Here is a 72,089-nt window from a genome sequence, read left to right as displayed (position 1 = left end):
ATATATAGTACATCTATAGTGTATGCAGTATATATAATATATAGTACATCTATAGTGTATACAGTATATATAATACATAGTACATCTATAGTGTATACAGTATATCTATATTATATATAGTACATCTATAATGTATACAGTATATATAATACATAGTACATCTATAGTGTATACAGTATATATAATACATAGCACATCTATAGTGTATACAGTATATATAATACATAGTACATCTATAGTGTATATAGTATATCTATATTATATGTAGTACATCTATAATGTATACAGTATATCTATATAATACATAGTACATCTATAGTGTATACAATATATATTATATATAGTACATCTATAGTGTATACAGTATATATAATACATAGTACATCTATAGTGTATACAGTATATATAATATATAGTACATCTATAGTGTATACAGTATATATAATATATAGTACATCTATAGTGTATACAGTATATATAATACATAGCACATCTATAGTGTATACAGTATATATAATACATAGTACATCTATAGTGTATACAGTATATCTATATTATATATAGTACATCTATAGTGTATACAGTATATCTATATCATACATAGTACATCTATAGTGTATACAGTATATATAATACAAAGTACATCTATAGTTTATACAGTATATATAATACATAGCACATCTATAGTGTATACAGTATATATAATACATAGTACATCTATAGTGTATACAGTATATATAATACATAGTATCTATAGTGTATACAGTATATATAATACATAGTACATCTATAGTGTATACAGTATATATAATATATAGTACATCTATAGTGTATACAGTATATATAATATATAGTACATCTATAGTGTATACAGTATATATAATATATAGTACATCTATAGTGTATACAGTATATATAATACATAGTACATCTATAGTGTATACAGTATATATAATACATAGTACATCTATAGTGTATACAGTATATATAACACATAGTACATCTATAGTGTATACAGTATATATAATAAATAGCACATCTATAGTGTATACAGTATATATAATATATAGTACATCTATAGTGTATACAGTATATATAATATATAGTACATCTATAATGTATACAGTATATATAATACATAGTACATCTATACTGTATACAGTATATCTATATTATATATAGTACATCTATAATGTATACAGTATATCTATATAATACATAGTACATCTATAATGTATACAGTATATATAATACATAGTACATCTATAGTGTATACAGTATATCTATATTATATATAGTACATCTATAATGTATACAGTATATCTATATAATACATAGTACATCTATAGTGTATACAGTATATATAATATATAGTACATCTATAGTGTATACAGTATATATAATACATAGTACATCTATAGTGTATACAGTATATATAATACATAGCACAACTATAGTGTATACAGTATATATAATACATAGTACATCTATAGTGTATACAGTATATATAATACATAGTACATCTATAGTGTATACAGTATATCTATATTATATATAGTACATCTATAGTGTATACAGTATATATAATATATAGTACATCTATAGTGTATACAGTATATATAATATATAGTACATCTATAGTGTATACAATATATATAATACATAGTACATCTATAGTGCATACAGTATATCTATATTATATATAGTACATCTATAGTGTATACAGTATATCTATATTATATATAGTACATCTATAGTGTATACAGTATATATAATACATAGTACATCTATAGTGTATACAATATATATTATATATAGTACATCTATAATGTATACAGTATATATAATACATAGTACATCTATAGTGTATACAATATATATTATATATAGTACATCTATAATGTATACAGTATATATAATACATAGTACATCTATAGTGTATACAGTATATATAATATATAGTACATCTATAGTGTATACAGTATATATAATACATAGTACATCTATAGTGTATACAGTATATATAATACATAGCACAACTATAGTGTATACAGTATATATAATACATAGTACATCTATAGTGTATACAGTATATATAATACATAGTACATCTATAGTGTATACAGTATATATAATACATAGTACATCTATAGTGTATACAGTATATATAATATATAGTACATCTATAGTGTATACAATATATATAATACATAGTACATCTATAGTGTATACAGTATATATAATATATAGTACATCTATAGTGTATACAGTATATATAATATATAGTACATCTATAGTGTATACAATATATATAATACATAGTACATCTATAGTGTATACAGTATATCTATATTATATATAGTACATCTATAGTGTATACAGTATATCTATATTATATATAGTACATCTATAGTGTATACAGTATATATAATATATAGTACATCTATAGTGTATACAGTATATATAATATATAGTACATCTATAGTGTATACAGTATATATAATATATAGTACATCTATAGTGTATACAGTATATATAATATATAGTACATCTATAGTGTATACAGTATATATAATATATAGTACATCTATAGTGTATACAGTATATATAATACATAGTACATCTATAGTGTATACAGTATATCTATATTATATATAGTACATCTATAATGTATACAGTATATCTATATAATATATAGTACATCTATAGTGTATACAGTATATATAATACATAGTACATCTATAGTGTATACAGTATATCTATATTATATATAGTACATCTATAATGTATACAGTATATCTATATAATACATAGTACATCTATAGTGTATACAGTATATATAATACATAGTACATCTATAGTGTATACAGTATATATAACACATAGTACATCTATAGTGTATACAGTATATATAATAAATAGCACATCTATAGTGTATACAGTATATGTAATACATAGCACATCTATAGTGTATACAGTATATATAATATAATATATAGTACATCTATAGTGTATACAGTATATATAATATAATATATAGTACATCTATAATGTATACAGTATATATAATACATAGTACATCTATAGTGTATACAGTATATCTATATTATATATAGTACATCTATAATGTATACAGTATATATAATATATGGTACATCTATAGTGTATACAGTATATATAATATATAGTACATCTATAATGTATACAGTATATATAATACATAGTACATCTATAGTGTATACAGTATATATAATACATAGTACATCTATAGTGTATACAGTATATATAATACATAGTACATCTATAGTGTATACAGTATATATAATACATAGCACATCTATAGTGTATACAGTATATCTATATTATATATAGTACATCTATAATGTATACAGTATATATAATATATAGTACATCTATAGTGTATACAGTATATATAATATATAGTACATCTATAATGTATACAGTATATATAATACATAGTACATCTATAGTGTATACAGTATATATAATACATAGTACATCTATAGTGTATACAGTATATATAATACATAGTACATCTATAGTGTATACAGTATATATAATACATAGCACATCTATAGTGTATACAGTATATCTATATAATACATAGATAGAATAGATAGATAGATAGATAGATAGATAGATAGATAGGAGATAGATAGATAGATAGATAGATAGATAGGAGATAGATAGATAGATAGGAGATAGATAGATAGATAGATAGATAGATAGATAGATAGATAGATAGATAGGAGATAGATAGATAGATAGATAGATAGATAGATAGAGAGATAGAGAGATAGATAGGAGATAGATAGATAGATAGATAGATAGATAGATAGATAGAGAGAGAGAGAGAGAGAGAGATAGATAGATAGATAGATAGATAGATAGATAGATAGATAGATAGATAGGAGAGAGATAGATAGATAGATAGATAGATAGATAGATAGATAGGAGATAGATAGATAGATAGATAGATAGATAGATAGATAGATAGATACATAGATAGATAAATAGATAGATAGATAGATAGATAGATAGATAGATAAATAGATAGATAGATAGATAGATAGATAGGAGATAGATAGATAGATAGATAGATAGATAGATAGATAGATACATAGATAGATAAATAGATAGATAGATAGATAGATAGGAGATAGATAGATAGATAGATAAATAGATAGATAGTGTATATCATTCTGTATGTGTATATACCAGCCCCGGTAGGTGTATTATCCATACGTTCCCCCCTCCCAGCCCCCTTATGGGTATTAATCAGATTGGGCTCTAATTCGCAGGGTGTGTCTGGCCGCTGGGATGGAATTATCCGTTACAAACACAACCCGTATTGTTCTCCACATTCCCAGCTCCTGATAACACAACACCACCGGAGGAATGTGCCGACAATGCGCAGGAATTTACTGCTTCAAACCAGATCGCTGGGCCCTGCTGTTGTGCGGGCATCACTGGGGCCCCGGGCGCTGGGTACCGCACTGTGTGTCTGGCAGTGTCATCTGCACTTACTGGCTACTACTTAGTGCTGAGCTCCTACTATAAGGGCGCTGGGACCAGCAGTATCCAATCACCTGTCAGCTACATCTTCCATAGCACCCCCATAATAGTGACAGCCCCAGCGCCCCATAATAGTGACAGCCCCAGTGCCCCATAGCAGTGACAGCCCCAGTGCCCCATAACAGTGACAGCCCCAGTGCCCCCATAACAGTGACAGCCACAGTGCCCCATAACAGTGACAGCCCCAGTGCCCCCATAACAGTGACAGCCACAGTGCCCCATAACAGTGACAGCCCCAGTGCCCCCATAACAGTGACAGCCCCAGTGCCCTATAACAGTGACAGCCACAGTGCCCCCATAACAGTGACAGCCATAGTGCCCTATAACAGTGACAGCCCCAGTGCCCCATAACAGTGACAGCCACAGTGCCCTATAACAGTGACAGCCCCAGTGCCCCATAACAGTGACAGCCACAGTGCCCTATAACAGTGACAGCCCCAGTGCCCCATAACAGTGACAGCCACAGTGCCCTATAACAGTGACAGCCACAGTGCCCCATAACAGTGACAGCCACAGTGCCCCATAACAGTGACAGCCACAGTGCCCCATAACAGTGACAGCCACAGCGCCCTCTAGCAGTGACAGCTACAGCGCCCCATAATAGTGACAGCCACAGCCCCATAATAGTGACAGCCACAGCGCCCCATAACAGTGACAGCCACAGCCCCCCATAACAGTGACAGCCACAGTGCCCCATAACAGTGACAGCCCTATAACAGCTTACACTCTGCAGTAGAGACAAGGACAGTAGTAACACATCGGCTACTGTATCCCGGTAAATGACATGGTTTCACTACTGTTCTGGATTTATGGTCACATACTATATTACATGTCCCATAGATACTCTGTAACCTGCAGTAACACATCGGTTACTTTGTATCCCGGTAAATGACATGGCTTCACTACTGTTCTGGATTTATGGTCACATACTATATTACATGTCCCATAGATACTCTGTAACCTGCAGTAACACATCGGTTACTTTGTATCCCGGTAAATGACATGGCTTCACTACTGTTCTGGATTTATGGTCACATACTATATTACATGTCCCATAGATACTCTGTAACCTGCAGTAACACATCGGTTACTTTGTATCCCGGTACATGACATGGCTTCACTACTGTTCTGGATTTATGGTCACATACTATATTACACTGCTTCTGCAGCCGCTTATCTCAGGTCTGTTATCTCTCTATGTAACCACACAGATAACACTGAGTCCATTGTGTACAAGCATCTGCATATTATCTGATCTGCTCCAGTGCTGACACACCTTTACTCCACATTGGCAGTTTGCTAATATTAAACATGGCGGGAAAAAGAAAATCTAATTTGTCGCAAACACCGAGATCTATGAAGGAGCCAGAAGTCACAGAGTTCTTCTCAAGCGGAGCTGACGGGATCATCGGCACCAACAACACGCTCATTATATGGTGTCCCAGTGAGGTGCTGACATGTTGCAACAATCACAGGCACAGCGCGAGGAACAAGGTCAGCAGCAGGACAGCTTAAGGCTGGTCTTACATGACCGTAGTAGTTTTTACAATCCGCAATTTGCGGATCCGCAACACAAATTTCACAGTAAAATCTCATTCTGCAGACGGCCGTGCCCATCTGCTCCATGTGCAGCCGCTTTTCTGCGGATCCGCAACCCCCCCCCCCCCAAAAAAAAGAAAGATGATGTCACTACATAGTTACAACCCTTGCGCAAATCTATGTTGCTGTGACAGTTCGGCGATCCTGAGCTGCTCTGGCGACTTCTGTGCACGATGGATCCATTTACGGAGGACGCTCAGGTACATAGCCCTAATAGCTCAGACCGCCCCTGGTAACTTTGTTTTGTCCCCATTTTCGCGTGTCATCATTTCACCCCTATGCCATGGCTTGTATTGATAGGTTATGTATGTGCATGTACGTTGACATTTTCTGTGGTCCCCGATACTGTGTATCACCTGACATGTCTGTGGTCCCCGATACTGTGTATCACCTGACGTGTCTGTGGTCCCCGATACTGTGTATCACCTGACATGTCTGTGGTCCCCGATACTGTGTATCACCTGACATGTCTGTGGTCCCCGATACTGTGTATCACCTGACATGTCTGTGGTCCCCGATACTGTGTATCACCTGACATGTCTGTGGTCCCCGATACTGTGTATCACCTGACATGTCTGTGGTCCCCGATACTGTGTATCACCTGACGTGTCTGTGGTCCCCGATACTGTGTATCACCTGACTTGTCTGTGGTCCCCGATACTGTGTATCACCTGACATGTCTGTGGTCCCCGATACTGTGTATCACCTGACATGTCTGTGGTCCCCGATACTGTGTATCACCTGACATGTCTGTGGTCCCCGATACTGTGTATCACCTGACATGTCTGTGGTCCCCGATACTGTGTATCACCTGACATGTCTGTGGTCCCCGATACTGTGTATCACCTGACATGTCTGTGGTCCCCGATACTGTGTATCACCTGACGTGTCTGTGGTCCCCGATACTGTGTATCACCTGACATGTCTGTGGTCCCCGATACTGTGTATCACCTGAAGTGTCTGTGGTCCCCGATACTGTGTATCACCTGACATGTCTGTGGTCCCCGATACTGTGTATCACCTGACGTGTCTGTGGTCCCCGATACTGTGTATCACCTGACGTGTCTGTGGTCCCCAATACTGTGTATCACCTGACATGTCTGTGGTCCCCGATACTGTGTATCACCTGAAGTGTCTGTGGTCCCCGATACTGTGTATCACCTGACATGTCTGTGGTCCCCGATACTGTGTATCACCTGACGTGTCTGTGGTCCCCGATACTGTGTATCACCTGACATGTCTGTGGTCCCCGATACTGTGTATCACCTGACGTGTCTGTGGTCCCCGATACTGTGTATCACCGGACATGTCTGTGGTCCCCGATACTGTGTATCACCTGACATGTCTGTGGTACCCGATACTGTGTATCACCTGACATGTCTGTGGTCCCCGATACTGTGTATCACCTGACGTGTCTGTGGTCCCCGATACTGTGTATCACCTGACATGTCTGTGGTCCCCGATACTGTGTATCACCTGACATGTCTGTGGTCCCCAATACTGTGTATCACCTGACGTGTCTGTGGTCCCCAATACTGTGTATCACCTGACGTGTCTGTGGTCCCCGATACTGTGTATCACCTGACGTGTCTGTGGTCCCCGATACTGTGTATCACCTGACGTGTCTGTGGTCCCCGATACTGTGTATCACCTGACATGTCTGTGGTCCCCGATACTGTGTATCACCTGAAGTGTCTGTGGTCCCCGATACTGTGTATCACCTGACATGTCTGTGGTCCCCGATACTGTGTATCACCTGACGTGTCTGTGGTCCCCGATACTGTGTATCACCTGACATGTCTGTGGTCCCCGATACTGTGTATCACCTGACGTTTCTGTGGTCCCCGATACTGTGTATCACCGGACATGTCTGTGGTCCCCGATACTGTGTATCACCTGACATGTCTGTGGTCCCCGATACTGTGTATCACCTGACGTGTCTGTGGTCCCCGATACTGTGTATCACCTGACATGTCTGTGGTCCCCGATACTGTGTATCACCTGACGTGTCTGTGGTCCCCGATACTGTGTATCACCTGACGTGTCTGTGGTCCCCGATACTGTGTATCACCTGACGTGTCTGTGGTCCCCGATACTGTGTATCACCTGAAGTGTCTGTGGTCCCCGATACTGTGTATCACCTGACGTGTCTGTGGTCCCCGATACTGTGTATCACCTGACGTGTCTGTGGTCCCCGATACTGTGTATCACCTGACGTGTCTGTGGTCCCCGATACTGTGTATCACCTGACGTGTCTGTGGTCCCCGATACTGTGTATCACCTGACATGTCTGTGGTCCCCGATACTGTGTATCACCTGACATGTCTGTGGTCCCCGATACTGTGTATCACCTGAAGTGTCTGTGGTCCCCGATACTGTGTATCACCTGAAGTGTCTGTGGTCCCCGATACTGTGTATCACCTGACGTGTCTGTGGTCCCCGATACTGTGTATCACCTGACGTGTCTGTGGTCCCCGATACTGTGTATCACCTGACGTGTCTGTGGTCCCCGATACTGTGTATCACCTGACGTGTCTGTGGTCCCCGATACTGTGTATCACCTGACATGTCTGTGGTCCCCGATACTGTGTATCACCTGACATGTCTGTGGTCCCCGATACTGTGTATCACCTGACATGTCTGTGGTCCCCGATACTGTGTATCACCTGACATGTCTGTGGTCCCCGATACTGTGTATCACCTGACATGTCTGTGGTCCCCGATACTGTGTATCACCTGACGTGTCTGTGGTCCCCGATACTGTGTATCACCGGACATGTCTGTGGTCCCCAATACTGTGTATCACCTGACATGTCTGTGGTCCCCGATACTGTGTATCACCTGACGTGTCTGTGGTCCCCGATACTGTGTATCACCGGACATGTCTGTGGTCCCCGATACTGTGTATCACCTGAAGTGTCTGTGGTCCCCGATACTGTGTATCACCTGACATGTCTGTGGTCCCCAATACTGTGTATCACCTGACATGTCTGTGGTCCCCAATACTGTGTATCACCTGACATGTCTGTGGTCCCCGGGGAAGAAGGCTTAGAGCAGAGGATAGTATGTATACATATGGAGAGGTGCTGTCATACTGTAACATAGAGGTGTCATACTGTAACATAAGGGCGCTGTCATACTGTAACATAGAGGTGCTGTCATACTGTAACATAAGGGCGCTGTCATACTGTAACATAGAGGTGCTGTCATACTGTAACATAGAGGTGCTGTCATACTGTAACATAGAGGTGTCATACTGTAACATAGGGGAGCTGTCATACTGTAACATAGAGGTGCTGTCATACTGTAACATAGAGGTGCTGTCATACTGTAACATAGAGGTGCTGTCATACTGTAACATAGAGGTGTCATACTGTAACATAGAGGTGCTGTCATACTGTAACATAGAGGTGTCATACTGTAACATAAGGGCGCTGTCATACTGTAACATAGAGGTGCTGTCATACTGTAACATAGAGGTGCTGTCATACTGTAACATAGAGGTGCTGTCATACTGTAACATAGGGGAGCTGTCATACTGTAACATAAGGGCGCTGTCATACTGTAACATAGAGGTGCTGTCATACTGTAACATTGGGGTGCTGTCATACTGTAACATAGGGGTGTCATACTGTAACATTGGGGTGCTGTCATACTGTAACATAGGGGTGTCATACTGTAACATAGGGGCGCTGTCATACTGTAACATAGGGGTCTCATACTGTAACATAGGGGTTTCATACTGTAACATAGAGGTGTCATACTGCAACATAGAGACGCTGTCATACTGTAACATAGGGGTGCTGTCATACTGTAACATAGGGGCGCTGTCATACTGTAACATAGGGGCGCTGTCATACTGTAACATAGAGGTGTCATACTGTAACATAGAGGTGCTGTCATACTGTAACATAAGGGCGCTGTCATACTGTAACATAGGGGCGCTGTCATACTGTAACATAGGGGTGCTGTCATACTGTAACATAGAGGTGTCATACTGTAACATAGAGGTGCTGTCCTACTGTAACATAGAGGTGTCATACTGTAACATAGAGGTGTCATACTGTAACATAGAGGTGCTGTCATACTGTAACATAGGTGTCATACTGTAACATAGGGGTGCTGTCATACTGTAACATAGGGGAGCTGTCATACTGTAACATAGAGGTGTCATACTATAACAGAGGTGTCATACTGTAACATAAGGGTGCTGTCATACTGTAACATAGAGGAGCTGTCATACTGTAACATAGAGGTGTCATACTGTAACATAGAGGTGCTGCCATACTGTAACATAAGGGCGCTGTCATACTGTAACATAGAGGTGCTGTCATACTGTAACATTGGGGTGCTGTCATACTGGGATGTATAGGGATGGGATGTATAGGGATGTCATACTGTAACATTGGGGTGCTGTCATACTGTAACATAGGGGTGTCATACTGTAACATAGGGGCGCTGTCATACTGTAACATAGGGGTCTCATACTGTAACATAGGGGTGCTGTCATACTGTAACATAGAGGTGTCATACTGTAACATAGAGGTGTCATACTGCAACATAGAGACGCTGTCATACTGTAACATAGGGGTGCTGCCATACTGTAACATAAGGGCGCTGTCATACTGTAACATAGAGGTGCTGTCATACTGTAACATAGGTGTCATACTGTAACATAGAGGTGTCATACTGTAACATCGGGGTGCTGTCATACTGTAACATAGAGGTGCTGTCATACTGTAACATAGGGGTGTCATACTGTAACATAGAGGTGTCATACTATAACATAGAGGTGTCATGCTGTAACATAGGGGAGCTGTCATACTGTAACATAGAGGTGTCATACTGTAACATAGGGGTGCTGTCATACTGTAACATAGAGGTGCTGTCATACTGTAACATAGGGGCGCTGTCATACTGTAACAGAGGTGCTATCATACTGTAACATAGGGGCGCTGTCATACTGTAACATAGGGGTGCTGTCATACTGTAACATAGAGGAGCTGTCATACTGTAACATAGGGGTGTCATACTGTAACATAGAGGTGTCATACTGTAACATAGAGGTGCTGTCATACTGTAACATAGAGGTGTCATACTGTAACATAGAGGTGCTGTCATACTGTAACATAGAGGTGTCATACTGTAACATAGGGGTGCTGTCATACTGTAACATAGAGGTGTCATACTGTAACATAGAGGTGCTGTCAAACTGTAACATAGGGGTGCTGTCATACTGTAACATAGGGGCGCTGTCATAATGTAACATAAGGGCGCTGTCATACTGTAATATAGGGGCGCTGTCATACTGTAACATAAGGGCTCTGTCATACTGTAATATAGAGGCGCTGTCATACTGTAACATAGAGGTGCTGTCATACTGTAACATCGGGGTGCTGTCATACTGTAACATAGAGGTGTCATACTGTAACATAGAGGTGTCATACTGTAACATAGAGGTGTCATACTGTAACATAGAGGTGCTGTCAAACTGTAACATAGAGGTGCTGTCATACTGTAACATAGGGGTGCTGTCATACTGTAACATAGGGGCGCTGTCATAATGTAACATAAGGGCGCTGTCATACTGTAATATAGGGGCGCTGTCATACTGTAACATAGGGGTGCTGTCATACTGCAACATAGAGGAGCTGTCATACTGTAACATAGGGGTGTCATACTGTAAGATAGAGGTGTCACACTGCAACATAGAGGTGTCATACTGTAACATAGAGGTGTCATACTGTAACATAGAGGTGTCATACTGTAACATAGAGGTGTCATACTGTAAGATAGAGGTGTCACACTGCAACATAGAGGCGCTGTCATACTGTAACATAGAGGTGTCATACTGTAACATAGGGGTGTCATACTGTAAGATAGAGGTGTCATACTGTAACATAGGGGTGTCATACTGTAAGATAGAGGTGTCACACTGCAACATAGAGGCGCTGTCATACTGTAACATAGAGGTGTCATACTGTAACATAGGGGTGTCATACTGTAACATAGGGGCGCTGTCATACTGTAACATAGGGGTCTCATACTGTAACATAGGGGTTTCATACTGTAACATAGAGGTGTCATACTGCAACATAGAGACGCTGTCATACTGTAACATAGGGGTGCTGTCATACTGTAACATAGGGGCGCTGTCATACTGTAACATAGGGGCGCTGTCATACTGTAACATAGAGGTGTCATACTGTAACATAGAGGTGCTGTCATACTGTAACATAGGGGTGCTGTCATACTGTAACATAGGGGCGCTGTCATACTGTAACATAGGGGTGCTGTCATACTGTAACATAGAGGTGTCATACTGTAACATAGAGGTGCTGTCCTACTGTAACATAGAGGTGTCATACTGTAACATAGAGGTGTCATACTGTAACATAGAGGTGCTGTCATACTGTAACATAGGTGTCATACTGTAACATAGGGGTGCTGTCATACTGTAACATAGGGGAGCTGTCATACTGTAACATAGAGGTGTCATACTATAACAGAGGTGTCATACTGTAACATAAGGGTGCTGTCATACTGTAACATAGAGGAGCTGTCATACTGTAACATAGAGGTGTCATACTGTAACATAGAGGTGCTGCCATACTGTAACATAAGGGCGCTGTCATACTGTAACATAGAGGTGCTGTCATACTGTAACATTGGGGTGCTGTCATACTGGGATGTATAGGGATGGGATGTATAGGGATGTCATACTGTAACATTGGGGTGCTGTCATACTGTAACATAGGGGTGTCATACTGTAACATAGGGGCGCTGTCATACTGTAACATAGGGGTCTCATACTGTAACATAGGGGTGCTGTCATACTGTAACATAGAGGTGTCATACTGTAACATAGAGGTGTCATACTGCAACATAGAGACGCTGTCATACTGTAACATAGGGGTGCTGCCATACTGTAACATAAGGGCGCTGTCATACTGTAACATAGAGGTGCTGTCATACTGTAACATAGGTGTCATACTGTAACATAGAGGTGTCATACTGTAACATCGGGGTGCTGTCATACTGTAACATAGAGGTGCTGTCATACTGTAACATAGGGGTGTCATACTGTAACATAGAGGTGTCATACTATAACATAGAGGTGTCATGCTGTAACATAGGGGAGCTGTCATACTGTAACATAGAGGTGTCATACTGTAACATAGGGGTGCTGTCATACTGTAACATAGAGGTGCTGTCATACTGTAACATAGGGGCGCTGTCATACTGTAACAGAGGTGCTATCATACTGTAACATAGGGGCGCTGTCATACTGTAACATAGGGGTGCTGTCATACTGTAACATAGAGGAGCTGTCATACTGTAACATAGGGGTGTCATACTGTAACATAGAGGTGTCATACTGTAACATAGAGGTGCTGTCATACTGTAACATAGAGGTGTCATACTGTAACATAGAGGTGCTGTCATACTGTAACATAGAGGTGTCATACTGTAACATAGGGGTGCTGTCATACTGTAACATAGAGGTGTCATACTGTAACATAGAGGTGCTGTCAAACTGTAACATAGGGGTGCTGTCATACTGTAACATAGGGGCGCTGTCATAATGTAACATAAGGGCGCTGTCATACTGTAATATAGGGGCGCTGTCATACTGTAACATAAGGGCTCTGTCATACTGTAATATAGAGGCGCTGTCATACTGTAACATAGAGGTGCTGTCATACTGTAACATCGGGGTGCTGTCATACTGTAACATAGAGGTGTCATACTGTAACATAGAGGTGTCATACTGTAACATAGAGGTGTCATACTGTAACATAGAGGTGCTGTCAAACTGTAACATAGAGGTGCTGTCATACTGTAACATAGGGGTGCTGTCATACTGTAACATAGGGGCGCTGTCATAATGTAACATAAGGGCGCTGTCATACTGTAATATAGGGGCGCTGTCATACTGCAACATAGAGGAGCTGTCATACTGTAACATAGGGGTGTCATACTGTAAGATAGAGGTGTCACACTGCAACATAGAGGTGTCATACTGTAACATAGAGGTGTCATACTGTAACATAGAGGTGTCATACTGTAACATAGAGGTGTCATACTGTAAGATAGAGGTGTCACACTGCAACATAGAGGCGCTGTCATACTGTAACATAGAGGTGTCATACTGTAACATAGGGGTGTCATACTGTAAGATAGAGGTGTCATACTGTAACATAGGGGTGTCATACTGTAAGATAGAGGTGTCACACTGCAACATAGAGGCGCTGTCATACTGTAACATAGAGGTGTCATACTGTAACATAGGGGTGTCATACTGTAAGATAGAGGTGTCACACTGCAACATAGAGGCGCTGTCATACTGTAACATAAGGGCGCTGTCATACTGTAACATAGAGGTGCTGTCATACTGTAACATAGAGGTGTCATACTGTAACATAGGGGTGTCATACTGTAAGATAGAGGTGTCACACTGCAACATAGAGGCGCTGTCATACTGTAACATAAGGGCGCTGTCATACTGTAACATAGAGGTGCTGTCATACTGTAACATAGAGGTGCTGTCATACTGTAACATAGGTGTCATACTGTAACATAGAGGTGTCATACTGTAACATAGAGGTGCTGTCATACTGTAACATAGAGGAGCTGTCATACTGTAACATAGGTGTCATACTGTAACATAGAGGTGCTGTCATACTGTAACATAGGTGTCATACTGTAACATAGAGGTGTCATACTGTAACATAGAGGTGCTGTCATACTGTAACATAGAGGAGCTGTCATACTGTAACATAGAGGTGTCATACTGTAACATAGAGGTGCTGTCATACTGTAACATAGAGGAGCTGTCATACTGTAACATAGAGGTGCTGTCATACTGTAACATAGGTGTCATACTGTAACATAGAGGTGTCATACTGTAACATAGAGGTGCTGTCATACTGTAACATAGAGGTGTCATACTGTAACATAGGGGAGCTGTCATACTGTAACATAGGGGTGTCATACTGTAACATAGGTGTCATACTGTAACATAGAGGTGTCATACTGTAACATAGGGGAGCTGTCATACTGTAACATAGAGGAGCTGTCATACTGTAACATAGAGGTGTCATACTGTAACATAGAGGTGCTGTCATACTGTAACATAGGGGAGCTGTCATACTGTAACATAGAGGTGTCATACTGTAACATAGAGGTGCTGTCATACTGTAACATAGGGGCGCTGTCATACTGTAACATAGAGGTGTCATACTGTAACATAGGGGAGCTGTCATACTGTAACATAGAGGAGCTGTCATACTGTAACATAGAGGTGTCATACTGTAACAACTTTTTTGTAAGTGAAACGCTGATTAATTTCAGCCACTTTTAATTCCTGACTGTGCGGCAACAGCAAATCCCCAGCCAGGAATTACTGAGTGACAGACTTACCCCAAAGTGACAGCGCTGGTGCCCGGGGACTGGATTTAGCTGTAGCCGCATCTGGTACACAGTGTGTCACCGCCTGAAAAGAATTACCCTCAGGCTGAAGCCCCACGCTTCTCTTGTGGCAGATTTTTTTGCGTTTTTTTGAGCCAAAGCCAAGAGTTGACTGAGCAGAAGTAGAATACCTTTCTATATGTTTCCCAAGTAGAAGACCTTTCTATATGTTTCCCAAGTAGAAGACCTTTCTATATGTTTCCCAAGTAGAAGACCTTTATATATAGTTCCCAAGTCTAAGAACTTTCTATATGTTTCCCATGTATAAGTCCTTTCTATATGTTTTCCCAAGTAGAAGACCTTTCTATATGTTTCCCATGTATAAGACCTTTCAATATGTTTCCCATGTATAAGACCTTTCTATATAGTTCCCAAGTAGAAGACCTTTCTATATGTTTCCCAAGTAGAAGACCTTTCTATATGTTTCCCAAGTCTAAGACCTTTCTATATAGTTCCCAAGTAGAAGACCTTTCTATATGTTTCCCAAGTCTAAGACCTTTCAATATATTTCCCAAGAAGACCTTCCTATATAGTTCCCAAGTAGAAGACCTTCCTATATAGTTCCCAAGTAGAAGACCTTCCTATATAGTTCCCAAGTAGAAGACCTTTATATATAGTTCCCAAGTCTAAGAACTTTCTATATGTTTCCCATGTATAAGACCTTTCGATATGTTTCCCATGTATAAGACCTTTCTATATGTTTCCCATGTATAAGACCTTTCGATATGTTTCCCATGTATAAGACCTTTCTATATGTTTCCCATGTATAAGACCTTTCTATATGTTTCCCATGTATAAGACCTTTCTATATGTTTCCCAAGTAGAAGACCTTTCTATATGTTTCCCATGTATAAGACCTTTCTATATGTTTCCCATGTATAAGACCTTTCTATATGTTTCCCATGTATAAGACCTTTCTATATGTTTCCCAAGTAGAAGACCTTTCTATATGTTTCCCATGTATAAGACCTTTCTATATGTTTCCCATGTATAAGACCTTTCTATATGTTTCCCAAGTAGAAGACCTTTCTATATGTTTCCCATGTATAAGACCTTTCTATATGTTTCCCATGTATAAGACCTTTCTATAGGTTTGCCATGTATAAGACCTTTCTATATGTTTCCCATGTATAAGACCTTTCTATATGTTTCCCATGTATAAGACCTTTCTATATGTTTCCCATGTATAAGACCTTTCTATATGTTTCCCATGTATAAGACCTTTCTATATGTTTCCCATGTATAAGACCTTTCTATATGGTTCCCATTCCTTTGTAGCCGTTCTTGGCTTTGTTTGAAAAGAAAATGCAGCAAAATCTGCCACAAAAAAACTGCATTTCCGCACTGTGAGGTCTCAGCCTAAGGCCCCTCATTGTGGAAGCGCAGCTTCTTTTGTGGCAGATTTTACTGAGGTTTTTTGAGGCAAAGCCAAGAATGGCTACAAAGTAATGGGAAATATATAGAAAGTTCTTAGACTTCTGCTCAGTCCACTCTTGGCTTTGGCTCAAAAAACTGCGACACAATTGCGGTGTTTCTGCAATGTGGGGCCTCAGCCTTAGGCCTGGTTCACATCTGCGTTTGGTATTCCGTTCACTTGGGGACCCTCCAGAACAGAATACTGAATGCATTGACAAGTGGTGAGCTTATGAAAGCACATGGATCCTATAGACTATAATGAGGTCCATGTGCTTTCCATTCTTTTCGGGGGGTTCCCATGCGGACTCCCCGATCAGAATACCAAATGCAGATGTGAACCAGGCTTAAGAGGTCTCCTACACACAAATGGCACAGATGTGGTTATCACTGACTTAAAAATGAATTGATATAAGATAGATATAGGGCAAATATAGGATAGATATAGGACACATATAGGGCACATATAAGATAGATATAGGGCACATATAGGATAGATATAGGACACATATAGGATAGATATAGGACACATATAGGATAGATATAGGACACGTATAGGATAGATATAGGACACATATAGGATACATATAGGACACATATAGGATACATATAGGGCACGTATAGGATAGATATAGGGCACATATAGGATAGATATAGGACACATATAGGATAGATATAGGACACGTATAGGATAGATATAGGACACATATAGGATACATATAGGACACATATAGGATACATATAGGGCACGTATAGGATAGATATAGGGCACATATAGGATAGATATAGGGCACATATAGGATAGATATAGGACACTTATAGGATAGATATAGGACACATATAGGATACATATAGGGCACGTATAGGATAGCTATAGGGCACATATAGGGCACATATAGGATAGATATAGGGCAAATATAGGGCACATATAGGATAGATATGGGGCACATATAGGATAGATATGGTGCACATATAGGACACATAGGATAGATATAGGACACATATAGGACACATATATGATAGATAAAGGGTACATATAGGATAGATATAGGACACATAGGACACACATAGGATAGATAAAGGGAACATATAGGATAATTATAGGACACATATAGGATAGATATAGGACACATAGGACACATATAGGATAGATATAGGGCAGATATAAGGCACATATATGATAGATATAGGACACTTATAGGGCATATATAGGACACATATAGGATAGATTTAGGACACATATAGGGCACATATAGGACACATATAGGATAGATATAGGACACATATAGGGCACATATAGGATAGATATAGGACACATATAGGGCACATATAGGATAGATATAGGGCACATAGGGCACATATAGGATAGATATAGGACACATATAGGGCACATATAGGATAGATATAGGGCAAATATAGGGCACATATAGGATAGATATAGGACACATAGGATAGATATAGGACACAAATAGGATAGATATAGGACACATATAGGATACATATAGGGCACGTATAGGATAGCTATAGGGCACATATAGGGAACATATAGGACAGATATGGTGCACATATAGGACACATATAGGATAGATATAGGACACATATATTGCACATATAGGATATATAGGGCAAATATAGGGCACATATAGGATAGATATGGGGCACATATAGGATAGATATAGGACACATAGGATAGATATAGGACACAAATAGGATAGATATAGGGCACGTATAGGATAGATATGGTGCACATATAGGACACATAGGATATATATAGGACACATATAGGACACATATAGGATAGATAAAGGGTACATATAGGATAGATATAGGACACATATAGGACACATATAGGATAGATAAAGGGAACATATAGGATAGATATAGGACACATATAGGATAGATATAGGACACATAGGACACATATAGGATAGATATAGGGCAGATATAAGGCACATATAGGATAGATATAGGACACATATAGGGCACATATAGGATAGATATAGGACACATATAGGGCACATATAGGATAGATATAGGGCATATAGGGCACATATAGGATAGATATAGGGCACATAGGACACATATAGGATAGATATAGGGCACATATAGGATATATATAGGACACATAGGATATATAGGACACATATAGGGCACATATAGGACACATATAGGATAGATATAGGACACATATAGGATAGATAAAGGGCACATATAGGACAGATATAGGGCACATATAGGACAGATATAGGACACATATAAGACACATATAGGATTCATATTGGACACATAGGGCACATATAGGATAGATATAGGACACATATAGGACAAATATAGGATAGATATAGGACACATATATGACACATATAGGACAGATATAGGATACATATTGGACACATAGGGCACATATAGGATAGATATAGGACACATATAGGATAGATAAAGGGCACATATAGGATAGATATAGGGCACATATAGGACACATATAGGATACATATTGGACACATAGGGCACATATAGGATAGATATAGGACACATACAGGACACATATAGGACACATAGGACACATATAGGATACATATTGGACACATAGGACACATATAGGATAGATATAGGACACATATAGGACACATATAGGATACATATAGGATAGATATAGGACACATATAGGACACATATAGGATACATATTGGACACATAGGGCACATATAGGATAGATATAGGACACATATAGGATAGATATATGATACATATAGGATAGATATAGGACACATATAGGATACATATTGAACACATATAGGACACATATAGGATACATATTGGACACATAGGGCACATATAGGACACATGTAGGATAGATATAGGGCACATATAGGACAGATATAGGATACATATAGGACACATATAGGACACATAGGACACATATAGGATACATATTGGACACATAGGGCACATATAGGATAGATATAGGACAAATATAGGACAGATATAGGATACATATAGGATATATATAGGACACATATAGGATAGATATAGGACACATATAGGACACATATAGGATACATATTGGACACATAGGGCACATATAAGATAGATATAGGACACATATAGGATAGATATAGGATACATATAGGATAGATATAGGACACATATAGGACACATATAGGATACATATTGGACACATAGGGCACATATAGGATAGATCTAGGGCACATATAGGACACATATAGGATACATATAGGGCACGTATAGGATAGATATAGGGCACATATAGGATAGATATAGGGCACATATAGGATAGATATAGGACACTTATAGGATAGATATAGGACACATATAGGATACATATAGGGCACGTATAGGATAGCTATAGGGCACATATAGGGCACATATAGTACAGATATGGTGCACATATAGGACACATATAGGATAGATATAGGACACATATAGGGCACATATAGGATAGATATAGGGCAAATATAGGGCACATATAGGATAGATATGGGGCACATATAGGATAGATATGGTGCACATATAGGACACATAGGATAGATATAGGACACATATAGGACACATATATGATAGATAAAGGGTACATATAGGATAGATATAGGACACATAGGACACACATAGGATAGATAAAGGGAACATATAGGATAGATATAGGACACATATAGGATAGATATAGGACACATAGGACACATATAGGATAGATATAGGGCAGATATAAGGCACATATATGATAGATATAGGACACTTATAGGGCATATATAGGACACATATAGGATAGATTTAGGACACATATAGGGCACATATAGGACACATATAGGATAGATATAGGACACATATAGGGCACATATAGGATAGATATAGGACACATATAGGGCACATATAGGATAGATATAGGGCACATAGGGCACATATAGGATAGATATAGGACACATATAGGGCACATATAGGATAGATATAGGGCAAATATAGGGCACATATAGGATAGATATAGGACACATAGGATAGATATAGGACACAAATAGGATAGATATAGGACACATATAGGATACATATAGGGCACGTATAGGATAGCTATAGGGCACATATAGGGAACATATAGGACAGATATGGTGCACATATAGGACACATATAGGCTAGATATAGGACACATATATTGCACATATAGGATATATAGGGCAAATATAGGGCACATATAGGATAGATATGGGGCACATATAGGATAGATATAGGACACATAGGATAGATATAGGACACAAATAGGATAGATATAGGGCACGTATAGGATAGATATGGTGCACATATAGGACACATAGGATATATATAGGACACATATAGGACACATATAGGATAGATAAAGGGTACATATAGGATAGATATAGGACACATATAGGACACATATAGGATAGATAAAGGGAACATATAGGATAGATATAGGACACATATAGGATAGATATAGGACACATAGGACACATATAGGATAGATATAGGGCAGATATAAGGCACATATAGGATAGATATAGGACACTTATAGGGCATATATAGGACACATATAGGATAGATATAGGACACATATAGGGCACATATAGGATAGATATAGGACACATATAGGGCACATATAGGATAGATATAGGGCATATAGGGCACATATAGGATAGATATAGGGCACATATAGGACACATATAGGATAGATTTAGGGCACATATAGGATATATAGGACACATAGGATATATATAGGACACATATAGGGCACATATAGGACACATATAGGATAGATATAGGACACATATAGGGCACATATAGGATAGATATAGGGCACATATAGGACAGATATAGGACACATATAGGTCACATATAGGATAGATATAGGGCACATATATGGCACATATAGGATAGATATAGGACACACATAGGGCAAATATAGGATAGATAAAGGGCACATATAGGATAGATATAGGACACATATAGGATAGATAAAGGGCACATATAGGATAGATATAGGACACATATAGGATAGATATAGGGCACATAGGACACATATAGGATAGATATAGGGCAGGTATAAGGCACATATATGATAGATATAGGACACTTATAGGGCATATATAGGATAGATATAGGACACATATAGGGAACATATAGGACACATATAGGATAGATATAGGACACATATAGGGCACATATAGGATAGATATAGGACACATATAGGGCACATATATGATAGATATAGGGCACATATAGGACACATATAGGATAGATTTAGGGCACATATAGGATATATATAGGACACATATAGGATAGATATAAGACACATATAGGGCAGATACGATAGATATAGGGCACATATAGGACACATATAGGATAGATAAAGGGCACATATAGGATAGATATAGGACACATATAGGATAGATAAAGGGCACATATAGGACAGATATAGGGCACATATAGGACAGATATAGGGCACATATAGGACAGATATAGGACACATATAGGACACATATAGGATTCATATTGGACACATAGGGCACATATATGATAGATATAGGACACATATAGGACAAATATAGGATACATATAGGATAGATATAGGACACATATATGACACATATAGGACAGATATAGGATACATATTGGACACATAGGGCACATATAGGATAGATATAGGACACATATAGGATAGATAAAGGGCACATATAGGATAGATATAGGGCACATATAGGACACATATAGGATACATATTGGACACATAGGGCACATATAGGATAGATATAGGACACATACAGGACACATATAGGACACATAGGACACATATAGGATACATATTGGACACATAGGGCACATATAGGATAGATATAGGACACATATAGGACACATATAGGATACATATAGGATAGATATAGGACACATATAGGACACATATAGGATACATATTGGACACATAGGGCACATATAGGATAGATATAGGACACATATAGGATAGATATATGATACATATAGGATAGATATAGGACACATATAGGACACATATAGGATACATATTGAACACATATAGGACACATATAGGATACATATTGGACACATAGGGCACATATAGGACACATGTAGGATAGATATAGGGCACATATAGGACAGATATAGGATACATATAGGACACATATAGGACACATAGGACACATATAGGATACATATTGGACACATAGGGCACATATAGGATAGATATAGGACACATATAGGACAGATATAGGATACATATAGGATATATATAGGACACATAGGACACATATAGGATAGATATAGGACACATATAGGACACATATAGGATACATATTGGACACATAGGGCACATATAGGATAGATATAGGACACATATAGGATAGATATAGGATACATATAGGATAGATATAGGACACATATAGGACACATATAGGATACATATTGGACACATAGGGCACATATAGGATAGATGTAGGGCACATATAGGACACATATAGGATACATATTGGACACATAGGGCACATATAGGACAGATATAGGACACATATAGGATTGATATAGGGCATATATAGGGCACATATAGGACAGATATAGGACACATATAGGACAGATATAGGACACATATAGGGCATATATAGGGCACATATAGGACAGATATAGGACACATATAGGGTAGATATAGGATCTGCTCCATAATTTGCAGCTCTTCAGTTTGGCAAAAAATTTTCCACAAAAAGAACGTGTGTGTGTGGGACCATTGAATTGTACAGGTCCATACTGTTCTCCTCAGTTGTGGATGTGTAGTCCTGCGTATTACAGCTTAGTAAGTCCATGGGCCTCATAGTATTAGCGGTTAACCCTATCAGGTCCCTCACATTAACCCCCTGTGTGCTTTACATAAGGGATACTGATATGTGAGACATATGGAGGTAATAATTAGATATCTTCATTAGTGAGGACCTTCATTAGTCCCCCCATGTGTCTCACATGTTAGTAACCCTTATATGGGGCACACATGTGAGGGACATGATGGGGTTACCTGTTATTAATGTGAGGCCCATGGAGCTACTGAAACCAGATTAATGACCCCAATGGCTGACAGTAATAGGAACAGTAATGTAAGAATGTGCCTGGTGTTTTCTTTCTTACTTTCTCTGTGTTTGGAAGATGGCGCCGACTATTCTTATAAATCTGAGGTCACATGTCTTCGGCAGCCAATGGGTTTTTCCCATTTTTCTCACTGCCCCCGTTGTCGTAGTTCCTGTCCCACCTGCCCTGCGCAGTTATTGGCGCAACAAAGGCGCCAGGGAAGGTGGGAGGGGACACAGATTTTTACTGCGTATGCGGCCTGGTATTCGATATTGAACCAATACATCAAACGCCCTGATATTCCATATTGTGGCTGAGATACATATTGAACACATAGGGCACATATAGGATAGACATAGGACACATATAGGACAGATATAGGATGCATATAGGACACATAGGACACATATAGGATACTGTGTATGCGGCCTGGTATTCGATATTGAACCAATACATCAGACGCCCTGATATTCCATCGAATACCTATTATCTGTAATCCCTCCACTATACACCTATATAAGCGGAGCCGTATATACTATATATAATACACAGCAGTGACTATGACAGATGATGGTGTAGTAGCCGGTGACTGATGGCTCATGTCTCCGCACACCTCACTATTTCCCGGCTTAGTGGTCGGGGTTGGGGGTTGCTGTCGCTTCCTCTGGAATTCGTTAGTTCCTCCTTTAGCAGCTGAGAATTAATCATTGCGATTACCCGGCCAGTAACCCCTTCCCTGCCAGGCCCACCCTCCGCACTCACTCCATGCGCTATAATGACGGTCTGTAGGAGGATGATTATAATGTACACGTGTAAAGCGAGACGTCTCCGTATCATCATCATCATCAGCCGCAAGAAAACAACAATCCTCCATCTAATAATAGACATTGAGAGCGCGATAATAACAGCAGGGCGAGGACGGCGGAATGTGAGGATTATCGGAAAGCAGATACGGATAGCAGGATTATATCATGGCCGGCACAATCTACTCTACACAGGAGACATTGTACACGCACAAGAGAAGCGGACCTGTATAGCACCAACACATCCAGAGTGTCGTACAGAGAAAACGTCTCACTAAAGTAATGGAGGAGATGTATGAAGATGGCGGCGTCCTGACATACGACAAGGCCGCCGACATCTGGAAGGAGATCTGTTATATAATCCACTGTACAGACACGTCTCCCTGAGGCTCGCACGGAGATAAATCGCGCGCATTCTGACACATATACACGTACGGGGATAATCATACACATGTGTGCTACATAGGCAGTGCGGAGACTTACATATACACGTGACAGAGTGTGTGCTACATAGGCAGTGCGGAGAATTACATATACACGTGACAGAGTGTGTGCTACATAGGCAGTGCGGAGACTTACATATACACGTGTCAGAGTGTGTGCTACATAGGCAGTGCGGAGACTTACATATACACGTGTCAGAGTGTGTGCTACATAGGCAGTACGGAGATTACATATACACGTGTCAGAGTGTGTGCTACATAGGCAGTGCGGAGACTTACATATACACGTGTCAGAGTGTGTGCTACATAGGCAGTGCAGAGACTTACATATACACGTGTCAGAGTGTGTGCTACATAGGCAGTGCGGAGACTTACATATACACGTGTCAGAGTGTGTGCTACATAGGCAGTGCGGAGACTTACATATACACGTGTCAGGGTGTGCTACATAGGCAGTGCGGAGACTTACATATACACGTGTCAGAGTGTGTCCCTATATAGGCAGTGCGGAGACTTACATATACACGTGTCAGTGTGTGCTACATAGGCAGTGCGGAGACTTACATATACACGTGTCAGTGTGTGCTACATAGGCAGTGCGGAGACTTACATATACACGTGTCAGGGTGTGTGCTACATAGGCAGTGCGGAGACTTACATATACACGTGTCAGTGTGTGCTACATAGGCAGTGCGGAGACTTACATATACACGTGTCAGAGTGTGTCCCTATATAGGCAGTGCGGAGACTTACATATACACGTGTCAGTGTGAGCTACATAGGCAGTGCATAGACTTACATATACACGTGTCAGAGTGTGTGCTACATAGGCAGTGCGGAGTCTTACATATACACGTGTCAGAGTGTGTCCCTATATAGGCAGTGCGGAGACTTACATATACACGTGTCAGGGTGTGTGCTACATAGGCAGTGCGGAGACTTACATATACACGTGTCAGAGTGTGTCCCTATATAGGCAGTGCGGAGACTTACATATACACGTGTCAGTGTGAGCTACATAGGCAGTGCATAGACTTACATATACACGTGTCAGAGTGTGAGCTACATAGGCAGTGCGGAGACTTACATATACACGTGTCAGAGTGTGTCCCTATATAGGCAGTGCATAGACTTACATATACACGTGTCAGAGTGTGTGCTACATAGGCAGTGCGGAGACTTACATATACACGTGTCAGAGTGTGTGCTACATAGGCAGTGCATAGACTTACATATACACGTGTCAGTGTGTGCTACATAGGCAGTGCAGAGACTTACATATACACGTGTCAGTGTGTGCTACATAGGCAGTGCAGAGACTTACATATACACGTGTCAGTGTGTGCTACATAGGCAGTGCGGAGACTTACATATACACGTGTCAGAGTGTGTGTTACATAGGCAGTACGGAGATTACATATACACGTGTCAGAGTGTGTGCTACATAGGCAGTGCGGAGACTTACATATACATGTGTCACAGTGTGAGCTACATAGGCAGTGCGGAGACTTACATATACACGTGTCAGAGTGTGTCCCTATATAGGCAGTGCGGAGATTACATATACACGTGTCAGTGTGTGTGCTACATAGGCAGTACGGAGACTTACATATACACGTGTCAGAGTGTGAGCTACATAGGCAGTGCGGAGATTACATATACACGTGTCAGAGTGTGTGCTACATAGGCAGTACGCAGACTTACATATACACGTGTCAGAGTGTGAGCTACATAGGCAGTGCAGAGACTTACATATACACGTGTCAGTGTGCGCTACATAGGCAGTGCGGAGACTTACATATAGACGTGTCAGAGTGTGTGCTACATAGGCAGTACGGAGACTTACATATACACGTGTCAGAGTGTGTGCTACATAGGCAGTGCGGAGACTTACATATACACGTGTCAGAGTGTGAGCTACATAGGCAGTGCAGAGACTTACATATACACGTGTCAGTGTGCGCTACATAGGCAGTGCAGAGACTTACATATACACGTGTCAGAGTGTGTCCCTATATAGGCAGTGCGGAGACTTACATATACACGTGTCAGAGTGTGTGCTACATAGGCAGTGCGGAGACTTACATATACACGTGTCAGAGTGTGTGCTACATAGGCAGTGCGGAGACTTACATATACACGTGTCAGAGTGTGAGCTACATAGGCAGTGCAGAGACTTACATATACACGTGTCAGAGTGTGTCCCTATATAGGCAGTGCATAGACTTACATATACACGTGTCAGAGTGTTTGCTACATAGGCAGTACGGAGACTTACATATACACGTGTCAGAGTGTGTGCTACATAGGCAGTGCAGAGACTTACATATACACGTGTCAGAGTGTGTGCTACATAGGCAGTGCGGAGACTTACATATACACGTGTCAGAGTGTGTGCTACATAGGCAGTGCGGAGACTTACATATACACGTGTCAGAGTGTGTCCCTATATAGGCAGTGCATAGACTTACATATACATGTGTCAGAGTGTTTGCTACATAGGCAGTGCGGAGACTTACATATACACGTGTCAGAGTGTGTCCCTATATAGGCAGTGCGGAGACTTACATATACACGTGTCAGAGTGTGTGCTACATAGGCAGTGCGGAGACTTACATATACACGTGTCAGAGTGTGTCCCTATATAGGCAGTGCGGAGACTTACATATACACGTGTCAGAGTGTGTGCTACATAGGCAGTGCGGAGATTACATATACACGTGTCAGAGTGTGTGTTACATAGGCAGTACGGAGACTTACATATACACGTGTCAGAGTGTGTCCCTATATAGGCAGTGCGGAGACTTACATATACACGTGTCAGAGTGTGTGCTACATAGGCAGTGCGGAGATTACATATACACGTGTCAGAGTGTGTGTTACATAGGCAGTACGGAGATTACATATACACGTGTCAGAGTGTGTGCTACATAGGCAGTGCGGAGACTTACATATACACGTGTCAGAGTGTGTGTTACATAGGCAGTACGGAGATTACATATACACGTGTCAGAGTGTGTGCTACATAGGCAGTGCGGAGACTTACATATACACGTGTCAGAGTGTGTCCCTATATAGGCAGTGCGGAGACTTACATATACACGTGTCAGTGTGAGCTACATAGGCAGTGCATAGACTTACATATACACGTGTCAGAGTGTGTGCTACTTAGGCAGTGCGGAGACTTACATATACACGTGTCAGAGTGTGTCCCTATATAGGCAGTGCATAGACTTACATATACACGTGTCAGAGTGTGTGCTACATAGGCAGTGCAGAGACTTACATATACACGTGTCAGTGTGTGCTACATAGGCAGTGCGGAGACTTACATATACACGTGTCAGAGTGTGTGTTACATAGGCAGTACGGAGATTACATATACACGTGTCAGAGTGTGTGCTACATAGGCAGTGCGGAGACTTACATATACACGAGTCACAGTGTGAGCTACATAGGCAGTGCGGAGACTTACATATACACGTGTCAGAGTGTGTCCCTATATAGGCAGTGCGGAGATTACATATACACGTGTCAGAGTATGTGCTACATAGGCAGTGCGGAGACTTACATATAGACGTGTCACAGTGTGAGCTACATAGGCAGTGCGGAGACTTACATATACACGTGTCAGAGTGTGTCCCTATATAGGCAGTGCGGAGATTACATATACACGTGTCAGTGTGTGTGCTACATAGGCAGTACGGAGACTTACATATACACGTGTCAGAGTGTGAGCTACATAGGCAGTGCGGAGATTACATATACACGTGTCAGAGTGTGTGCTACATAGGCAGTACGGAGACTTACATATACACGTGTCAGAGTGTGAGCTACATAGGCAGTGCAGAGACTTACATATACACGTGTCAGTGTGCTACATAGGCAGTGCGGAGACTTACATATACACATGTCAGAGTGTGTCCCTATATAGGCAGTGCGGAGACTTACATATACACGTGTCACAGTGTGTGCTACATAGGCAGTACGGAGACTTACATATACACGTGTCAGAGTGTGAGCTACATAGGCAGTGCAGAGACTTACATATACACGTGTCACAGTGTGAGCTACATAGGCAGTGCAGAGACTTACATATACACGTGTCAGTGTGCGCTACATAGGCAGTGCAGAGACTTACATATACACGTGTCAGAGTGTGTGCTACATAGGCAGTACGGAGACTTACATATACACGTGTCAGAGTGTGTCCCTATATAGGCAGTGCGGAGACTTACATATACACGTGTCAGAGTGTGTGCTACATAGGCAGTGCGGAGACTTACATATACACGTGTCAGAGTGTGTGCTACATAGGCAGTGCGGAGACTTACATATACACGTGTCAGAGTGTGAGCTACATAGGCAGTGCAGAGACTTACATATACACGTGTCAGAGTGTGTCCCTATATAGGCAGTGCATAGACTTACATATACACGTGTCAGAGTGTTTGCTACATAGGCAGTACGGAGACTTACATATACACGTGTCAGAGTGTGTGCTACATAGGCAGTGCAGAGACTTACATATACACGTGTCAGAGTGTGTGCTACATAGGCAGTGCGGAGACTTACATATACACGTGTCAGAGTGTGTGCTACATAGGCAGTGCGGAGACTTACATATACACGTGTCAGAGTGTGTCCCTATATAGGCAGTGCATAGACTTACATATACACGTGTCAGAGTGTGTCCCTATATAGGCAGTGCATAGACTTACATATACACGTGTCAGAGTGTGTGCTACATAGGCAGTGCGGAGACTTACATATACACGTGTCAGAGTGTGTGCTACATAGGCAGTGCGGAGACTTACATATACACGTGTCAGAGTGTGTGCTACATAGGCAGTGCGGAGACTTACATATACACGTGTCAGAGTGTGTGCTACATAGGCCGTGCGGAGACTTACATATACACGTGTCAGAGTGTGTCCCTATATAGGCAGTGCATAGACTTACATATACACGTGTCAGAGTGTGTGCTACATAGGCAGTACGGAGACTTACATATACACGTGTCAGAGTGTGTCCCTATATAGGCAGTGCGGAGACTTACATATACACGTGTCAGAGTGTGTGCTACATAGGCAGTGCGGAGATTACATATACACGTGTCAGAGTGTGTGTTACATAGGCAGTACGGAGATTACATATACACGTGTCAGAGTGTGTGCTACATAGGCAGTGCGGAGACTTACATATACATGTGTCACAGTGTGAGCTACATAGGCAGTGCGGAGACTTACATATACACATGTCAGAGTGTGTCCCTATATAGGCAGTGCGGAGACTTACATATACACGTGTCAGAGTGTGTGCTACATAGGCAGTACGGAGACTTACATATACACGTGTCAGAGTGTAAGCTACATAGGCAGTGCAGAGACTTACATATACACGTGTCAGAGTGTGTGCTACATAGGCAGTGCGGAGACTTACATATACACGTGTCAGAGTGTGTGCTACATAGGCAGTGCGGAGACTTACATATACACGTGTCAGAGTGTGTGCTACATAGGCAGTGCGGAGACTTACATATACACGTGTCAGAGTGTGTCCCTATATAGGCAGTGCATAGACTTACATATACAAGTGTCAGAGTGTGTGCTACATAGGCAGTGCGGAGACTTACATATACACGTGTCAGAGTGTGTGCTACATAGGCAGTGCGGAGACTTACATATACACGTGTCAGAGTGTGAGCTACATAGGCAGTGCAGAGACTTACATATACACGTGTCAGAGTGTGTGCTACATAGGCAGTGCGGAGACTTACATATACACGTGTCAGAGTGTGTGCTACATAGGCAGTGCGGAGACTTACATATACACGTGTCAGAGTGTTTGCTACATAGGCAGTACGGAGACTTACATATACACGTGTCAGAGTGTGTCCCTATATAGGCAGTGCGGAGACTTACATATACACGTGTCACAGTGTGTGCTACATAGGCAGTGCGGAGACTTACATATACACGTGTCAGAGTGTGTGCTACATAGGCAGTGCGGAGACTTACATATACACGTGTCAGAGTGTGTGCTACATAGGCAGTGCGGAGACTTACATATACACGTGTCAGAGTGTGTCCCTATATAGGCAGTGCGGAGACTTACATATACACGTGTCAGAGTGTGTGCTACATAGGCAGTGCGGAGACTTACATATACACGTGTCAGAGTGTGTGCTACATAGGCAGTGCGGAGACTTACATATACACGTGTCAGAGTGTGTGCTACATAGGCAGTGCGGAGACTTACATATACACGTGTCAGAGTGTGTGCTACATAGGCAGTGCGGAGACTTACATATACACGTGTCAGAGTGTGTCCCTATATAGGCAGTGCATAGACTTACATATACACGTGTCACAGTGTGTGCTACATAGGCAGTGCGGAGACTTACATATACACGTGTCAGAGTGTGTGCTACATAGGCAGTGCGGAGACTTACATATACACGTGTCAGAGTGTGTGCTACATAGGCAGTGCGGAGACTTACATATACACGTGTCAGAGTGTGTCCCTATATAGGCAGTGCGGAGACTTACATATACACGTGTCAGAGTGTGTGCTACATAGGCAGTGCGGAGACTTACATATACACGTGTCAGAGTGTGTGCTACATAGGCAGTGCAGAGACTTACATATACACGTGTCAGAGTGTGTGCTACATAGGAAGTGCGGAGACTTACATATACACGTGTCAGAGTGTGAGCTACATAGGCAGTGCGGAGATTACATATACACGTGTCAGAGTGTGTGCTACATAGGCAGTGCAGAGACTTACATATACACGTGTCAGAGTGTGTGCTACATAGGCAGTGCGGAGACTTACATATACACGTGTCAGAGTGTGTGTTACATAGGCAGTACGGAGATTACATATACACGTGTCAGAGTGTGTGCTACATAGGCAGTGCGGAGACTTACATATACATGTGTCACAGTGTGAGCTACATAGGCAGTGCATAGACTTACATATACACGTGTCAGAGTGTGTGTTACATAGGCAGTGCGGAGACTTACATATACACGTGTCAGAGTGTGTGTTACATAGGCAGTACGGAGATTACATATACACGTGTCAGAGTGTGTGCTACATAGGCAGTGCGGAGACTTACATATACACGTGTCAGAGTGTGTGTTACATAGGCAGTACGGAGATTACATATACACGTGTCAGAGTGTGTGCTACATAGGCAGTGCGGAGACTTACATATACACGTGTCAGAGTGTGTGCTACATAGGCAGTACGGAGACTTACATATACACGTGTCAGAGTGTGAGCTACATAGGCAGTGCAGAGACTTACATATACACGTGTCAGTGTGCGCTACATAGGCAGTGCAGAGACTTACATATACACGTGTCAGAGTGTGTGCTACATAGGCAGTGCGGAGACTTACATATACACGTGTCAGAGTGTGTCCCTATATAGGCAGTGCAGAGACTTACATATACACGTGTCAGAGTGTGTGCTACATAGGCAGTGCGGAGACTTACATATACACGTGTCAGAGTGTGTGTTACATAGGCAGTACGGAGATTACATATACACGTGTCAGAGTGTGTGCTACATAGGCAGTGCGGAGACTTACATATACACGTGTCAGAGTGTGTGCTACATAGGCAGTACGGAGACTTACATATACACGTGTCAGAGTGTGAGCTACATAGGCAGTGCAGAGACTTACATATACACGTGTCAGTGTGCGCTACATAGGCAGTGCAGAGACTTACATATACACGTGTCAGAGTGTGTGCTACATAGGCAGTGCGGAGACTTACATATACACGTGTCAGAGTGTGTCCCTATATAGGCAGTGCGGAGACTTACATATACACGTGTCAGAGTGTGTGCTACATAGGCAGTGCGGAGACTTACATATACACGTGTCAGAGTGTGTGCTACATAGGCAGTGCGGAGACTTACATATACACGTGTCAGAGTGTGTCCCTATATAGGCAGTGCATAGACTTACATATACACGTGTCAGAGTGTGTGCTACATAGGCAGTGCGGAGACTTACATATACACGTGTCAGAGTGTGAGCTACATAGGCAGTGCAGAGACTTACATATACACGTGTCAGAGTGTGTGCTACATAGGCAGTGCGGAGACTTACATATACACGTGTCAGAGTGTGTGCTACATAGGCAGTGCGGAGACTTACATATACACGTGTCAGAGTGTGTGCTACATAGGCAGTGCGGAGACTTACATATACACGTGTCAGAGTGTGTGCTACATAGGCAGTGCATAGACTTACATATACACGTGTCAGAGTGTGTGCTACATAGGCAGTGCGGAGACTTACATATACACGTGTCAGAGTGTGAGCTACATAGGCAGTGCGGAGACTTACATATACACGTGTCAGAGTGTGAGCTACATAGGCAGTGCGGAGACTTACATATACACATGTCAGAGTGTGTGCTACATAGGCAGTGCGGAGACTTACATACACACGTGTCAGAGTGTGTCCCTATATAGGCAGTGCATAGACTTACATATACACGTGTCAGAGTGTGAGCTACATAGGCAGTGCGGAGACTTACATATACACGTGTCAGAGTGTGTGTTACATAGGCAGTACGGAGATTACATATACACGTGTCAGAGTGTGTGCTACATAGGCAGTGCGGAGACTTACATATACACGTGTCAGAGTGTGTGTTACATAGGCAGTGCATAGACTTACATATACACATGTCAGAGTGTGTGCTACATAGGCAGTGCGGAGACTTACATATACACGTGTCAGAGTGTGTCCCTATATAGGCAGTGCGGAGACTTACATATACACGTGTCAGAGTGTGTGCTACATAGGCAGTGCGGAGACTTACATATACACGTGTCAGAGTGTGTGCTACATAGGCAGTGCGGAGACTTACATATACACGTGTCAGAGTGTGTCCCTATATAGGCAGTGCGGAGACTTACATATACACGTGTCAGAGTGTGAGCTACATAGGCAGTGCGGAGACTTACATATACACGTGTCAGAGTGTGAGCTACATAGGCAGTGCGGAGACTTACATATACACGTGTCAGAGTGTGTGCTACATAGGCAGTGCGGAGACTTACATATACACGTGTCAGAGTGTGTCCCTATATAGGCAGTGCATAGACTTACATATACACTTGTCAGAGTGTGTGTTACATAGGCAGTACGGAGATTACATATACACGTGTCAGAGTGTGTGCTACATAGGCAGTGCGGAGACTTACAAATACACGTGTCAGAGTGTGTGCTACATAGGCAGTGCATAGACTTACATATACACGTGTCAGAGTGTGTGCTACATAGGCAGTGCGGAGACTTACATATACACGTGTCAGAGTGTGTCCCTATATAGGCAGTGCATAGACTTACATATACACATGTCACAGTGTGAGCTACATAGGCAGTACGGAGACTTACATATACACGTGTCAGAGTGTGTGCTACATAGGCAGTGCGGAGACTTACATATACACGTGTCAGAGTGTGAGCTACATAGGCAGTGCGGAGACTTACATATACACGTGTCAGAGTGTGAGCTACATAGGCAGTGCGGAGACTTACATATACACGTGTCAGAGTATGTGCTACATAGGCAGTGCGGAGACTTACATATACACGTGTCAGAGTGTGTCCCTATATAGGCAGTGCGAAGACTTACATATACACGTGTCACAGTGTGAGCTACATAGGCAGTGCATAGACTTACATATACACGTGTCAGTGTGTGCTACATAGGCAGTACGGAGACTTACATATACACGTGTCAGAGTGTGTGCTACATAGGCAGTGCGGAGACTTACATATACACGTGTCAGAGTGTGTCCCTATATAGGCAGTGCGAAGACTTACATATACACGTGTCACAGTGTGAGCTACATAGGCAGTGCATAGACTTACATATACACGTGTCAGAGTATGTGCTACATAGGCAGTGCATAGACTTACATATACACGTGTCAGAGTGTGAGCTACATAGGCAGTGCGGAGACTTACATATTCACGTGTCAGAGTGTGTGCTACATAGGCAGTGCATAGACTTACATATACACGTATCAGAGTGTGTGCTACATAGGCAGTGCATAGACTTACATATACACGTGTCAGAGTGTGTGCTACATAGGCAGTGCATAGACTTACATATACACGTATCAGAGTGTGAGCTACATAGGCAGTGCGGAGACTTACATATACACGTGTCAGAGTGTGTCCCTATATAGGCAGTGCATAGACTTACATATAAACGTGTCAGAGTGTGAGCTACATAGGCAGTGCATAAACTTACATATACACATGTCAGAGTGTGAGCTACATAGGCAGTACGGATACTTACATATACACGTGTCAGAGTGTGTGCTACATAGGCAGTGCATAAACTTACATATACACATGTCAGAGTGTGAGCTACATAGGCAGTACGGATACTTACATATACACGTGTCAGAGTGTGAGCTACATAGGCAGTGCGGAGACTTACATATACACGTGTCAGAGTGTGTCCCTATATAGGCAGTGCGGAGACTTACATATACACGTGTCAGAGTGTGAGCTACATAGGCAGTGCGGAGACTTACATATACACGTGTCAGAGTGTGAGCTACATAGGCAGTGCGGAGACTTACATATACACGTGTCAGAGTGTGTGCTACATAGGCAGTGCATAGACTTACATATACACGTGTCACAGTGTGTGCTACATAGGCAGTGCGGAGACTTACATATACACGTGTCACAGTGTGAGCTACATAGGCAGTGCGGAGACTTACATATACATGTGTCACAGTGTGAGCTACATAGGCAGTGCGGAGACTTACATATACACGTGTCAGAGTGTGTCCCTATATAGGCAGTGCATAGACTTACATATACACGTGTCAGAGTGTGCGCTACATAGGCAGTGCGGAGATTACATATACACGTGTCAGAGTGTGTGCTACATAGGCAGTACGGAGATTACATATACACGTGTCAGAGTGTGAGCTACATAGGCAGTACAGAGACTTACATATACACGTGTCAGAGTGTGTGCTACATAGGCAGTACGGAGATTACATATACACGTGTCACAGTGTGAGCTACATCGGCAGTGCGGAGATTACATATACACGTGTCAGAGTGTGTCCCTATATAGGCAGTGCGGAGACTTACATATACACGTGTCAGAGTGTGTCCCTATATAGGCAGTGCAGAGACTTACATATACACGTGTCACAGTGTGAGCTACATAGGCAGTGCGGAGACTTACATATACACGTGTCAGAGTGTGTCCCTATATAGGCAGTGCGGAGACTTACATATACACGTGTCAGAGTGTGAGCTACATAGGCAGTGCGGAGACTTACATATACACGTGTCAGAGTGTGAGCTACATAGGCAGTGCGGAGACTTACATATACACGTGTCAGAGTGTGTCCCTATATAGGCAGTGCGGAGACTTACATATACACGTGTCAGAGAGTGAGCTACATAGGCAGTGCGGAGACTTACATATACACGTGTCAGAGTGTGAGCTACATAGGCAGTGCGGAGACTTACATATACACGTGTCAGAGTGTGTGCTACATAGGCAGTGCATAGACTTACATATACACGTGTCACAGTGTGTGCTACATAGGCAGTGCGGAGACTTACATATACACGTGTCACAGTGTGAGCTACATAGGCAGTGCGGAGACTTACATATACATGTGTCACAGTGTGAGCTACATAGGCAGTGCGGAGACTTACATATACACGTGTCAGAGTGTGTCCCTATATAGGCAGTGCATAGACTTACATATACACGTGTCAGAGTGTGCGCTACATAGGCAGTGCGGAGATTACATATACACGTGTCAGAGTGTGTGCTACATAGGCAGTGCGGAGACTTACATATACACGTGTCACAGTGTGTGCTACATAGGCAGTACGGAGACTTACATATACACGTGTCAGAGTGTGTGCTACATAGGCAGTACGGAGATTACATATACACGTGTCAGAGTGTGAGCTACATAGGCAGTACAGAGACTTACATATACACGTGTCAGAGTGTGTGCTACATAGGCAGTACGGAGATTACATATACACGTGTCACAGTGTGAGCTACATCGGCAGTGCGGAGATTACATATACACGTGTCAGAGTGTGTCCCTATATAGGCAGTGCGGAGACTTACATATACACGTGTCAGAGTGTGTGCTACATAGGCAATGCGGAGACTTACATATACACGTGTCAGAGTGTGTGCTACATAGGCAGTGCGGAGATTACATATACACGTGTCAGAGTGTGTGCTACATAGGCAGTGCGGAGACTTACATATACACGTGTCAGAGTTTGTCCCTACATAGGCAGTACGGAGACTTACATATACACGTGTCAGAGTGTGTGCTACATAGGCAGTACGGAGATTACATATACACGTGTCAGAGTGTGAGCTACATAGGCAGTACAGAGACTTACATATACACGTGTCAGAGTGTGTGCTACATAGGCAGTACGGAGATTACATATACACGTGTCACAGTGTGAGCTACATCGGCAGTGCGGAGACTTACATATACACGTGTCAGAGTGTGTGCTACATAGGCAGTGCGGAGACTTACATATACACGTGTCAGAGTGTGAGCTACATAGGCAGTGCGGAGACTTACATATACACGTGTCAGAGTGTGTGCTACATAGGCAGTGCGGAGACTTACATATACACGTGTCAGAGTGTGTGCTACATAGGCAGTACGGAGACTTACATATACACGTGTCAGAGTGTTTTCTACATAGGCAGTGCGGAGACTTACATATACACGTGTCAGAGTGTTTTCTACATAGGCAGTGCAGAGACTTACATATACATGTGTCAGAGTGTGTGCTACATAGGCAGTTCAGAGACTTACATATACACGTGTCAGAGTGTGTGCTACATAGGCAGTGCGGAGACTTACATATACACGTGTCAGAGTGTGTGCTACATAGGCAGTACGGAGACTTACATATACACGTGTCAGAGTGTGTGCTACATAGACAGTACGGAGATTACATATACACGTGTCAGAGTGTGTGCTACATAGGCAGTGCGGAGACTTACATATACACGTGTCAGAGTGTGTGCTACATAGGCAGTTCAGAGACTTACATATACACGTGTCAGTGTTTGTCCCTATATAGGCAGTGCGGAGACTTACATATACACGTGTCAGAGTGTGAGCTACATAAGCAGTACAGAGACTTACATATACACGTGTCAGAGTGTGTGCTACATAGGCAGTACGGAGATTACATATACACGTGTCAGAGTGTGTGCTACATAGGCAGTACGGAGATTACATATACACGTGTCACAGTGTTAGCTACATAGGCAGTGCGGAGACTTACATATACACGTGTCAGAGTGTGAGCTACATAGGCAGTACAGAGACTTACATATACACGTGTCAGAGTGTGTGCTACATAGGCAGTGCGGAGACTTACATATACACGTGTCAGAGTGTGTGCTACATAGGCAGTACGGAGACTTACATATACACGTGTCAGAGTGTGTGTTACATAGGCAGTACGGAGACTTACATATACACGTGTCAGAGTGTGTCCCTATATAGGCAGTGCGGAGACTTACATATACACGTGTCAGAGTGTGTGCTACATAGGCAGTGCGGAGACTTACATATACATGTGTCAGAGTGTGTGCTACATAGGCAGTGCATAGACTTACATATACACATGTCAGAGTGTGTCCCTATATAGGCAGTGCATAGACTTACATATACACGTGTCACAGTGTGTGCTACATAGGCAGTGCGGAGACTTACATATACACGTGTCAGAGTGTGTGCTACATAGGCAGTGCGGAGACTTACATATACACGTGTCAGAGTTTGTCCCTATATAGGCAGTGCATAGACTTACATATACACGTGTCACAGTGTGTGCTACATAGGCAGTGCGGAGACTTACATATACACGTGTCAGAGTGTGTCCCTACAAAGGCAGTACGGAGACTTACATATACACGTGTCAGAGTGTGTGCTACATAGGCAGTACGGAGATTACATATACACGTGTCAGAGTGTGAGCTACATAGGCAGTGCGGAGACTTACATATACACGTGTCACAGTGTGTGCTACATAGGCAGTACAGAGATTACATATACACGTGTCAGAGTGTGTGCTACATAGGCAGTACAGAGATTACATATACACGTGTCAGAGTGTGTGCTACATAGGCAGTACAGAGATTACATATACACGTGTCAGAGTGTGTGCTACATAGGCAGTGCGGAGACTTACATATACACGTGTCACAGTGTGTGTTACATAGGCAGTGCATAGACTTACATATACACGTGTCAGAGTGTGTGCTACATAGGCAGTGCGGAGACTTACATATACACGTGTCAGAGTGTGTGTTACATAGGCAGTGCATAGACTTACATATACACGTGTCAGAGTGTGTGCTACATAGGCAGTGCGGAGACTTACATATACACGTGTCAGAGTGTGTGTTACATAGGCAGTGCGGAGACTTACATATACACGTGTCAGAGTGTGTGCTACATAGGCAGAGCGGAGACTTACATATACACGTGTCAGAGTGTGTCCCTACATAGGCAGTACATAGACTTACATATACACGTGTCAGAGTGTGAGCTACATAGGCAGTGCGGAGACTTACATATACACGTGTCAGTGTGTGCTACATAGGCAGTGCGGAGACTTACAAATACACGTGTCAGTGTGCGCTACATAGGCAGTGCGGAGACTTACATATACATGTGTCAGAGTGTGTGCTACATAGGCAGTGCGGAGACTTACATATACATGTGTCAGAGTGTGTGCTACATAGGCAGTGCGGAGACTTACATATACACGTGTCACAGTGTGTGCTACATAGGCAGTGCAGAGACTTACATATACACGTGTCAGAGTGTGTGCTACATAGGCAGTGCAGAGACTTACATATACACGTGTCAGAGTGTGTGCTACATAGGAAGTGCGGAGACTTACATATACACGTGTCAGAGTGTGAGCTACATAGGCAGTGCGGAGATTACATATACACGTGTCAGAGTGTGTGCTACATAGGCAGTGCGGAGATTACATATACACGTGTCAGAGTGTGTGCTACATAGGCAGTGCAGAGACTTACATATACACGTGTCAGAGTGTGTGCTACATAGGCAGTGCGGAGACTTACATATACACGTGTCAGAGTGTGTGTTACATAGGCAGTACGGAGATTACATATACACGTGTCAGAGTGTGTGCTATATAGGCAGTGCGGAGACTTACATATACATGTGTCACAGTGTGAGCTACATAGGCAGTGCATAGACTTACATATACACGTGTCAGAGTGTGTCCCTATATAGGCAGTGCGGAGACTTACATATACACGTGTCAGAGTGTGTGCTACATAGGCAGTACGGAGACTTACATATACACGTGTCAGAGTGTGTCCCTATATAGGCAGTGCGGAGACTTACATATACACGTGTCAGAGTGTGTGCTACATAGGCAGTGCAGAGACTTACATATACATGTGTCAGAGTGTGTGCTACATAGGCAGTACGGAGACTTACATATACACGTGTCAGAGTGTGAGCTACATAGGCAGTGCAGAGACTTACATATACACGTGTCAGTGTGCGCTACATAGGCAGTGCAGAGACTTACATATACACGTGTCAGAGTGTGTGCTACATAGGCAGTGCGGAGACTTACATATACACGTGTCAGAGTGTGTGCTACATAGGCAGTGCGGAGACTTACATATACACGTGTCAGAGTGTGTGCTACATAGGCAGTGCGGAGACTTACATATACACGTGTCACAGTGTGTCCCTATATAGGCAGTGCATAGACTTACATATACACGTGTCAGAGTGTGAGCTACATAGGCAGTGCGGAGACTTACATATACACGTGTCAGAGTGTGTGCTACATAGGCAGTGCGGAGACTTACATATACACGTGTCAGAGTGTGAGCTACATAGGCAGTGCAGAGACTTACATATACACGTGTCACAGTGTGTGCTACATAGGCAGTGCGGAGACTTACATATACACGTGTCAGAGTGTGTGCTACATAGGCAGTACGGAGACTTACATATGCACGTGTCAGAGTGTGTGCTACATAGGCAGTACGGAGACTTACATATACACGTGTCAGAGTGTGTGCTACTTAGGCAGTGCGGAGACTTACATATACACGTGTCAGTGTGTGCTACATAGGCAGTGCGGAGACTTACATATACACGTGTCAGAGTGTGTGTTACATAGGCAGTGCGGAGACTTACATATACACGTGTCAGAGTGTGTGTTACATAGGCAGTGCGGAGACTTACATATACACGTGTCAGAGTGTGTGCTACATAGGCAGAGCGGAGACTTACATATACACGTGTCAGAGTGTGTCCCTACATAGGCAGTACATAGACTTACATATACACGTGTCAGAGTGTGTGCTACATAGGCAGTGCGGAGACTTACATATACACGTGTCAGAGTGTGTCCCTATATAGGCAGTGCGGAGACTTACATATACACGTGTCACAGTGTGAGCTACATAGGCAGTGCATAGACTTACATATACACGTGTCAGAGTATGTGCTACATAGGCAGTGCATAGACTTACATATACATGTGTCAGAGTGTGTGCTACATAGGCAGTGCGGAGACTTACATATACATGTGTCAGAGTGTGTGCTACATAGGCAGTGCGGAGACTTACATATACACGTGTCAGAGTGTGTGCTACATAGGCAGTGCGGAGACTTACATATACACGTGTCAGAGTGTGTGCTACATAGGCAGTGCGGAGATTACATATACACGTGTCAGAGTGTGTGCTACATAGGAAGTGCGGAGACTTACATATACACGTGTCAGAGTGTGAGCTACATAGGCAGTGCGGAGATTACATATACACGTGTCAGAGTGTGTGCTACATAGGCAGTGCGGAGATTACATATACACGTGTCAGAGTGTGTGCTACATAGGCAGTGCAGAGACTTACATATACACGTGTCAGAGTGTGTGCTACATAGGCAGTGCGGAGACTTACATATACACGTGTCAGAGTGTGTGTTACATAGGCAGTACGGAGATTACATATACACGTGTCAGAGTGTGTGCTACATAGGCAGTGCGGAGACTTACATATACACGTGTCAGAGTGTGTGCTACATAGGCAGTGCGGAGACTTACATATACATGTGTCAGAGTGTGTGCTACATAGGCAGTGCATAGACTTACATATACACGTGTCAGAGTGTGTGCTACATAGGCAGTGCGGAGACTTACATATACACGTGTCAGAGTGTGTGCTACATAGGCAGTGCAGAGACTTACATATACACGTGTCAGAGTGTGTGCTACATAGGCAGTGCAGAGACTTACATATACACGTGTCAGAGTGTGTGCTACATAGGAAGTGCGGAGACTTACATATACACGTGTCAGAGTGTGAGCTACATAGGCAGTGCGGAGATTACATATACACGTGTCAGAGTGTGTGCTACATAGGCAGTGCGGAGATTACATATACACGTGTCAGAGTGTGTGCTACATAGGCAGTGCAGAGACTTACATATACACGTGTCAGAGTGTGTGCTACATAGGCAGTGCGGAGACTTACATATACACGTGTCAGAGTGTGTGTTACATAGGCAGTACGGAGATTACATATACACGTGTCAGAGTGTGTGCTACATAGGCAGTGCGGAGACTTACATATACACGTGTCAGAGTGTGTGCTACATAGGCAGTGCGGAGACTTACATATACACGTGTCAGAGTGTGCGCTACATAGGCAGTGCGGAGACTTACATATACACGTGTCAGAGTGTGTGCTACATAGGCAGTGCGGAGACTTACATACACACGTGTCAGAGTGTGTGCTACATAGGCAGTGCGGAGACTTACATATACACGTGTCAGAGTGTGCGCTACATAGGCAGTGCGGAGACTTACATATACACGTGTCAGAGTGTGTGCTACATAGGCAGTGCGGAGACTTACATACACACGTGTCAGAGTGTGTCCCTATATAGGCAGTGCATAGACTTACATATACACGTGTCAGAGTGTGAGCTACATAGGCAGTGCGGAGACTTACATATACACGTGTCAGAGTGTGTGTTACATAGGCAGTACGGAGATTACATATACACGTGTCAGAGTGTGTGCTACATAGGCAGTGCGGAGACTTACATATACACGTGTCAGAGTGTGTCCCTATATAGGCAGTGCGGAGACTTACATATACACGTGTCAGAGTGTGAGCTACATAGGCAGTGCAGAGACTTACATATACACGTGTCAGAGTGTGAGCTACATAGGCAGTGCGGAGACTTACATATACACGTGTCAGAGTGTGTGCTACATAGGCAGTGCGGAGACTTACATATACACGTGTCAGAGTGTGAGCTACATAGGCAGTACGGAGACTTACATATACACGTGTCAGAGTGTGAGCTACATAGGCAGTGCGGAGACTTACATATACACATGTCAGAGTGTGTCCCTATATAGAAAGTGCGGAGACTTACATATACACGTGTCAGAGTGTGTGCTACATAGGCAGTGCGGAGACTTACATATACACGTGTCAGAGTGTGTGCTACATAGGCAGTGCGGAGACTTACATATACACGTGTCAGAGTGTGTCCCTATATAGGCAGTGCATAGACTTACATATACACGTGTCAGAGTGTGTGCTACATAGGCAGTGCGGAGACTTACATATACACGTGTCAGAGTGTGCGCTACATAGGCAGTGCGGAGACTTACATATACACGTGTCAGAGTGTGCTACATAGGCAGTGCGGAGACTTACATATACACGTGTCAGAGTGTGTGCTACATAGGCAGTGCATAGACTTAAATATACACGTGTCAGAGTGTGTGCTACATAGGCAGTGCATAGACTTACATATACACGTGTCAGAGTGTGCTACATAGGCAGTGCGGAGACTTACATATACACGTGTCAGAGTGTGTGCTACATAGGCAGTGCGGAGACTTACATATACACGTGTCAGAGTGTGTGCTACATAGGCAGTGCGGAGACTTACATATACACGTGTCAGAGTGTGTCCCTATATAGGCAGTGCATAGACTTACATATACACATGTCACAGTGTGAGCTACATAGGCAGTACGGAGATTACATATACACGTGTCAGAGTGTGAGCTACATAGGCAGTGCGGAGACTTACATATACACGTGTCAGAGTGTGTCCCTATATAGGCAGTGCATAGACTTACATATACACATGTCACAGTGTGAGCTACATAGGCAGTACGGAGATTACATATACACGTGTCAGAGTGTGTGCTACATAGGCAGTGCGGAGACTTACATATACACGTGTCAGAGTGTGAGCTACATAGGCAGTGCGGAGACTTACATATACACGTGTCAGAGTGTGTCCCTATATAGGCAGTGCGAAGACTTACATATACACGTGTCACAGTGTGAGCTACATAGGCAGTGCATAGACTTACATATACACGTGTCAGAGTATGTGCTACATAGGCAGTGCATAGACTTACATATACACGTGTCAGAGTGTGAGCTACATAGGCAGTGCGGAGACTTACATATACACGTGTCAGAGTGTGTCCCTATATAGGCAGTGCATAGACTTACATATAAACGTGTCAGAGTGTGAGCTACATAGGCAGTACGGAGACTTACATATACACGTGTCAGAGTGTGTGCTACATAGGCAGTGCATAAACTTACATATACACGTGTCAGAGTGTGAGCTACATAGGCAGTACGGATACTTACATATACACGTGTCAGAGTGTGAGCTACATAGGCAGTGCGGAGACTTACATATACACGTGTCAGAGTGTGTCCCTATATAGGCAGTGCAGAGACTTACATATACACGTGTCACAGTGTGAGCTACATAGGCAGTGCGGAGACTTACATATACACGTGTCAGAGTGTGTCCCTATATAGGCAGTGCGGAGACTTACATATACACGTGTCAGAGTGTGAGCTACATAGGCAGTGCGGAGACTTACATATACACGTGTCAGAGTGTGAGCTACATAGGCAGTGCGGAGACTTACATATACACGTGTCAGAGTGTGTGTTACATAGGCATTGCGGAGACTTACATATACACGTGTCAGAGTGTGAGCTACATAGGCAGTGCGGAGACTTACATATACACGTGTCAGAGTGTGTGCTACATAGGCAGTGCATAGACTTACATATACACGTGTCACAGTGTGTGCTACATAGGCAGTGCGGAGACTTACATATACACGTGTCACAGTGTGAGCTACATAGGCAGTGCGGAGACTTACATATACATGTGTCACAGTGTGAGCTACATAGGCAGTGCGGAGACTTACATATACACGTGTCAGTGTGTGCTACATAGGCAGTGCGGAGACTTACATATACACGTGTCAGAGTGTGTCCCTATATAGGCAGTGCATAGACTTACATATACACGTGTCAGAGTGTGTGCTACATAGGCAGTGCGGAGACTTACATATACATGTGTCAGAGTGTGTGCTACATAGGCAGTGCGGAGATTACATATACACGTGTCAGAGTGTGTGCTACATAGGCAGTGCGGAGACTTACATATACACGTGTCACAGTGTGTGCTACATAGGCAGTGCGGAGACTTACATATACACGTGTCAGAGTGTGTGCTACATAGGCAGTGCATAGACTTACATATACATGTGTCAGAGTGTGTGCTACATAGGCAGTGCGGAGACTTACATATACACGTGTCAGAGTGTGTGCTACATAGGCAGTGCATAGACTTACATATACAAGTGTCAGAGTGTGTGCTACATAGGCAGTACGGAGACTTACATATACACGTGTCACAGTGTGAGCTACATAGGCAGTGCGGAGACTTACATATACACGTGTCAGAGTGTGTCCCTACATAGGCAGTGCGAAGACTTACATATACACGTGTCAGAGTTTGTCCCTACATAGGCAGTACGGAGACTTACATATACACGTGTCAGAGTTTGTCCCTACATAGGCAGTACGGAGACTTACATATACACGTGTCAGAGTGTGTGCTACATAGGCAGTACGGAGACTTACATATACACGTGTCAGAGTGTGTGCTACATAGGCAGTACGGAGATTACATATACACGTGTCACAGTGTGAGCTACATCGGCAGTGCGGAGACTTACATATACACGTGTCAGAGTGTGTGCTACATAGGCAGTACGGAGACTTACATATACACGTGTCAGAGTGTTTTCTACATAGGCAGTGCGGAGACTTACATATACACGTGTTAGAGTGTTTTCTACATAGGCAGTTCAGAGACTTACATATACATGTGTCAGAGTGTGTGCTACATAGGCAGTTCAGAGACTTACATATACACGTGTCAGAGTGTGTGCTACATAGGCAGTGCGGAGACTTACATATACACGTGTCAGAGTGTGTCCCTATATAGGCAGTGCGGAGATTACATATACACGTGTCAGAGTGTGTCCCTATATAGGCAGTGCGGAGACTTACATATACACGTGTCAGAGTGTGTGCTACATAGACAGTGCATAGACTTACATATACACGTGTCAGTGTTTGTCCCTATATAGGCAGTGCGGAGACTTACATATACACGTGTCAGAGTGTGAGCTACATAGGCAGTACGGAGATTACATATACACGTGTCAGAGTGTGAGCTACATAGGCAGTACGGAGATTACATATACACGTGTCACAGTGTTAGCTACATCGGCAGTGCGGAGACTTACATATACACGTGTCAGAGTGTGAGCTACATAGGCAGTGCGGAGACTTACATATACACGTGTCAGAGTGTGAGCTACATAGGCAGTACAGAGACTTACATATACACGTGTCAGAGTGTGTGCTACATAGGCAGTACGGAGACTTACATATACACGTGTCAGAGTGTGTGTTACATAGGCAGTACGGAGACTTACATATACACGTGTCAGAGTGTGTCCCTATATAGGCAGTGCGGAGACTTACATATACACGTGTCAGAGTGTGTGCTACATAGGCAGTGCGGAGACTTACATATACACGTGTCAGAGTGTGTCCCTATATAGGCAGTGCGGAGACTTACATATACATGTGTCAGAGTGTGTGCTACATAGGCAGTGCATAGACTTACATATACACGTGTCAGAGTGTGTCCCTATATAGGCAGTGCATAGACTTACATATACACGTGTCACAGTGTGTGCTACATAGGCAGTGCGGAGACTTACATATACACGTGTCAGAGTGTGTGCTACATAGGCAGTGCGGAGACTTACATATACACGTGTCAGAGTTTGTCCCTACAAAGGCAGTGCAGAGACTTACATATACACGTGTCAGAGTGTGTGCTACATAGGCAGTACGGAGATTACATATACACGTGTCAGAGTGTGTGTTACATAGGCAGTACGGAGACTTACATATACACGTGTCAGAGTGTGTCCCTATATAGGCAGTGCGGAGACTTACATATACACGTGTCAGAGTGTGTGCTACATAGGCAGTGCGGAGACTTACATATACACGTGTCAGAGTGTGTCCCTATATAGGCAGTGCGGAGACTTACATATACATGTGTCAGAGTGTGTGCTACATAGGCAGTGCATAGACTTACATATACACGTGTCAGAGTGTGTCCCTATATAGGCAGTGCATAGACTTACATATACACGTGTCACAGTGTGTGCTACATAGGCAGTGCGGAGACTTACATATACACGTGTCAGAGTTTGTCCCTATATAGGCAGTGCAGAGACTTACATATACACGTGTCAGAGTGTGTGTTACATAGGCAGTACGGAGACTTACATATACACGTGTCAGAGTGTGTCCCTATATAGGCAGTGCGGAGACTTACATATACACGTGTCAGAGTGTGTGCTACATAGGCAGTGCGGAGACTTACATATACACGTGTCAGAGTGTGTCCCTATATAGGCAGTGCGGAGACTTACATATACATGTGTCAGAGTGTGTGCTACATAGGCAGTGCATAGACTTACATATACACGTGTCAGAGTGTGTCCCTATATAGGCAGTGCATAGACTTACATATACACGTGTCACAGTGTGTGCTACATAGGCAGTGCGGAGACTTACATATACACGTGTCAGAGTGTGTGCTACATAGGCAGTGCGGAGACTTACATATACACGTGTCAGAGTTTGTCCCTACAAAGGCAGTGCAGAGACTTACATATACACGTGTCAGAGTGTGTGCTACATAGGCAGTACGGAGATTACATATACACGTGTCAGAGTGTGTGTTACATAGGCAGTACGGAGACTTACATATACACGTGTCAGAGTGTGTCCCTATATAGGCAGTGCGGAGACTTACATATACACGTGTCAGAGTGTGTGCTACATAGGCAGTGCGGAGACTTACATATACACGTGTCAGAGTGTGTCCCTATATAGGCAGTGCGGAGACTTACATATACATGTGTCAGAGTGTGTGCTACATAGGCAGTGCATAGACTTACATATACACGTGTCAGAGTGTGTCCCTATATAGGCAGTGCATAGACTTACATATACACGTGTCACAGTGTGTGCTACATAGGCAGTGCGGAGACTTACATATACACGTGTCAGAGTTTGTCCCTATATAGGCAGTGCAGAGACTTACATATACACGTGTCACAGTGTGTGCTACATAGGCAGTGCGGAGACTTACATATACACGTGTCAGAGTGTGTCCCTACAAAGGCAGTACGGAGACTTACATATACACGTGTCAGAGTGTGTGCTACATAGGCAGTACGGAGATTACATATACACGTGTCAGAGTGTGAGCTACATAGGCAGTGCGGAGACTTACATATACACGTGTCACAGTGTGTGCTACATAGGCAGTGCGGAGATTACATATACACGTGTCAGAGTGTGTGCTACATAGGCAGTACAGAGATTACATATACACGTGTCAGAGTGTGTGCTACATAGGCAGTGCGGAGACTTACATATACACATGTCAGAGTGTGTGCTACATAGGCAGTGCGGAGACTTACATATACACGTGTCAGAGTGTGTGCTACATAGGAAGTGCGGAGACTTACATATACACGTGTCAGAGTGTGTGCTACATAGGCAGTACGGAGATTACATATACACGTGTCAGAGTGTGTGTTACATAGGCAGTACGGAGATTACATATACACGTGTCAGAGTGTGTGCTACATAGGCAGTGCGGAGACCTAAATATACACGTGTCAGAGTGTGAGCTACATAGGCAGTACAGAGACTTACATATACACGTGTCAGAGTGTGTGCTACATAGGCAGAGCGGAGACTTACATATACACGTGTCAGAGTGTGTCCCTATATAGGCAGTGCGGAGACTTACATATACACGTGTCACAGTGTGTGCTACATAGGCAGTTAATAGACTTACATATACACGTGTCAGAGTGTGTGCTACATAGGCAGTACATAGACTTACATATACACGTGTCAGAGTGTGTGCTACATAGGCAGTGCGGAGACTTACATATACACGTGTCAGTGTGTGCTACATAGGCAGTGCGGAGACTTAAATATACACGTGTCAGACTGTGAGCTACATAGGCAGTGCGGAGACTTACATATACACGTGTCAGAGTGTGAGCTACATAGGCAGTGCGGAGACTTACATATACACGTGTCAGAGTGTGAGCTACATAGGCAGTGCGGAGACTTACATATACACGTGTCAGAGTGTGTGCTACATAGGCAGTGCGGAGACTTACATATACACGTGTCAGAGTGTGTGTTACATAGGCAGTACGGAGACTTACATATACACGTGTCAGAGTGTGTGCTACATAGGCAGTGCGGAGACTTACATATACACGTGTCACAGTGTGAGCTACATAGGCAGTGCGGAGACTTACATATACACGTGTCAGAGTGTGTGCTACATAGGCAGTGCGGAGACTTACATATTCACGTGTCAGAGTGTGTGTTACATAGGCAGTACGGAGACTTACATATACACGTGTCAGAGTGTGTGCTACATAGGCAGTGCGGAGACTTACATATACACGTGTCACAGTGTGAGCTACATAGGCAGTGCGGAGACTTACATATACACGTGTCAGAGTGTGTGCTACATAGGCAGTGCGTAGACTTACATATACACGTGTCAGAGTGTGTGCTACATAGGCAGTGCGGAGACTTACATATACACGTGTCAGAGTGTGTGCTACATAGGCCGTGCGGAGACTTATATATACACGTGTCAGAGTGTGTGCTACATAGGCAGTACAGAGACTTACATATACACGTGTCACAGTGTGTGCTACATAGGCAGTGCGTAGACTTACATATACACGTGTCAGAGTGTGTGCTACATAGGCAGTACAGAGACTTACATATACACGTGTCACAGTGTGTGCTACATAGGCCGTGCGGAGACTTATATATACACGTGTCAGAGTGTGTGCTACATAGGCAGTACAGAGACTTACATATACACGTGTCACAGTGTGTGCTACATAGGCAGTGCGGAGACTTACATATACATGTGTCACAGTGTGTGCTACATAGGCAGTGCAGAGACTTACATATACACGTGTCAGAGTGTGTGCTACATAGGCAGAGCGGAGACTTACATATACACGTGTCAGAGTGTGTCCCTACATAGGCAGTACATAGACTTACATATACACGTGACAGAGTGTGAGCTACATAGGCAGTGCGGAGACTTACATATACACGTGTCAGAGTGTGAGCTACATAGGCAGTGCGGAGACTTACATATACACGTGTCAGAGTGTGTGTTACATAGGCAGTGCGGAGACTTACATATACACGTGTCAGTGTGTGCTACATAGGCAGTGCGGAGACTTAAATATACACGTGTCAGACTGTGAGCTACATAGGCAGTGCGGAGACTTACATATACACGTGTCAGAGTGTGAGCTACATAGGCAGTGCGGAGACTTACATATACACGTGTCAGAGTGTGTGTTACATAGGCAGTGCGGAGACTTACATATACACGTGTCAGAGTGTGTGCTACATAGGCAGAGCGGAGACTTACATATACACGTGTCAGAGTGTGTGTTACATAGGCAGTGCATAGACTTACATATACACGTGTCAGAGTGTGTGCTACATAGGCAGTGCGGAGACTTACATATACACGTGTCAGAGTGTGTGTTACATAGGCAGTGCGGAGACTTACATATACACGTGTCAGAGTGTGTGCTACATAGGCAGAGCGGAGACTTACATATACACGTGTCAGAGTGTGTCCCTACATAGGCAGTACATAGACTTACATATACACGTGTCAGAGTGTGTGCTACATAGGCAGTGCGGAGACTTACATATACACGTGTCAGTGTGTGCTACATAGGCAGTGCGGAGACTTACATATACACGTGTCAGAGTGTGTGCTACATAGGCAGTGCGGAGACTTACATATACATGTGTCAGAGTGTGTGCTACATAGGCAGTGCGGAGACTTACATATACACGTGTCAGAGTGTGTGCTACATAGGAAGAGCGGAGACTTACATATACACGTGTCAGAGTGTGTCCCTACATATACACGTGTCACAGTGTGTGCTACATAGGCAGTGCGGAGACTTACATATACACGTGTCAGAGTGTGTGCTACATAGGCAGTGCGGAGACTTAAATATACACGTGTCAGAGTGTGTGTTACATAGGCAGTGCGGAGACTTACATATACACGTGTCAGAGTGTGTGCTACATAGGCAGTGCATAGACTTACATATACACGTGTCAGTGTGTGCTACATAGGCAGTGCGGAGACTTACATATACACGTGTCAGTGTGTGCTACATAGGCAGTGCGGAGACTTACATATACATGTGTCAGAGTGTGCGCTACATAGGCAGTGCGGAGACTTACATATACACATGTCAGTGTGTGCTACATAGGCAGTGCAGAGACTTACATATACATGTGTCAGAGTGTGCGCTACATAGGCAGTGCGGAGACTTACATATACACATGTCAGTGTGTGCTACATAGGCAGTGCGGAGACTTACATATACACGTGTCAGAGTGTGTGCTACATAGGCAGTGCGGAGACTTACATATACACGTGTCACAGTGTGTGCTACATAGGCAGTGCATAGACTTACATATACACGTGTCAGAGTGTGTGCTACATAGGCAGTGCGGAGACTTACATATACACGTGTCAGTGTGTGCTACATAGGCAGTGCGGAGACTTACATATACACGTGTCACAGTGTGTGCTACATAGGCAGTGCATAGACTTACATATACACGTGTCAGAGTGTGTGCTACATAGGCAGTGCGGAGACTTACATATACACGTGTCAGAGTGTGTGCTACATAGGCAGTGCGGAGACTTACATATACACGTGTCAGAGTGTGTGCTACATAGGCAGTGCATAGACTTACATATACACGTGTCAGAGTGTGTGCTACATAGGCAGTGCGGAGACTTACATATACACGTGTCACAGTGTGTGCTACATAGGCAGTGCGGAGACTTACATATACACGAGTCACAGTGTGTGCTACATAGGCAGTGCATAGACTTACATATACACGTGTCAGAGTGTGTGCTACATAGGCAGTGCGGAGACTTACATATACACGTGTCAGAGTGTGTGCTACATAGGCAGTGCGGAGACTTACATATACACGTGTCAGAGTGTGTGCTACTTAGGCAGTGCATAGACTTACATATACACGTGTCAGAGTGTGTGCTACATAGGCAGTGCGGAGACTTACATATACACGTGTCAGAGTGTGCGCTACATAGGCAGTGCGGAGACTTACATATACACGTGTCAGTGTGCGCTACATAGGCAGTGCGGAGACTTACATATACACGTGTCAGAGTTTGTCCCTATATAGGCAGTGCGGAGACTTACATATACACGTGTCAGAGTGTGTGCTACATAGGCAGTGCATAGACTTACATATACACGTGTCAGAGTGTGTGCTACATAGGCAGTGCATAGACTTACATATACACGTGTCACAGTGTGTGCTACATAGGCAGTGCGGAGACTTACATATACATGTGTCAGAGTGTGCGCTACATAGGCAGTGCGGAGACTTACATATACACGTGTCAGTGTGCGCTACATAGGCAGTGCGGAGACTTACATATACACGTGTCAGAGTTTGTCCCTATATAGGCAGTGCGGAGACTTACATATACACGTGTCAGAGTGTGTGCTACATAGGCAGTGCATAGACTTACATATACATGTGTCAGAGTGTGCGCTACATAGGCAGTGCGGAGACTTACATATACACGTGTCAGTGTGTGCTACATAGGCAGTGCGGAGACTTACATATACACGTGTCAGTGTGCGCTACATAGGCAGTGCGGAGACTTACATATACATGTGTCAGAGTGTGCTACATAGGCAGTGCGGAGACTTACATATACACGTGTCAGAGTGTGTGCTACATAGGCAGTGCGGAGACTTACATATACACGTGTCAGTGTGTGCTACATAGGCAGTGCGGAGACTTACATATACACGTGTCACAGTGTGCGCTACATAGGCAGTGCGGAGACTTACATATACATGTGTCAGAGTGTGCTACATAGGCAGTGCGGAGACTTACATATACACGTGTCAGAGTGTGTGCTACATAGGCAGTGCGGAGACTTACATATACACGTGTCAGTGTGTGCTACATAGGCAGTGCGGAGACTTACATATACACGTGTCACAGTGTGTCCCTATATAGGCAGTGCGGAGACTTACATATACACGTGTCACAGTGTGTGCTACATAGGCAGTGCGGAGACTTACATATACACATGTCAGAGTGTGTCCCTATATAGGCAGTGCGGAGACTTACATATACACGTGTCAGTGTGTGCTACATAGGCAGTGCGGAGACTTACATATACACGTGTCAGAGTGTGTGCTATATAGGCAGAGCGGAGACTTACATATACACGTGTCAGAGTGTGTGCTACATAGGCAGTGCGGAGACTTACATATACACGTGTCAGAGTGTGTCCCTATATAGGCAGTGCGGAGACTTACATATACACGTGTCAGTGTGTGCTACATAGGCAGTGCGGAGACTTAAATATACACGTGTCAGAGTGTGTGTTACATAGGCAGTGCGGAGACTTACATATACACGTGTCAGTGTGTGCTACATAGGCAGTGCATAGACTTACATATACACGTGTCAGTGTGTGCTACATAGGCAGTGCGGAGACTTACATATACACGTGTCAGTGTGTGCTACATAGGCAGTGCGGAGACATACATATACACGTGTCAGAGTGTGTGCTACATAGGCAGTGCGGAGACTTACATATACACGTGTCAGAGTGTGTGTTACATAGGCAGTACGGAGACTTACATATACACGTGTCAGAGTGTGAGCTACATAGGCAGTGCGGAGACTTACATATTCACGTGTCAGAGTGTGTGCTACATAGGCAGTGCGGAGACTTACATATACACGTGTCAGTGTGTGCTACATAGGCAGTGCGGAGACCTAAATATACACGTGTCAGAGTGTGTGCTACATAGGCAGAGCGGAGACTTACATATACACGTGTCAGAGTGTGTGCTACTTAGGCAGTGCATAGACTTACATATACACGTGTCAGAGTGTGTGCTACATAGGCAGTGCGGAGACTTACATATACACGTGTCAGAGTGTGTGCTACATAGGCAGTGCGGAGACTTACATATACACGTGTCAGAGTGTGTGCTACTTAGGCAGTGCATAGACTTACATATACACGTGTCAGAGTGTGTGCTACATAGGCAGTGCGGAGACTTACATATACACGTGTCAGAGTGTGCGCTACATAGGCAGTGCGGAGACTTACATATACACGTGTCAGAGTGTGCGCTACATAGGCAGTGCGGAGACTTACATATACACGTGTCAGAGTGTGTGCTACATAGGCAGTGCGGAGACTTACATATACACGTGTCAGAGTGTGCGCTACATAGGCAGTGCGGAGACTTACATATACACGTGTCAGAGTGTGCGCTACATAGGCAGTGCGGAGACTTACATATACACGTGTCAGAGTGTGTGCTACTTAGGCAGTGCATAGACTTACATATACACGTGTCAGAGTGTGTGCTACATAGGCAGTGCGGAGACTTACATATACACATGTCAGAGTGTGTGCTACATAGGCAGTGCGGAGATTACATATACACGTGTCAGAGTGTGTGCTACATAGGCCGTGCGGAGACTTATATATACACGTGTCAGAGTGTGTGCTACATAGGCAGAGCGGAGACTTATATATACACGTGTCAGAGTGTGTCCCTACATAGGCAGTACATAGACTTACATATACACGTGTCAGAGTGTGAGCTACATAGGCAGTGCGGAGACTTACATATACACGTGTCACAGTGTGAGCTACATAGGCAGTGCGGAGACTTACATATACACGTGTCAGAGTGTGTCCCTATATAGGCAGTACAGAGACTTACATATACACGTGTCAGAGTGTGTGCTACATAGGCAGTACGGAGACTTACATATACACGTGTCACAGTGTGAGCTACATAGGCAGTGCAGAGACTTACATATACACGTGTCAGAGTGTGTGCTACTTAGGCAGTGCATAGACTTACATATACACGTGTCAGAGTGTGTGTTACATAGCCAGTGCGGAGACTTACATATACACGTGTCAGAGTGTGTGTTACATAGGCAGTACGGAGATTACATATACACGTGTCAGTGTGTGCTACATAGGCAGTGCGGAGACTTACATATACACGTGTCAGAGTGTGTGCTACATAGGCAGTGCGGAGACTTACATATACACGTGTCAGAGTGTGTGTTACATAGGCAGTGCGGAGACTTACATATACACGTGTCAGAGTGTGAGCTACATAGGCAGTGCGGAGACTTACATATACACGTGTCACAGTGTGAGCTACATAGGCAGTGCGGAGACTTACATATACACGTGTCACAGTGTGAGCTACATAGGCAGTGCGGAGACTTACATATTCACGTGTCACAGTGTGAGCTACATAGGCAGTGCGGAGACTTACATATACACGTGTCAGAGTGTGTGCTACATAGGCAGTGCAGAGACTTACATATACACGTGTCAGAGTGTGTGCTACATAGGCAGTGCGGAGACTTACATATACACGTGTCAGAGTGTGTGCTACATAGGCAGTGCGGAGACTTACATATACACGTGTCAGAGTGTGAGCTACATAGGCAGTGCGGAGACTTACATATACACGTGTCACAGTGTGAGCTACATAGGCAGTGCGGAGACTTACATATACACGTGTCACAGTGTGAGCTACATAGGCAGTGCGGAGACTTACATATTCACGTGTCAGAGTGTGTGCTACATAGGCAGTGCGGAGACTTACATATACACGTGTCAGAGTGTGTGCTACTTAGGCAGTGCGGAGACTTACATATACACGTGTCACAGTGTGTGCTACATAGGCAGTGCGGAGACTTACATATACACGTGTCAGAGTGTGTCCCTATATAGGCAGTGCGGAGACTTACATATACACGTGTCAGAGTGTGCTACATAGGCAGTGCAGAGACTTACATATACACGTGTCAGAGTATGTGCTACATAGGCAGTGCGGAGACTTACATATACACGTGTCAGAGTGTGTCCCTATATAGGCAGTGCGGAGACTTACATATACACGTGTCAGTGTGTGCTACATAGGCAGTGCGGAGACTTACATATACACGTGTCAGTGTGTGCTACATAGGCAGTGCGGAGACTTACATATACACGTGTCAGTGTGTGCTACATAGGCAGTGCGGAGACTTACATATACACGTGTCAGAGTGTGTGCTACATAGGCAGTGCGGAGACTTACATATACACGTGTCAGAGTGTGTGCTACATAGGCAGTGCAGAGACTTACATATACACGTGTCAGAGTGTGTGCTACATAGGCAGTGCGGAGACTTACATATACACGTGTCAGAGTGTGTGCTACATAGGCAGTGCGGAGACTTACATATACACGTGTCAGAGTGTGAGCTACATAGGCAGTGCGGAGACTTACATATACACGTGTCACAGTGTGAGCTACATAGGCAGTGCGGAGACTTACATATACACGTGTCACAGTGTGAGCTACATAGGCAGAGCGGAGACTTACATATTCACGTGTCAGAGTGTGTGCTACATAGGCAGTGCGGAGACTTACATATAGACGTGTCAGAGTGTGTCCCTATATAGGCAGTGCGGAGACTTACATATACACGTGTCAGAGTGTGTGCTACATAGGCAGTGCAGAGACTTACATATACACGTGTCAGAGTATGTGCTACATAGGCAGTGCGGAGACTTACATATACACGTGTCAGAGTGTGTCCCTATATAGGCAGTGCGGAGACTTACATATACACGTGTCAGAGTGTGTGCTACATAGGCAGTGCGGAGACTTACATATACACGTGTCAGAGTGTGTGCTACATAGGCAGTGCGGAGTCTTACATATACACGTGTCAGCGCTCATTCATTTCAATGTGTGGGCTTACAGGCGCCATTGTGTGTCCTCACCGGGGCTGGAGATGAGGGGTCCTGGGGTGACCACATGTGACCCATTCTGCAGCTTTGTCTGGTCATAAGAGGAGAAGGTGATGTGTATACCGGCCAAGCTGACCACGGGGGCCGCCATGACTCCCCACCCCCCACCATCGTTATATCAGGCCCTTCACATCAATACTCTCTGCCCTTCATGACACAAAACTAACCCCCCCCATCCCCCGTGGTCGAGACCCCCCTGGTGACATCACATGACCCTTCTCCACAGGGACCACTGAAAACAACTCGCTGGATGTCACAGCCCAGAACTGTCCAGCTGAGAAGAGGTTAAATCACCCGCTTCATGCAACAGATTAATAAAAGCTGCAGTGTGTACAGGAGCAAAGCTGACACCGACGTCTCTACACACATCCAAAGCTGCAACTGACCGCAGGGGGGAGGGGGGGACACATCTGCAGAGCATCTCATATATCATGTTATTTGTACTGAGAGATTTTCTCCAAGAAACATTCTTGCATGTTTTATATTATATACAGTAATGGCGGCCCCATGTAGTAACCGTGTACAGTAATGGCAGTCCCATGTAGTAACCGTGTACAGTAATGGCAGTCCCATGTAGTAACCGTGTACAGTAATGGCGGCCCCATGTAGTAACCGTGTACAGTAATGGCGGCCCCATGTAGTAACCGTGTACAGTAATGGCGGCCCCATGTAGTAACCGTGTACAGTAATGGCGGCCCCATGTAGTAACCGTGTACAGTAATGGCAGTCCCATGTAGTAACCGTGTACAGTAATGGCGGCCCCATGTAGTAACCGTGTACAGTAATGGAAGCCCGATGTAGTAACCGTGTACAGTAATGGCGGCCCCATGTAGTAACCGTGTACAGTAATGGAAGCCCGATGTAGTAACCGTGTACAGTAATGGCGGCCCCATGTAGTAACCGTGTACAGTAATGGAAGCCCGATGTAGTAACCGTGTACAGTAATGGCGGCCCCATGTAGTAACCGTGTACAGTAATGGAAGCCCGATGTAGTAACCGTGTACAGTAATGGCGGCCCCATGTAGTAACCGTGTACATTAATGGCAGTCCCATGTAGTAACCGTGTACAGTAATGGCACCCCATGTAGTAACCGTGTACAGTAATGGCGGCCCCATGTAGTAACCGTGTACAGTAATGGCGGCCCCATGTAGTAACCGTGTACAGTAGTGGCAGCCCCATGTAGTAACCGTGTACAGTAATGGCAGTCCCATGTACTAACCGTGTACAGTAATGGCGGCCCCATGTAGTAACCGTGTACAGTAATGGCGGCCCCATGTAGTAACCGAGTACAGTAATGGCACCCCATGTAGTAACCGTGTACAGTAATGGCACCCCATGTAGTAACCGTGTACAGTAATGGCAGTCCCATGTAGTAACCGTGTACAGTAATGGCACCCCATGTAGTAACCGTGTACAGTAATGGCACCCCATGTAGTAACCGTGTACAGTAATGGCACCCCATGTAGTAACCGTGTACAGTAATGGCGGCCCCATGTAGTAACCGTGTACAGTAATGGCAGTCCCATGTAGTAACCGTGTACAGTAATGGCGGTCCCATGTAGTAACCGCGTACAGTAATGGAAGCCCGATGTAGTAACCGTGTACAGTAATGGCGGCCCCATGTAGTAACCGTGTACAGTAATGGTGGCCCCATGTAGTAACCGTGTACAGTAAAGGCGGCCCCATGTAGTAACCGTGTACAGTAATGGCGGCCCCATGTAGTAACCGTGTACAGTAATGGCACCCCATGTAGTAACCGAGTACAGTAATGGCGGCCCCATGTAGTAACCGTGTACAGTAATGGAAGCCCCATGTAGTAACCGTGTACAGTAATGGTGGCCCCATGTAGTAACCGTGTACAGTAATGGCACCACATGTAGTAACCGTGTACAGTAATGGCGGCCCCATGTAGTAACCGTGTACAGTAATGGCGGCCCCATGTAGTAACCGTGTACAGTAATGGCGGCCCCATGTAGTAACCGTGTACAGTAATGGTGGCCCCATGTAGTAACCGTGTACAGTAATGGCAGTCCCATGTACTAACCGTGTACAGTAATGGCATTCCCATGTAGTAACCATGTACAGTAATGGCACCCCATGTAGTAACCGTGTACAGTAATGGCGGCCCCATGTAGTAACTGTGTACAGTAATGGCGGCCCCATGTAGTAACCATGTACAGTAATGGCGGCCCCATGTAGTAACCGTGTACAGTAATGGCAGCCCCATGTAGTAACCGTGTACAGTAATGGCGGCCCCATGTAGTAACCGTGTACAGTAATGGTGGCCCATGTAGTAACCGCGTACAGTAATGGAAGCCCGATGTAGTAACCGTGTACAGTAATGGCAGCCCCACGTAGTAACCGTGTACAGTAATGGCGGCCCCATGTAGTAACCGTGTACAGTAATGGCGGCCCCATGTAGTAACCGTGTACAGTAATGGCACCCCATGTAGTAACCGTGTACAGTAATGGCACCCCATGTAGTAACCGTGTACAGTAATGGCAGTCCCATGTAGTAACCGTGTACAGTAATGGTGGCCCCATCTAGTAACCGTGTACAGTAATGGCAGTCCCATGTAGTAACCGTGTACAGTAATGGCGGCCCCATGTAGTAACCGTGTACAGTAATGGCAGTCCCATGTAGTAACCGTGTACAGTAATGGCAGTCCCATGTAGTAACCGTGTACAGTAATGGCGGCCCCATGTAGTAACCGTGTACAGTAATGGCGGCCCCATGTAGTAACCGTGTACAGTAATGGCGGCCCCATGTAGTAACTGTGTACAGTAATGGCACCCCATGTAGTAACCGTGTACAGTAATGGTGGCCCCATGTAGTAACCGTGTACAGTAATGGCACCACATGTAGTAACCGTGTACAGTAATGGCGGCCCCATGTAGTAACCGTGTACAGTAATGGCGGCCCCATGTAGTAACCGTGTACAGTAATGGCGGCCCCATGTAGTAACCGTGTACAGTAATGGTGGCCTCATGTAGTAACCGTGTACAGTAGTGGCACCCCATGTAGTAACCGTGTACAGTAATGGCGGCCCCATGTAGTAACCATGTACAGTAATGGCGGCCCCATGTAGTAACCGTGTACAGTAATGGCAGCCCCATGTAGTAACCGTGTACAGTAATGGCGGCCCCATGTAGTAACCGTGTACAGTAATGGCGGTCCCATGTAGTAACCGTGTACAGTAATGGCAGCCCCATGTAGTAACCGTGTACAGTAATGGCGACCCCATGTAGTAACCGTGTACAGTAATGGCGGCCCCATGTAGTAACCGTGTACAGTAATGGCACCCCATGTAGTAACCGTGTACTGTAATGGCACCCCATGTAGTAACCGTGTACAGTAATGGTGGCCCCATCTAGTAACCGTGTACAGTAATGGCAGTCCCATGTAGTAACCGTGTACAGTAATGGCGGCCCCATGTAGTAACCGTGTACAGTAATGGCAGTCCCATGTAGTAACCGTGTACAGTAATGGCACCCCATGTAGTAACCGTGTACAGTAATGGTGGCCCCATCTAGTAACCGTGTACAGTAATGGCACCCCATGTAGTAACCGTGTACAGTAATGGCAGTCCCATGTAGTAACCGTGTACAGTAATGGTGGCCCCATGTAGTAACCGTGTACAGTAATGGCGGCCCCATGTAGTAACCGTGTACAGTAATGGCATTCCCATGTAGTAACCGTGTACAGTAATGGTGGCCCCATGTAGTAACCGTGTACAGTAATGGCGGCCCCATGTAGTAACCGTGTACAGTAATGGCGGCCCCATGTAGTAACCGTGTACAGTAATGGCAGTCCCATGTAGTAACCGTGTACAGTAATGGTGGCCCCATGTAGTAACCGTGTACAGTAATGTCGGCCCCATGTAGTAACCATGTACAGTAATTACGGCCCCATGTAGTAACCGTGTACAGTAATGGCGGCCCCATGTAGTAACCATGTACAGTAATTACGGCCCCATGTAGTAACCGTGTACAGTAATGGTGGCCCCATCTAGTATTCGTGTACAGTAATGGCAGTCCCATGTAGTAACCGTGTACAGTAATGGCGGCCCCATGTAGTAACCGTGTACAGTAATGGCGGCCCCATGTAGTAACCGTGTACAGTAATGGTGGCCCCATGTAGTAACCGTGTACAGTAGTGGCATTCCCATGTTGTAACCGTGTACAGTAATGGCACCCCATGTAGTAACCATGTACAGTAATGGTGGCCCCATGTAGTAACCGTGTACAGTAGTGGCATTCCCATGTAGTAACCGTGTACAGTAATGGTGGCCCCATGTAGTAACCGTGTACAGTAATGGCACCCCATGTAGTAACCATGTACAGTAATGGTGGCCCCATGTAGTAACCGTGTACAGTAGTGGCATTCCCATGTAGTAACCGTGTACAGTAATGGTGGCCCCATGTAGTAACCGTGTACAGTAATGGCACCACATGTAGTAACCGTGTACAGTAATGGCGGCCCCATGTAGTAACCGTGTACAGTAATGGCGGCCCCATGTAGTAACCGTGTACAGTAATGGCGGCCCCATGTAGTAACCGTGTACAGTAATGGCAGTCCCATGTAGTAACCGTGTACAGTAATGGCGGCCCCATGTAGTAACCATGTACAGTAATGGCGGCCCCATGTAGTAACCGTGTACAGTAATGGCAGCCCCATGTAGTAACCGTGTACAGTAATGGCGGCCCCATGTAGTAACCGTGTACAGTAGTGGCATTCCCATGTAGTAACCGTGTACAGTAATGGTGGCCCCATGTAGTAACCATGTACAGTAATGGTGGCCCCATGTAGTAACCGTGTACAGTAGTGGCATTCCCATGTAGTAACCGTGTACAGTAATGGTGGCCCCATGTAGTAACCGTGTACAGTAATGGCAGTCCCATGTAGTAACCGTGTACAGTAATGGCAGCCCCATGTAGTAACCGTGTACAGTAATGGCAGCCCGATGTAGTAACCGTGTACAGTAATGGCACCCCATGTAGTAACCGTGTACAGTAATGGCGGCCCCATGTAGTAACCGTGTACAGTAATGGCGGCCCCATGTAGTAACCGTGTACAGTAATGGCAGCCCCATGTAGTAACCGCGTACAGTAATGGCAGTCCCATGTAGTAACCGTGTACAGTAATGGCAGTCCCACGTAGTAACCGTGTACAGTAATGGTGGCCCCATGTAGTAACCGTGTACAGTAATGGCAGTCCCATGTACTAACCGTGTACAGTAATGGTGGCCCCATCTAGTAACCGTGTACAGTAATGGCGGCCCCATGTAGTAACCGTGTACAGTAATGACGGTCCCATGTAGTAACCATGTACAGTAATGGCAGCCCCATGTAGTAACCGTGTACAGTAATGGCGGCCCCATGTAGTAACCGTGTACAGTAATGGCGGCCCCATGTAGTAACCGTGTACAGTACTGGCACCCCATGTAGTAACCGTGTACAGTAATGGCATTTCCATGTAGTAACCGTGTACAGTAATGGCGGCCCCATGTAGTAACCGTGTACAGTAATGGCGGCCCCATGTAGTAACCGTGTACAGTAATGGCATTCCCATGTAGTAACCGTGTACAGTAATGACACCCCATGTAGTAACCGTGTACAGTAATGGCACCCCATGTAGTAACCGTGTAAAGTAATGACACCCCATGTAGTAACCGTGTACAGTAATGGCGGCCCCATGTAGTAACCGTGTACAGTAATGGCGGCCCCATGTAGTAACCGTGTACAGTAATGGCGGCCCCATGTAGTAACCGTGTACAGTAATGGAAGCCCCATGTAGTAACCGTGTACAGTAATGGCGGCCCCATGTAGTAACCGTGTACAGTAATGGCATTCCCATGTAGTAACCGTGTACAGTAATGGCACCCCATGTAGTAACCGTGTACAGTAATGACACCCCATGTAGTAACCGTGTACAGTAATGGCAGCCCCATGTAGTAACCGTGTACAGTAATGGCACCCCATGTAGTAACCGTGTACAGTAATGGCACCCCATGTAGTAACCGTGTACAGTAATGACACCCCATGTAGTAACCGTGTACAGTAATGGTGGCCCCATGTAGTAACCGTGTACAGTAGTGGCATTCCCATGTAGTAACCGTGTACAGTAGTGGCAGCCCCATGTAGTAACCGTGTACAGTAATGGTGGCCCCATGTAGTAACCGTGTACAGTAATGGCGGCCCCATGTAGTAACCGTGTACAGTAATGGCAGTCCCATGTAGTAACCGTGTACAGTAATGGCAATCCCATGTAGTAACCGTGTACAGTAATGGTGGCCCCATGTAGTAACCGTGTACAGTAATGGCGGCCCCATGTAGTAACCGTGTACAGTAATGGTGGCCCCATGTAGTAACCGTGTACAGTAATGGCAGTCCCATGTAGTAACCGTGTACAGTAATGGCATTCCCATGTAGTAACCGTGTACAGTAATGGCGGCCCCATGTAGTAACCGTGTACAGTAATGGTGGCCCCATGTAGTAACCGTGTACAGTAGTGGCAGCCCCATGTAGTAACCATGTACAGTAATGGCATTCCCATGTAGTAACCGTGTACAGTTATGGCAGTCCCATGTAGTAACCGTGTACAGTAATGGCACCCCATGTAGTAACCGTGTACAGTAGTGGCATTCCCATGTAGTAACCGTGTACAGTAATGGCAATCCCATGTAGTAACCGTGTACAGTAATGGCAGTCCCATGTAGTAACTGTGTACAGTAATGGCAGTCCCATGTAGTAACCGTGTACAGTAATGGCATTCCCATGTAGTAACCCTGTACAGTAATGGTGGCCCCATGTAGTAACCGTGTACAGTAATGGCATTCCCATGTAGTAACCGTGTACAGTAATGGTGGCCCCATGTAGTAACCGTGTACAGTAATGGCAGTCCCATGTAGTAACCGTGTACAGTAATGGTGACCCCATGTAGTAACCGTGTACAGTAATGGCACCCCATGTAGTAACCGTGTACAGTAATGGCGGCCCCATGTAGTAACCGTGTACAGTAATGGCAGTCCCATATAGTAACCGTGTACAGTAATGGTGGCCCCATGTAGTAACCGTGTACAGTAATGGCGGCCCCATGTAGTAACCGTGTACAGTAATGGCGGCCCCATGTAGTAACCGTGTACAGTAATGGCACCCCATGTAGTAACCGTGTACAGTAATGGCACCCCATGTAGTAACCGTGTACAGTAATGGCGGCCCCATGTAGTAACCGTGTACAGTAATGGCAGTCCCATATAGTAACCGTGTACAGTAATGGTGGCCCCATGTAGTAACCGTGTACAGTAATGGCGGCCCCATGTAGTAACCGTGTACAGTAATGGCGGCCCCATGTAGTAACCGTGTACAGTAATGGCACCCCATGTAGTAACCGTGTACAGTAATGGCGGCCCCATGTAGTAACCGTGTACAGTAATGGCAGTCCCATATAGTAACCGTGTACAGTAATGGTGGCCCCATGTAGTAACCGTGTACAGTAATGGCGGCCCCATGTAGTAACCGTGTACAGTAATGGCACCCCATGTAGTAACCGTGTACAGTAATGGCACCCCATGTAGTAACCGTGTACAGTAATGGCGGCCCCATGTAGTATCCGTGTACAGTAATGGCGGCCCCATGTAGTATCCGTGTACAGTAATGGCGGCCCCATGTAGTAACCGTGTACAGTAATGGCGGCCCCATGTAGTAACCGTGTACAGTAATGGCGGCCCCATGTAGTATCCGTGTACAGTAATGGCGGCCCCATGTAGTAACCGTGTACAGTAATGGCACCCCATGTAGTAACCGTATACAGTAATGGCACCCCATGTAGTAACCGTGTACAGTAATGGCGGCCCCATGTAGTAACCGTGTACAGTAATGGCGGCCCCATGTAGTAACCGTATACAGTAATGGCACCCCATGTAGTAACCGTGTACAGTAATGGCGGCCCCATGTAGTAACCGTGTACAGTAATGGCGGCCCCATGTAGTAACCGTGTACAGTAATGGCGGCCCCATGTAGTAACCGTGTACAGTAATGGTGGCCCCATGTAGTAACCGTGTACAGTAATGGCATTCCCATGTAGTAACCGTGTACAGTAATGGCGGCCCCATGTAGTAACCGTGTACAGTAATGGCACCACATGTAGTAACCGTGTACAGTAATGGAAGCCCGATGTAGTAACCGTGTACAGTAATGGCGGCCCCATGTAGTAACCGTGTACAGTAATGGCGGCCCCATGTAGTAACCGTGTACAGTAATGGCAGTCCCATGTAGTAACCGTGTACAGTAATGGCGGCCCCATGTAGTAACCGTGTACAGTAATGGCACCCCATGTAGTAACCGTGTACAGTATTGGCGGCCCCATGTAGTAACCGTGTACAGTAATGGCACCCCATGTAGTAACCGTGTACAGTAATGGCACCCCATGTAGTAACCGTGTACAGTATTGGTGGCCCCATGTAGTAACCGTGTACAGTAATGGCGGCCCCATGTAGTAACCGTGTACAGTAATGGCGGCCCCATGTAGTAACCGTGTACAGTAATGGCAGTCCCATGTAGTAACCGTGTACAGTAATGGTGGCCCCATGTAGTAACCGTGTACAGTAATGGCAGTCCCATGTAGCAACCGTGTACAGTAATGGTGGCCCCATGTAGTAACCGTGTACAGTAATGGCGGCCCCATGTAGTAACCGTGTACAGTAATGGCACCCCATGTAGTAACCATGTACAGTAATGGTGGCCCCATGTAGTAACCGTGTACAGTAGTGGCATTCCCATGTAGTAACCGTGTACAGTAATGGTGGCCCCATGTAGTAACCGTGTACAGTAATGGCACCACATGTAGTAACCGTGTACAGTAATGGCGGCCCCATGTAGTAACCGTGTACAGTAATGGCGGCCCCATGTAGTAACCGTGTACAGTAATGGCGGCCCCATGTAGTAACCGTGTACAGTAATGGTGGCCCCATGTAGTAACCGTGTACAGTAATGGCACCCCATGTAGTAACCGTGTACAGTAATGGCGGCCCCATGTAGTAACCATGTACAGTAATGGCGGCCCCATGTAGTAACCGTGTACAGTAATGGCAGCCCCATGTAGTAACCGTGTACAGTAATGGCGGCCCCATGTAGTAACCGTGTACAGTAATGGCGGTCCCATGTAGTAACCGTGTACAGTAATGGCAGCCCCATGTAGTAACCGTGTACAGTAATGGCGGCCCCATGTAGTAACCGTGTACAGTAATGGCGGCCCCATGTAGTAACCGTGTACAGTAATGGCACCCCATGTAGTAACCGTGTACAGTAATGGTGGCCCCATCTAGTAACCGTGTACAGTAATGGCACCCCATGTAGTAACCGTGTACAGTAATGGCAGTCCCATGTAGTAACCGTGTACAGTAATGGTGGCCCCATGTAGTAACCGTGTACAGTAATGGCGGCCCCATGTAGTAACCGTGTACAGTAATGGCATTCCCATGTAGTAACCGTGTACAGTAATGGCATTCCCATGTAGTAACCGTGTACAGTAATGGCAGTCCCATGTAGTAACCGTGTACAGTAATGGCGGCCCCATGTAGTAACCGTGTACAGTAATGGCGGCCCCATGTAGTAACCGTGTACAGTAATGGCAGCCCCATGTAGTAACCGTGTACAGTAATGGCAGTCCCATGTAGTAACCGTGTACAGTAATGGTGGCCCCATGTAGTAACCGTGTACAGTAATGGCAGTCCCATGTAGTAACCGTGTACAGTAATGTCGGCCCCATGTAGTAACCATGTACAGTAATTACGGCCCCATGTAGTAACCGTGTACAGTAATGGTGGCCCCATCTAGTAACCGTGTACAGTAATGGCAGTCCCATGTAGTAACCGTGTACAGTAATGGCGGCCCCATGTAGTAACCGTGTACAGTAATGGCGGCCCCATGTAGTAACCGTGTACAGTAATGGTGGCCCCATGTAGTAACCGTGTACAGTAGTGGCATTCCCATGTTGTAACCGTGTACAGTAATGGCACCCCATGTAGTAACCATGTACAGTAATGGTGGCCCCATGTAGTAACCGTGTACAGTAGTGGCATTCCCATGTAGTAACCGTGTACAGTAATGGCGGCCCCATGTAGTAACCGTGTACAGTAGGGGCAGTCCCATGTAGTAACCGTGTACAGTAATGGCATTTCCATGTAGTAACCGTGTACAGTAATGGCACCCCATGTAGTAACCGTGTAAAGTAATGGCATTCCCATGTAGTAACCGTGTACAGTAATGGCATTCCCATGTAGTAACCGTGTACAGTAATGGCACCCCATGTAGTAACCGTGTATAGTAAAGGCGGCCCCATGTAGTAACCGTGTACAGTAATGGCGGCCCCATGTAGTAACCGTGTACAGTAATGGCAGTCCCATGTAGTAACCGTGTACAGTAATGGTGGCCCCATGTAGTAACCGTGTACAGTAATGGCAGTCCCATGTAGTAACCGTGTACAGTAATGGTGGCCCCATGTAGTAACCGTGTACAGTAATGGCAGTCCCATGTAGTAACCGTGTACAGTAATGGCAGTCCCATGTAGTAACCGTGTACAGTAATGGTGGCCCCATGTAGTAACCGTGTACAGTAATGGCAGTCCCATGTAGTAACCGTGTACAGTAATGGTGGCCCCATGTAGTAACCGTGTACAGTAATGGCAGTCCCATGTAGTAACCGTGTACAGTAATGGTGGCCCCATGTAGTAACCGTGTACAGTAATAGCGGCCCCATGCAGTAACCGTGTACAGTAATGGCAGTCCCATGTAGTAACCGTGTACAGTAATGGCAGCCCGATGTAGTAACCGTGTACAGTAATGGCGGCCCCATGTAGTAACCGTGTACAGTAATGTCGGCCCCATGTAGTAACCGTGTACAGTAATGGCACCCCATGTAGTAACCGTGTACAGTAATGGCGGCCCCATGTAGTAACCGTGTACAGTAATGGCACCCCATGTAGTAACCGTGTACAGTAATTACGGCCCCATGTAGTAACCGTGTACAGTAATGGCACCCCATGTAGTAACCGTGTACAGTAATGGCGGCCCCATGTAGTAACCGTGTACAGTAATGGCGGCCCCATGTAGTAACCGTGTACAGTAATGGCATTCCCATGAAGTAACCGTGTACAGTAATGGCACCCCATGTAGTAACCGTATACAGTAACGGTGGCCCCATGTAGTAACCGTGTACAGTAATGGCGGCCCCATGTAGTAACTGTGTACAGTAATGGCGGCCCCATGTACTAACCGTGTACAGTAATGGCAGCCCCATGTAGTAACCGTGTACAGTAATGGCAGCCCCATGTAGTAACCGTGTACAGTAATGGCAGCCCAATGTAGTAACCGTGTACAGTAATGGCAGTCCCATGTAGTAACCGTGTACAGTAATGGCAGTCCCATGTAGTAACCGTGTACAGTAATGGCAGCCCCATGTAGTAACCGTGTACAGTAATGGCAGCCCCATGTAGTAACCGTGTACAGTAATGGCAGCCCAATGTAGTAACCGTGTACAGTAAAGGCAGTCCCATGTAGTAACCGTGTACAGTAATGGCAGCCCCATGTAGTAACCGTGTACAGTAATGGCAGCCCGATGTAGTAACCGTGTACAGTAATGGCACCCCATGTAGTAACCGTGTACAGTAATGGTGACCCCATGTAGTAACCGTGTACAGTAATGGCGGCCCCATGTAGTAACCGTGTACAGTAATGGCGGCCCCATGTAGTAACCGTGTACAGTAATGGCGGCCCCATGTAGTAACCGTGTACAGTAATGGCGGCCCCATGTAGTAACCGTGTACAGTAATGGAAGCCCCATGTAGTAACCGTGTACAGTAATGGTGGCCCCATGTAGTAACCGTGTACAGTAATGGCACCCCATGTAGTAACCGTGTACAGTAATGGCGGCCCCATGTAGTAACCGTGTACAGTAATGGTGGCCCCATGTAGTAACCGTGTACAGTAATGGCAGTCCCATGTAGTAACCGTGTACAGTAATGGCAGTCCCACGTAGTAACCGTGTACAGTAATGGTGGCCCCATGTAGTAACCGTGTACAGTAATGGCAGTCCCATGTAGTAACCGTGTACAGTATTGGTGGCCCCATCTAGTAACCGTGTACAGTAATGGCGGCCCCATGTAGTAACCGTGTACAGTAATGACGGTCCCATGTAGTAACCATGTACAGTAATGGCAGCCCCATGTAGTAACCGTGTACAGTAATGGCGGCCCCATGTAGTAACCGTGTACAGTAATGGCGGCCCCATGTAGTAACCGTGTACAGTAATGGCGGCCCCATGTAGTAACCGTGTACAGTACTGGCACCCCATGTAGTAACCGTGTACAGTAATGGCATTTCCATGTAGTAACCGTGTACAGTAATGGCGGCCCCATGTAGTAACCGTGTACAGTAATGACACCCCATGTAGTAACCGTGTACAGTAATGGCACCCCATGTAGTAACCGTGTAAAGTAATGGCACCCCATGTAGTAACCGTGTACAGTAATGGCGGCCCCATGTAGTAACCGTGTACAGTAATGGTGGCCCCATGTAGTAACCGTGTACAGTAATGGCACCCCATGTAGTAACCGTGTACAGTAATGGCATTCCCATGTAGTAACCGTGTACAGTAATGGCACCCCATGTAGTAACCGTGTACAGTAATGACACCCCATGTAGTAACCGTGTACAGTAATGGCAGCCCCATGTAGTAACCGTGTACAGTAATGGCACCCCATGTAGTAACCGTGTACAGTAATGGCCCCCCATGTAGTAACCGTGTACAGTAATGACACCCCATGTAGTAACCGTGTACAGTAATGGTGGCCCCATGTAGTAACCGTGTACAGTAGTGGCATTCCCATGTAGTAACCGTGTACAGTAGTGGCAGCCCCATGTAGTAACCGTGTACAGTAATGGTGGCCCCATGTAGTAACCGTGTACAGTAATGGCGGCCCCATGTAGTAACCGTGTACAGTAATGGCAGTCCCATGTAGTAACCGTGTACAGTAATGGCAATCCCATGTAGTAACCGTGTACAGTAATGGTGGCCCCATGTAGTAACCGTGTACAGTAATGGCGGCCCCATGTAGTAACCGTGTACAGTAATGGTGGCCCCATGTAGTAACCGTGTACAGTAATGGCAGTCCCATGTAGTAACCGTGTACAGTAATGGCATTCCCATGTAGTAACCGTGTACAGTAATGGCGGCCCCATGTAGTAACCGTGTACAGTAATGGTGGCCCCATGTAGTAACCGTGTACAGTAGTGGCAGCCCCATGTAGTAACCATGTACAGTAATGGCATTCCCATGTAGTAACCGTGTACAGTTATGGCAGTCCCATGTAGTAACCGTGTACAGTAATGGCACCCCATGTAGTAACCGTGTACAGTAGTGGCATTCCCATGTAGTAACCGTGTACAGTAATGGCAATCCCATGTAGTAACCGTGTACAGTAATGGCAGTCCCATGTAGTAACTGTGTACAGTAATGGCAGTCCCATGTAGTAACCGTGTACAGTAATGGCATTCCCATGTAGTAACCCTGTACAGTAATGGTGGCCCCATGTAGTAACCGTGTACAGTAATGGCATTCCCATGTAGTAACCGTGTACAGTAATGGTGGCCCCATGTAGTAACCGTGTACAGTAATGGCAGTCCCATGTAGTAACCGTGTACAGTAATGGTGACCCCATGTAGTAACCGTGTACAGTAATGGCACCCCATGTAGTAACCGTGTACAGTAATGGCGGCCCCATGTAGTAACCGTGTACAGTAATGGCAGTCCCATATAGTAACCGTGTACAGTAATGGTGGCCCCATGTAGTAACCGTGTACAGTAATGGCGGCCCCATGTAGTAACCGTGTACAGTAATGGCGGCCCCATGTAGTAACCGTGTACAGTAATGGCACCCCATGTAGTAACCGTGTACAGTAATGGCACCCCATGTAGTAACCATGTACAGTAATGGCGGCCCCATGTAGTATCCGTGTACAGTAATGGCGGCCCCATGTAGTATCCGTGTACAGTAATGGCGGCCCCATGTAGTAACCGTGTACAGTAATGGCGGCCCCATGTAGTAACCGTGTACAGTAATGGCGGCCCCA

This window comes from Leptodactylus fuscus, unplaced genomic scaffold, assembly GCF_031893055.1.
Source record: "Leptodactylus fuscus isolate aLepFus1 unplaced genomic scaffold, aLepFus1.hap2 HAP2_SCAFFOLD_191, whole genome shotgun sequence".
NCBI lineage: Eukaryota > Metazoa > Chordata > Amphibia > Anura > Leptodactylidae > Leptodactylus > Leptodactylus fuscus.
The sequence above is the reverse complement of the archived record's forward strand: the minus strand, read 5'-3'. Positions refer to the sequence as shown.